The sequence below is a fragment of the Lethenteron reissneri genome, chromosome 30 (genome assembly GCF_015708825.2).
Source record: "Lethenteron reissneri isolate LAM-NWPU_2019-01 chromosome 30, ASM1570882v1, whole genome shotgun sequence".
Taxonomy (NCBI): domain Eukaryota; kingdom Metazoa; phylum Chordata; class Hyperoartia; order Petromyzontiformes; family Petromyzontidae; genus Lethenteron; species Lethenteron reissneri.
Window position 1 is genome coordinate 10,333,665 of NC_083808.1, and position 52,373 is coordinate 10,386,037.

Genomic DNA, 52,373 nt, shown 5'->3' on the forward strand with positions numbered 1-52,373 from the left:
TAGAGAGGGGGCGGGGGCGGAGAGAGGGAGGGGGCAGAGAAAAAATGAGCATGTCAATGAGTGGACAACGACGTGGTACGGTACGCAAGCTTGAAAATTAGGAGAAAGACACACTAAAATTAAATAACCTAGTAAAATATCGAAATGTAATGTAATGCAACACATCCTTATACGTGACTTTACCGAAAGAACCAAAGAATAATTCCTGCAGTCACGAAAGCTCCAAAATTAAGATAAGACAACACAACTTTAAAAGGCAAGAACAGATTATGTTCTCCATGTCATGCATGTAGTTAACCCACCAATTGCGTCAAACATAAAGGATGTGTTGATCTGCATTGAATAACCTGATGCGAGCCCCAAAAAACCCACAACCAAAAGATACGCCACCGACCCTATCCCTTGCCCTCATGGGGAGAAGAGTCAAGGATCAGTAATTGGTGATTGTGTCCTAGATGGCCGGGACCCGTCTGAACCCCAGGACACGATACAGGGGGAAACATAAAAAGCCCCACATGAGGCAGTAATCATCGCAGGCTGCACAGGAGGTGGCTCAGCACCCCCCTCCCTCCATCCCCCAGGAGGTCACATCACTCGAGCTGGACCTCACACTCCGCCACAGGAGGTGGCTGTCGGTGTGTGAAGACAGGCAGGCTGAGTAGAATAACCCTCAAGACCGTCCAATAAAGTCGCCTCTCTCGAGCTTCAGCTGAAGGAGGGTGGCATTAATTGTGTGAACACAAATATATACCCATCATCGCATTGCATAAGGCAAGAGGCCTCCGGTTCGAACAATTTTTTACGTATTTCTCTCAAAAAATAATGGTGTTGAAGAGGGCGCGCCTGCACATTCGGTAGACTGAAGGCAAGGTAGTGGTCAAGCGACCGCAGGAGTTGCAAGGGTTGAGAAGGCATAAGAGAGGAACAGAAGGCAACACAAATATATTGGGAGTATAGGATGACATGAGAAAATAAAAAATAAATCACAAATCAGAGATGAGTTGCAAAAAAGAAAGCAGAGTTTAAAGAAGGAGCAGCCGTACAGGGTGAATGGAGGAGTTTAGGAATGTACACTCGTAACCTTTGGATTGTTGGTTGAGCGTTCTAATCAAATTACCATGTGGACATATGAAATACGTCTGCATTTATTGTACACGGTGTCCATAAAGCTATCCATTTTGAAAGACACAAAGAACAGTCTGAGCTGGGTTGATAGAGTCACACACGGTGTTGTGCAGAGTATCATCCCTCAATACCTCCACGTGCTGGATATGGCGTTGGTGACACGTTTCGCTTTGAGGAGAGACCGTGTCCCAGGACTTCGCCAGGTTCTCTGCTGTGATTGTTTCAAACGCTTCTATTTGTCAGTTTATTTTCTGGGTACGGCCCATTGAGCCAATAAGCCATTTTTCCAATGGCGACCTGATCAAACTCCTGAGCATTTGCGCTGGTAAAGATGAATTCAGCTTTTCGTTTGTTGGCAATAACTTCACATCTCATAATGTTGTGGGTTTACTCTCCAACACACCGGTGTGCTGTACTAGTACCAAATTGGCATGTTTTGTTTACGTGAAAAACCTTACTAATTAGCTGTGTCGGGTGGTGGCAGGTTTAATGACACATATTTACACGATCTAACCCAACACACCGCTATTACGGATAATATTGGTCGCGAAAGCCTACGTGTCAAACTAATTTCACATTTGACGTAACTCTCGCATTCAAGTTTCACAGCTCAAACGGATAATACCTCTGTGTAAACCTTGCGTAGTTATGAATTGCTTGTTCAAAGGCCTCAGTGTCCAGTGCTGCACAGGTGCTGCACAATTAAAATGTGGTTCATATCTGGGCACTCCTCCAAGTGGTTGTTCAAAAGCGGCACGATGTCCTTGGCCGATGGATGCTCTGCTGAGTTTCCGCAGTCTTACCAGTTCCCAACGCCACGCTTCACAGCTTGAATGCAAATGTACCCATCTGTGTAGCCTGCCTGCATTTAACTCGGATCATTAATGAAAAGAGGCACTTATGCACAAGACTGCCCTCACTATTGGGTTGTTAAATTGTTTGATGGCTGCTATCTGAAGCAATGCTACTTACACTTTGGCAATGCCATTTGTAGGATGTCAAGCACATTCCATAACCTTTTTAAATGTCACCATATTTGTTCATGGTTTGTCGAGATGATTGGTTTAGCTCGGCAGCGATGTTTGCTGCCGATATATCGATAAAAGGTCAATGAAATCCAAACAGCTGCCCAGTAAAATCCAGTCCTAATGGAATCATATGCTTGTGTTCATACATTCGCTGCACATTCAGATGAACCAATGAGCCATCTGTGCATGTTTCTTCACACAGTAATTACCATTTGACTTGTTAAGCATCTCAGAGACAGTGATTAACATTGTATTTGTTAAGAAGCTCAGAAACATGAGCAAGAAAAAAATATTTCCCCTCTGACTATGCTCTTGGCTGTATATGGTGGAACTATGAATCAGGGTTGGTGGATCAGGCAGTGATGACATCATGTGATACCCGTTGGACAACGAGGTGATACTTTTTACGAGTCGGTACAGCAATCGGGTTATTGATATAACTGTGGATGTTTTGGTGTTATTCCCTTGCATTTGTTGGTTCTCTCCAGCCACCCGGGTTTCATATATTATTTGCTGAAATGCCCATCAAGGAACTTTCTATCTTTCCAAGCAGGACTTTCTGAAAATTAACATCTTGATTCCTTGAGGGTATTATTAACAAAAACAAAGAACCTGTATGATGAGATGTGTATATGTAAATATGTTTCATGATTTTGAGCCATCTGGCTTATATATTTAATCCAGCCAGATGGCACTACAACATTGGCAAAGTATATGACTCACATTTGGAAGGTTGCCAGTTCAAAACCGGGAAAGATTTTGCCTCAATCGATATTTATTTGCGATATTAAATGTGACGTTGAACTAAAATACTGAGTAATGTGAAGTGTGCTTTTAAAGTAAAGATTAGTGTTAGGAATGAGCAAAGGCAAGTATAGATTCAGCAATACATATGACATGTGCGTGAAAAATTGGCATATAATTGTAGTGTGGTAGGTTTCTTCTTCCTTTTCCTCGAGGCTTGTGTGTGTGTGCGGGTGGCGTGCGTCGCACACACACTCAGTCGGAGACGCCACCAACTCCGGCCCCCTCTCTCACGACCACGCTGCCGTACGACCCGGCCCAGACACGACCCCGTCCGCGTTGCACCGACGGCGTCGACCGAGACAGCCAACAACTGTCCGGCCGTGCAATGATCGGGCGAAGGCGGCGACGACGACGAGTCCACGCCCAGAATCGGCAGTCCAGAGCTCTCGCTCTCCGCTGATTCTATTCTTCTCGGCGCGGCTTGGCTCCGCCCTAGCTGTGCCTCCCTTCTCGAACCAACCAGAGGGTTCCAGGGGCCTCCCAACGAGGTCTGCCGTGACCCTTGCCCCAGTTCCTCTGCCCTGCCGGCACACCCGTGTATATGCTCAATAGCGTGTGCGCTAAGTGTCCACCTGCAGTTGCAGCTGCTGTACAGCAGTCAGCGCTTTGTCACTACATAATTATGCTTTATTTATTGCTACACAGCAATTAACTATTAATTGATTGTTTGGAAATTACCCACATACAAAACCAACAAACATAGATATTACTTTACCAAAATTGCATATTGATCACGTTTCACGTATTTTTGTGGCATTTCTAAACCGGAAGCTTGTTAACGATTGGGCCCTTGGGTTTGCGAGTCACTCTTTACACTTCAGAGTTCGCTGGGGTGGCTCAAAATGAATAATGCCTCACTCCATGACCACTTGGGACTGAGCTCTGCTACGCCCTGGAATGACCTAGTTCTGGCCCCGCTAAGATCACCAGGATCCAGGTTCAGTTTCTCATGCTCCATGAACGATTGGATGTCCTTGGTTCCCCTCTATCCTCATTCCAGCGATACCCTCTGCCACTAGGAGTCGAAGTCAGGACTTTATCTTCATCAACGTTTTGGTGAGGTGAAATTATTGTAAAATACAATGGTTGCCTTTGTGATGCATCACCTTGCGTCTTAAACACAAACATAGCCAAATATTGATCGAAGCAAGTGAGGTCATGGAGTAGGTGCCCCGATTCTGCGTTGACGTTTGTTCTGTGTTCGCACGGCAGTTTCTGAAGCCATGCTGAGCCGCTTAAGGGAACGTTCCTGGAACAGCTCAGCTTGGCCCTGTCCTAATACCAGCTCCCAAGGCCCAACCTATCGTCTCTCTCATCCTCCTATGCCTACCCCTTCCTTCCCACCACAGCCAAAGGGAAGCCATCCAGAGGTGGAAGGCTTGATGGTCATTGTATGCAGAATGCTGAAGAGATTTGATGTTGGTTATTTGTAAAATAGATGTGATCAACGTGAGAGCACGCATAGAGCACATGGATGGCTGAAGCGTCCAAATGTATGTTTGGGCTATCTTGTGTTCTCCCAAGGTCATATCTAATATTGTGTTACTTGTGCAACAGGAACACGGCCCTGAAGTTAACCTTTGCAAGAGACAACATTCAGGACACATGCCTCTTGCTCGCAGACACCGCGATGTCACGACTGTTCCTGAGGGGATAGCCTCCCAGAGCTCAACAAGACACGCAGCCCAGAACACAGGGAGACGCGTGTCCTGTGTTTAATATTCTCATTACATTTTTTTCATAGAATTCTGCTTGACTGGATTGGCACAGGGATTATCGGCATCAGGCACTACCACGAGAATACAATGCTCGCCTATCCACATGAATATTTTCGTTATTGTACCCTAGAGTGCTATCACTCAATGGACATGTTCGTAGGAATATAGCGTGCAATGTGGACAAAAGAAGGCGAGATAGATGTGACGTGCTGAAATAATTTCGGGCAGAGCGTTTTGGACTTTTTCGGATAAAGTTAAGCACTGCACGTGGCCCAGCCCCAGTAAGTGGGCAATCAAGCGCGGTGGGAACATAGCAAGTGCCATGGGACAAGCGCTGTGAGCGTGTGCAGAGGTTGCTAAGTGTGAGCCTGACAGTCATGGTGCTGAGCTCTCTTGTGATTTGGTTTGACTCGTGCCATGGGAACAAGGACTCCTGAGACCCAGATCGGTGTCAATAACTGAGCCCCAGCATGGTTCCTACTGGCAATGGAAACATGGGTCAGTATAATGCTGTGTTAGATCGTGTGGAGCTGGCACAGCTGAGGCCCAGACGTTAACATATGTAACGATGTATTCATCCTCTAAAACTGATGACTTATGCTGACGATACATTGAATTATACATTTGAAATGGGCTCAATCAGGCGCAAACCACTCTTGGGAGGCAACACTATTTATTAAGTAACTCAACTCTTAATACACATAAGGTGGTGATCACCGACCTATTCTAACTAATACACACCAGCACTCTCTAGCCACTGACTCTCAGGTACATTAGCGGAACTCAGCTAGGAGGGCTACTAGGCTGGTTCGCTGGCTGGAGGCTTGACTCTTCTCTGGAGATGTCTTCACGATGCCTCTTCCATTGTTGACACGAACAGCCCCGAACATAGAAATGAGGCTGCTTATATGGGCCTCGGCGTACCCGGGCTGCACCCTGGTCACGCCTCCCTTCGAGAACCCTCTCGAAGCCCCTTGGCTGCCCACGTGCCCCCCGGGGCCCCGGCCTCCACCGGGTTTCGGTCCGGGTTTCAGTCACGTGTGTGGCCGGGTTCACACAGAGTGCCACGGCCTCACACCACCCCCTGTGACCTCACCCCCGGCCTCCAGAGACCTCAACCAGCCCTGACGTCGTTCCTGCCTCCAGACAGAATGACGTCATGCGTGTGTGTGTAGACCCGCGGGGTAGTGACGCTCCCTCGCATAGTGACGTCACACGTGTCCGTGTGTGTATACATTCAGTAGTGACGCTGCCAATCACTACACATTTATATAAAAACAGTTTTTATGCATATATTCTCATCACATTTATGATGAAGGCGAGAACAAAACTGCCAAAACAGCAATTATATAAATATTATCGGGAGGTACCTGGCGTTGCCTGGGCGAAAAATGTATTCAAAAACTTATCTTTAAAACCTTACTAATACATTCAAAGATACTAAGCTATTGTGAAAGCCCGGTGGGCCGTTTGTCCATTTCTCCACCAACAAAATTATAAGAGGCTTGCAGAAGTCCAAAAAGTTATAGAAAGTGGGGGGTAATTAGATGATATAAAAGGTTTCTGAAAATTGTCGACCCCCCCCCCTCAAAAAATATTTTTACCCCCGCGTAGGTATATATACCTACACGACATACATACAACAGAGTAAGTAGTATCTCTTGACTCTATAGTTGTAGCTACTGACTGTATAGTAGTGTAGTGACTGGGAATGTGGTGCCGGGCCTGCGAGGCCACGGCGGGATGTATACTGTTGTGTGTACACCCCGGACACGGGGTGTAGTACCAGCCCTAGTGGGGGCTTGGGTGAGCACTGGTTAAGTGCGGTGGCACCACACACAGCGACAGCGTGCGGTGCGGGCTCCCGTTGAGAGAGCGAGAGAGTGTCAGCCAACTAGGGTTACGTTGGGCGCATGATACTCTGGCTGACCTGGGGACATGTAACCAGATTATACTGGCGGGGCGTCATTGGTGGAGGGGGGGGGGGGGGTCAATGGGTGGTCACATGGTCTGAGAAGAACTTTCAAGAGCCTAAGGGCAAGGGCGAGAGAGATCGAGAAGGTGGGCAGGGCGAGAGGCGGGGTTCTTACTGTTGGAGAGGCAGGAGATCCACGTCAAGCTTGAAGAAGCCTCCAGCCACGCGGTCTGTGACCCAGCTTGTGGTCCGGACCGGGATAGTGGAACCGTGTCTAGTTCCGCCGTAGTGTGGTTAGTTGGGTGGTCACCACCCGAGGGTATGTTGTGTTAATAGCCTTGGAGTATGTTGTGCAAATAGTTAATAAACGTGTTACTCCTAAGACAACATCTCTGACTCAGTTGGACTCACTACAGTAGTATTTACTGACTGTAGTAACTACTGACCATAGTGATATCTACTGGCACTACAGTAGTATCTTCCGACTGTAGTAGTAACTACTGACCATAGTGGTATCTACTGGCCCTACAGTAGTATCTTCCGACTGTAGTAGTAACTACTGACCATAGTGGTATCTACCGGCCCTACAGTAGTATCTTCCGACTGTAGTAGTAACTACTGACTGTAGTAGTATCTACGTGCCCTACAGTAGTATCTACCGACTGTATAGTAGTAACTACTAACGTTATAGTAGTATCTGCTGACTCTATAGTCGTATCCACTGACTACAGTAGTAACTGCTAATGCTATAGCAGCATCTACTTACTCTGTTGTAGTATCTACTGACTCTATAGCAGTAGCATCTGACCGTAGTGGTATCCACTGACTGTAGCAGTATTTACTGACTGTAGTGGTATATAATGACTGTTTTAGTACTTACTAACTCTATAGTCATATCTACTAACTCTATAGTAGTGTCTACAAACTAGATAGTGGTATCTGCTATCACTACAGCAGTGCGTACCGACTGTGGTGGTACCTGTTTTCACTACAGCAGTGCATACCGACTGTGGTGGTTCTTGATATCACTACGGCCGTGCATACTGACTGTGGTGGTACCTACTATGACTGCAGCAGTGCATACCGACTTTGGTGGTACCTGCTTTAACTACTGTGGTGGTTCCTGCTTTCACTACAGCATTGCATACTGACTGTGGTCGTACCTGCCATGATTACAGCAGTGCATAGTGACTGTGGTGGTACCTGCTATCACTACAGCAATCCATGCTGACTCTATAGCAGTATATATCAACTCTATAGCACAAACTACTAACTTGACAGAGTGCCGTCGTGAGGCCTAGTCCCGTGCAGAGCCCACGGCTCAGGCGGCCGAGGTGGCACTTTGGAAGGCTGGGGCTGCTACCCTCGCCCTCCCCCACCACCCCCCGCCCGCTCTACAAAAATACTATCTAAACGCTATAATATTAGTATCTACCGACAATATAGTAGTAAGTGCACACATTGGGGTTGTGTGTATTTTTTTGCATTTTTACGCGAAAAAGAATTTCCCCCCCCCTCCCAACAAACGAGTGTGCATTGCTAGGGGCAACCCCCGTCATCTTTGTCACGCATGCGCAAATGAGTGCTCTGGCACGCGCTCAGCGGCATGAGGAAATAAATAATAAAAATAATACTAAATGGTTAATTTAACTATTTTAAAGTTGACGGATGCAAAATCGGAATAGCACTGGCTCACCACGGGGCTTATTGCGTGGTACCTGGTTACTTTTTTTTAAACAGAAAACCCCACGGTTCGCGAGCCAAATCCTTCACAAGTTTCGTCCACACACAGACACACAGATAGACAAAAAATGACGTTTATAGTTAAGAAGAGAGAATCAATTCTACAGTTGAATCGAGTCTGTAGTGGCAAGTGTGGCAGTGTGGCGAATTATTACACCACTACAACAAAGCCTCCCATAATTAAGCCATATTTTCAAGTCTAGTGAGTTGGTGTGTTCAACCTAATAATAAACGACTCCAGCAAAGCATGTTAATTGTTTGTTTCAGCATATTCCAGCTCTGAGGAAATATCGGATTGCCATGTAGCAGGCACTATTTTGCAAAACTATGGCAAAGCTGTGCCAGCTCGTGTGGGACATGAGTCCGATGAAAAGGGATTCAGCAGTAGTGTTGTGAGGCTATCTTTCAGGGCCACTCTCTTACACCAGGTAATGCACTGCTCACACGGGACATGTTTTGTCTCATGAGATAATGGCAATAGCAAATGTTAAGTATTCGTTGCCAGAAAAAAAACCCAACATAATAACAATAATTTAACAATAAATGCTTTATATCATAGTTTTATGTGCGTGTAGATAGTTGCCAGAAGCATAAGTGCCACGTTTGCGTGGCAGAAGTGGCTTTTCATGCCACTGCATCTGTAGACTATATATCGTATAATTGGCACTGGAGAATAGACCGTGAACACGAGACAATTCTAATTCTTTGTTAGAAGCATAAATGGAGATATTTGTGTACGCCCAAGGGTGGTATAAAAACAAACTAGGAGCTCAACTTAGAATAGAAGTACAAACTCCAATAAGAATAAGTACCACGCCGACTATAACGTTGCACCCTCTTGAACGGTGAATTTTATAAAGATTTTCGAATCCCTCCATAGACAAGGTGTTTTTTTCAGCCCACTCGGGGTTTGCCTTTGATGTGCGAACCACGGAATTGTGTGCCAATTCCTGGAGAGTGGAAAGATTTTGTGATTTTATTTAAGGTGACGTCTTTCCACTCTTGCGGTGCCGTCCTCGTGTATTGTCACGGTTGACTTGAGCAGTCAATGTTGCAATTCTGCTTCATGTTGAACTGTGATCGTCTCCTGTGTGGAATAAAGTCAATTTGCACCCCACCTCAAATATCCGAACAAATTGTGCATCTGACATTTTGCCCGCAGAGCGTTCAGACGTGTATTTATCAGAGGTGGGACAAAGTCATTGTTATGCAAGTCCAAGTCGAGTCTGAAGTCATCAAATTCATGACTCGAGTCTGACTCGAGTCCAAGTCACATGACTCGAGTCCACACCTCTGGTATTTATTGTATTTATTGTGTGTTGGAGGAGTTGGATTCTTCGCCTGTATGACCTGCCATTATATTTGCGGTTTTAAAGGTGCATCCCAGATCTCACTGCCGATAATATATCGCCTCTCGCATCCCATCTCCCCTCTCTCTCACCCTTCTAACTCCCACCCTGCTTCCCCGGCTCTTGGTCTTCACCCAAATACGTTAGCTACCTTTCGCCTCCACCATGTTCTCTCTCCCGTATAAATCTTCACGCCCCGACTCGTGGTTCCAACTTGGCTGGGACAGCGAGTCCAACTCCCTCCCCCCCCACACAGAGTTATGTTTTCCCCTCCAATGTCAATCGGCGTATTGTGCTGTGCTCGCGTTTTGTCGGAATAAAAAAAAAATGGCTCCTAACAAACCTAGCACTTCATCATCAGGTCAAGATGTTCCCCATTGATGTCGCGTGTCAGTGTTCTGGGGACCCAAAGTGCACACACCGTGTTCGTTTCCAAAGAATCGAGCCAGATCGTTCCACTGATCCCACACTAATGCCACAATGTCAGGTAACTGTGCAACCAAGACATTGCAGTCTTCTAAGCCCATACCATCGCTATTTTGTGCATCCATGTCGTATTCTACATTCACCGCAGTCGCAGGCCACCCTGACCTAAGCTCAGCTTCAAGTCTCCCTGCCATGATGACATTCTGGCAGTCCACCACACACAAGCTTCAAAGTAATCCAGGATATCGTGCCCTGAGTGTGAACTATGGAATCTAAGTAGCCATCATTGTCTCTGGTATTTCTTCCACATTAGACTCATAACACTGGTCAACAAAAACAAAACATTTTTTTCTGGCCTGGACTTTTGCAGCTGTTTAAGACTAATTTCAGGGTGCTGATTCCAAATCTGATCTCAGATTTGCTCTATCACATCTCATTTTTATGATATCGGCATACTCCATTTTCATTGATTTTACCCGAAATTAACTCTGTCACTTATGATTGCAAGTTGTTGCGAGTCAGTGACTGCTTTAGTGTTAAAATATTGTGCTGTATTTTTAGGATAGTGTGTTTATAATATAATTTTATGTAGATATCCACATTTATTTAATATTTTTCTTCTGCAGTTTTTATTGAAAATGCAATATTTGATATCTCAAAAACCTGATGTGATAGACAAAAACTGATGCCAGATTTGGAATCAGCACCCCAAAATTACATTCAAACCGTTGGAATACCTTATGCCAGAAAAAGTGTGTTGACCAGTGTAATGTGTTTTGTATCACCCTTGTATACATTGACGATGAGGGCTTAATCTTCTCACTGAATATTTTCCGGGTCACCGGAAGGCTGGAGTAGGCATATAACGAGTAACCACAGCCATAGCGATCGGTATACTGGATGCGGTGTGCCAGGTGAGGATTTCTATTTGGTGACCGACAGATCTTACTTAAATTAAGTCCTGTTTGGGGACTGAAGAAAAACTGTTAATGTTGCAATGTATCCTCCATGCACAAACATAATTATAGATGGCAGTACAGAAACTCGGTTGCTGACTGGATTTATTAAGCTTTATTATTCATATCAATAGGTGTTTGTGTTTGTCTCCCAAAAATCCTGATAACGTACAAATTGCTCATTAAGTAATTGACAGCATCCCAATACAAGACAATACTGAATACTTTGAGACTTAGTAATTCTTTACGGGGTATATGCGAAGAACACTGATAAATGTTTCAAATGTTAAGCTATTTTATAATTGTATTTAAGCATGGGATAATGTGTCGAGTAAATTTATTCTCCCAATTTACACATGGCCATTTGGCAGTGCGAATCTCTAATACTGAGTGAATGGTGTGATTCCACAATCCTGGGGCAATCAGAGGGCTGCCAGGCATGTCAATGCAAGATGGCCGAGCCTTCTACACGGCGAGTGCGCCAAGGTAGCTATTTTAATGTGAGAGATTCGCATGTTAATGGCAGATCGTGAAGTAGCAGCCTCGAGGATGGCGCGCGAGGTAGCTGTGTTCGTGAGAAATGTAATCTGTTAATGTAAAAAATCAGAGAGCCGAAAATAACAACTAACATCGGACGGTGGTAGGCTGGGAACATCACAGCCAGTTATGACTTAAACTGGTAAATAACGTCCTTCCAATGATTGCTCAGTTTGTACCCATCTTCTCGGTTGAAATTGTGTCCGTGTTTATATATCTGGATGGCTTCATGAACGAATCTTTGTTGATAGCCAGTGGGTTTGCAGAGTACCTTCGTCTTGGCAAAATCAATTTCGTGTGTGCCCACAGCGTTAAAACAATGATCAGCCACGACTGAGGTATTGTTTTTTTCTGTCTGCGTGGCTTTACCGAAAGACCCAAAGAATATTAATTCCTGCAGTTACGAAAGCGTTAAGTCAAGATGTTCTCACGTCTGTTGTTTGTTCATGATTTTGTTTGATGCGGTTGCACCCGAGTTAAGAGCCGCATGGCTCACAGGGCTATACCTAATAAAGGAACTGAAATTAACTGAACTGAAGGGACCACATCCTTAAATACAAAGTCAACAATTAAAATCCAATCCCAGTCAGGCGTAAACTCACCTCTTCATCACCCCATGCTTGTCACATGCAGTGACTGACTTATCCATGCAATAGAAATGTGGAGTTTTAAATACTCGTTCAAGGAATACAAAACTGACCCACACTCGTTCATCATAGGATTGCAAGTCCTCAGAGCAGAGCATATTGAGGTAGTGACAAAGTTGCTGGCAGAGGTCTCGGAGACGAATGCTTTGAATTGCTTGGCCAAACAGGATGAACAAAGCAAAAGTCCAGAAGCGAACATGGAATGCAATGGTTGCAAATATGATTAGCAAAAAAGGATTGCACTGGATCAGACATGAGTGCAAGATGGATTAGGGCCGATTGTTGGGGCAGACATTGGAATGCTCTGTGGACCAAGGGGAAGACCTAAGAGCAGATGGTGGGATACTGTTAGGGCAGATCTTGGAGGTGGCATGTCTACTGTTCAGGAGCTGCCGGATGTGACATAAGGTAAAAAGCATTGGCACCCACGATTACACGGTTGGCTACGTACGGTGCGAAAGAAGTTCAAAATATATTCATGAATGGCCTTGTCCATGATGATCACATCTGGATCTTGGTCATTCTCCTTTGAGCAGCACAATGCGTGGAATATGGCTTGTTGGCCCAAAACATCACTTGTGAGAAGTTCTCCAATTAAATACTGTTGTAATGCAATAAACATAATAAAATAAAATCCACATGCCAGGTGCTGTCATAGTCTATAATTTAATGTGCCGCTCTAACAACCAGTCAGTTATTCAGCCCTGCTGGCTACACCTGGCACTGGGAAGTTTAATGATGGGCTAATCGATCGCTCTGCTTGCTGAAAGTGCAAATGGAGGGAGCTATGACTGAAATATGAATGTGCAAATTTTAGGGGTTTGCTTTTCTAAGCACGCAGAGTTAAGAAAATGCATGACCATGAAGCTTTATACTGAATACTGTCAATTAAATTATATTTAACATTTCGTATCCTTTTTGAGAGTCTGTTTATTCACACATTTTTTATGCAAAATTAGCAAATGCATTGTGCAGTATTCCCTCGTTGTTCACCAACTTGCTATCCGTGATTTTGGCTATCCGTGAATAACATCTGGAACTCTACGCGACTGTATCGAGAGAAATAAAGTGATGAGACAAAGTGATGAGAGATTAAGTGATGATGATGTTGCTACTGCGCAGCATCATCACAATTTAAGGAAAGTTAATGTATAAATGATAATTGAATACTTCAAAATTCGTTTCATTTACTTTATGTTTATTACAAACATTTTTTACGTGTTTGCGTTACGTAAATTTTCACGTATTTGATAGGTTAAAAACTTTTTATTTAAGGTAATCCATTAAAAGCGACATTTTTGTAGGCCAATACCACTATCCACGAAATGTTATATTCACGAGCATCTCCGAAACGTATCCCTCGTGAATAATGAGGGAACACTGTACATGTGTGCAGAGTAGCCAAACGCGTTGTGGGAATTACTTAAAATTGTTCAAGAGCGCATTATTCTTCATAACCGAATGAAAAATGCCCTCTTGTTTTAAAGAAGCACTCGAGTGGCACTTATCTACAATCGTAACTCAGAGCGCGTAACGGAAGTTCCTCGACAACGCGCCGTAAAATTTATGTTTTATATAACAAAAAATGTAATATAAACAGTAAACATGTTTTCATGCAAGCAATAAACTATGGTGACAGATTTCCCACTGTTTACAGACATCACAAGCTCACATCGAATATACTGTGTAACAAAACACATTTTGTTCCTGGGTAGTAAGTGTTATTTCCTAATTGCTTATGCCTCAAAAGTATAGAAAATTGCTATTATTCCCCAAAAACTTTGCTTTTTGGACCAGGACAGTGATATTTTGAAATGTACCTATTTTCAATGAGAAAAGGGTGAATTTGTGTCTTTTCGTTCCCATAAAGTCAGAAAAAAACAACATATGAATCAAAATTAACATGTATTTATACTAAAGTAAAACAAACATGACTACAAAAGATTTAGACACCAAAGCACACTACCACAGGCGGGACTTGCCACAGTGAACCGAGTTCTCTGTGGGGAGGAACAACGTCAAGTGGGAGCCACTGGTGGACCCTCGGAAGGTGCTGATGCCACATCAAATTGGGCCTTATGAAACCATTTGTCAGAGCTGTAGATAAGGAGTTGGCAGCCTTCAAGTACCTTCAAGACTTCTTCCCTAAGCTGTCTGAGGCAAAGGTCAAAGCCAGTGTCTTCATCGGACCATAGATAAAGAAGATCCTGGAGTGCAATGAATTCCCCAAGAAGCTTACTAGTGTAGTGGCGGTGCGCGCCGACAAGGTGGGGGCGTGGGTGTGCGCGCGCCGGGCGTGGCTACATCGAGTGTGGGGGGGTGTTGACGCACACTGACAGTGATGGATCACGGGGCGGCGCTGGGTGCGTGCTTGTGCACGCAGACACGATATGGGAAAGAGGATCGTAGAGAGAACGCTGGGTGATTGGTCAACTTGGGTGGGTGCTCTCAGCGACGTCCGCATGGAGGACTATAAAGGGGGACGCGCGAGAGCACTCGGGGAGATTATTACCAGCTGAAGATCGAAGACGGAGTTGAAGAGATAGGGCCCTGAGACCCCTAGCCCTGCTGTCCTTGTAAGGGCCGGGACCCTGTGCGGCTCAGAGGCGAGGCTGTGGGACCCAGAGCCGAGACTAATAACCCAGCCGGGTGTGTTCCAAGAAGCTACGGGGCGTGAGAGCCCGTGTGGGTATAGCTCAGGGGAACCTCGTGGGTTATGTGGCAGTTGCCACCCGTGTAACAGTTTGGTGTTAATAAAAAGGTGTGCTACCCGTCAAAGTCGTCTCCCGCCAAGTGACTACTTTACACGAGTAAGGAGAAAGCGGCTTGGAACAGCTTTGTCGCAGTGGTTCGTGGCTTCCTGGGCAATCACAAGGTCGAAAACTATGTGGAGCTGGTGGAGACTGGTGAAGAACTACGGCACAATGGGCTGTAGGATGTCCCTCAAAGTCCATATCCTTGATGCTCATCTTGATAAATTCAAGGAGAACATTGGAAGCGTACTCGGAGGAGCAAGGCGAGCACTTCCACCAGGATATACTGGACTTTAAACGCCGCTATCAAGGACAGTATAACGAGAACATGATGGGAGACTACATTTGGGGGCTGATTCGTGAAAGTGATTTACAGTATAATCGTAAATCTCGAAAAACTACTCACTTCTAAATCTTTTGTAGTAATTTTTGTATAATTTTAGTATAAATACATGTTAATTTTGATTAATATGTTGTTTTTTTCTGACTTTATGTGAATGGAAAAACACAAATTCGCCCGTTTTCTCATTGAAAATAGGTAAATTTCTAAATATCACTATCAATTACGAAATAACACTTACTCCCCAGGAACAAAAATTGTGTTACACAGTGATATCACAGTAAACACGTTAATGCAATAAGATACATGTTCTTTCTGCAGTGTTCAAACACCCAGTGCAATTCCATTCGTAAGTAATGTCCCGTGTCGTATAAAATCTGCAAAGGCACATCATTCTCTCAACATACTGTAATTCGTTTTCATCTTGTGTGCTCCTTTTTCGTTGTTTTGTGTTTGCCGTTGGGAGTAATTTCGGAAAAGAGGGCAAACATACCCAGAGTGCAGTTTTCAATGTTTCTCATGAAAAAAATTTAGTTTAGGAAATAAAAATGCAACTGTGCCTGTGAAGATTTGTAATGTTATAGAAATAGGGAAACGTTTCAGCACAGTATTTCGATTGCAGCAATACAAATCTAGTGCTCTGAGCGAGCACCTAAGAAGTCAGGCATTGTGCAAGAAGGGTGTGGTTTGGCCAGCACCAGGCCTGGACAGTTTTATCTTCCCAGAGTTGATGTTGTTACACAATACAGATACGCGTTTAAGGCTAGGGCTGACCTAGAACTGGGTGAGATACTACTCAAATATTACTCGGCACTGACGTGAGCCATGGCTGAGATACAACTCATGTACAGGCAAATATTATCATTAGACCTTTTCAAAATATAATAATAGGGTTTTCCCCCTTTTTCTGGCAATACAACTGAAACCTTTTTACAAGGATTCATGTCTGCATTAACCACAATACAGTACTTGCAGTCCAAATGCAAACAAAAACATACTGGTGTGGACCAATCAGTTTCAAAGACAATGCATATATTATCATAGTATGTTTTTTTTTGCATTTTGACAGCAAGTATTGTGGTTAATGCAGACATGAATCCTTGTAAAAAGGTTTCAGTTTTGTTGCCAAAAAAAGGAAAAAAACTATTATTAGGAAAATATTATTTTACTCACATAGACCCACAGTACCTGTCACAATATGTATTAATATAACAGATTGCATGCAGACATCTTAAATATGAATCGCAATATATACACAATTGGGCACATGCATTATAAACATATACTCTGTACATATATACAAATATTCCCTATATACATAAGAGCTATACTGAGATGAGTGTTGCTAGTGAGCACCTATTTAAGCACGCATAGCACATTGGGGGTGATTTCACAACGATCACGTACAGGCTAGTGTCCTTTAACGATCGTTCTTTCTACGAAATGTTTCTCTAATGAGCAATTTGAATTTAGACCCATTTGTTCCCAAAACGAGAAAAATGTTCGCTGAGCGAGCGGAGACCGATCAATGGATATGCGTTCTGTGGCGGCAGGGGGCACGCGCTGGCCCACAGCTGTTTATCTGCTCTCCTGTGCTGCGTGCCCACGTGATTCGCCGTGTTGGGAGGGGGGGGGCCTCGTGGTGGCACTGTAATGGGTGGGTGGGTGAGGGGTGGGTAGCGGCGCTAATTAATTGCAGACGCTTAGGACAGGAAATCGCGCGTCATCTGGCATCCCCACATTGTGACGATGAGGCCAGCCTCTCTGATTCGATGTCCAGCAACGGGTAACATCAGTGGCCAGTGATATTTGAACAGGCGTGCCGGATTGCCCCTGCTGCTCCCTCAACCCACTCAATTTAGCAATAGGATGCGGCTCATGTCCAATGGTGGCCCTGAGCCTGTGATGGAAACTCCACATTACCATGACAATTGTCATCCCCCCAATATAGTTTGACCGCTGTTGTCTTTCCACAAAATGGTTCTCTATTTATTGACCCTGGAGATTTAAAACTCTCGGTTTACCCTTTCTTTCCTTTCACTGGTCGACTTTGTAATTCCACTCCCATATTCTACTTTACTTAACTGGGTTTACACGTCGCAATCATTGCTCCCCTTGCAAAAGCTAGGCAGGAGAGCCATGAGAGTAAGTGAGACGTCTGTATGTATGTTGAACTTCTTTTGCAATGTAGGTAGCCAACCTTTACTGGGTAAACACGTGCAATCTTAACACCAATCCCCTGACCGAGAGTTGAATCGAAAGTTTTCGGAACGTCGGTCAAGTGATTTTACCAGAACAGGGGTCGGCAACGAAAATAACAAGAAGAGCCTTTTTTCGAATTCGCTAAACTCAATATTTCAAGAGCCGCAATGCAATGTAAATACGAGACGGCCCCTTAATAAATTACATCACGAAGCAGTCCCGCATGCGGCTACAGAACCCGCAGGTTGCCGAGCCCCTGGACCAGAAGAACACTCCCGGGGGATATTGGTCCCTTAATTTAAAATCTGCTGGGATCCTTACTAATCGTGCGCGAACTAATGAATTCGTTGGTTTGCTCCGCGTCATCCTCGTGCTGGGAGCGGAGAGCTCCCGCCAGGTGAACGCTGCTGGTCGCCATCGAGTCCTCGTGCGCCGTGGCTCCCGGCACGCTCCGCACCCAACCGCCAGTGCCACCGCCACCACCACCAATGCCACCATCGCTGCCAACGCCACCGCCACCAATGCCACCGGCGCCGCCTCTCCGCGCACGGCACAGCACGCAGGACAAGAGGGCGCGTGGAGTGCTCCCGCTGAACGCCATGTAGATCCACGGGTTGGTGCAGCTGTTGAGACTTGCCAGCAGCAGGGTGATGGTGAACAAGGCACCTGTGGGACAAAGAAAGAGATTTCCCCCGTGTGGCTTAGAACGGACTTTTTGGAGCAAGTGATGTTAGTGAGCACCTGTCAAGGCTGGAACGGCACACGTGGGTGTGGATGTCCATCATCACGGCCACCCGGCCGCCTTTATCGCCCCAGTGGCGATGTTTACCTACCACGTGATGCACGCACACTGCCTCCTGTGTGCTCATTTATTTATTCACTTGCTCATGTATTTATTCACGTGACATTCACAACTGCCTTTCAAAAGTTTGGCTCAAGTCATAGCCTATACAGCTCTACACGCACACAAAGAAGAAGACGACAAGATGTAACTTCGACAGGGCACTTCGTTTATGTCAACAAAGACAACGACCGTGCGCTCGCTGGGATCAGAATCAAAAGCGTACCTCGAGTTGCCGACACGCGGCCTCTTTTATAAGTTCCCAAGTCTGTTTCAAGCTGTTAGTCGATGGTCTCGGGCTCTCATCCCATGATCGCGGCATCCCCCTCGTTATACGCGAGGGATGCGTTCCGGAGGTGTTCGTGAATCGGACATTTCACGGATGATGATATTGGCCTATGGTTTATGCAAACATGACTCCTTGTAAAAAAGTTGTCAGTTTTGTTGCCAGATATTTTTTACCGGCAAATGAGGTTCCAATGGTGATAATGATGATGTTTATGATCGTTGTGATGTCGTTACTGCTCCTTAATAGGCGTAGAGTTCCAGATGCGATTCGCGGATAGCTAAAATCGTGGGTAGCGCGTCCGTTAATAACAAGGGAATGAATTCTAGATTTGAAGCTTGCGCACAATCGCTTCCACGCCGTCGCCCACCCTTTTGGCCCCGCCCCCCTCCCTCCCGATACGTTCCATTCATTGGCTACCACATTCTGATGAGCTCCCCCCCCCCCTCTCCTCCCCCCTCAACTCGCTTTTAAGGGATTACATCTTGAATCATTGCCTCACTTGATGCAGCTAATCTGGCTGTGACGGTCCCACCTGATGACGGAGACTTGTGTTGCCTCCGAAACGTCGTGATCTTTATTTTATTTTATTTTTATTAATTTTGATGTTTTACCTACGTGACTTTACTGAAAAAACCTAAGAATAACAAGGGAATGCTGTACACACAAAGACAACGATCCCCCCGTGTGGTCTACACTGGCTGTTATGGCAATCAACATTGACGGCTGGATCCGCGCACGATAGAGTGGTGTGGACAGGACCACACCCAGCTTCATATTTTATTGTTATTACACCAGAAAAGCCTCACTGGGTCTAAGTAATCGTTTTCAGGAGAGTCCTGTCAATATTTAAAGTCGACTCACAGTAGCAGAGGCCCAGGATCGATTCAGATATTTACCACTTGATAGGCGTGGGTAGGAATTGAATTTGGGCCATCAGGCTTGTAGCGCTGTGTACTAACCACTACATTACCCCTCCCCACATGGCGATTAACGTCCACTCGTCCACGCATGCGTATTCTGCTGATGTCGCACAGATATTTCATCGAGATTAGCTCATGAATTATATTTCCTGATATAGGGACCAATATGTTTGAAGAGCTAATTACAATGTGAGCTTTACCTCCAAAATGAAATGCATTATTAAAGTAAACTGCCAAGCACAACCCTTCAACTGCAGCGATGATGAATGGCACCACAAGAGCCAACTAGATGCCACGCTATTCATGTAGATGACCTTTAAACTCCTGAATGCTTTAGCCTCACTTAATTACATGGCGCTTATTTATAATTACTGAAAACCGGCTCCTCCGTATAGGGTAGTTAGCTGGGTGGCCACCACCCTAGGCTGTATCTGGTGAAGGGGCAAGTTACCCCTTGTGTTACGTGTTGATGTTACTAATTAATGTGTTGCCTCTAAATAACAACATCTGCGACCAAGTTGGACTCACTACATATATAATAGGCCACGTTTTGGACAATAGCCTTAACAGCACATAGAGAGGCCAAATATAGCGTTAATACGCGTTCACTGTAAAAACCGAGACTGGGGTTAATTAATGTTTAGTAAATATATAAGAGTAGCCTATACATAAAAATAATGACTATGTGTAGTTTGGAATCACATTGAGCTGAATTCAACACATTTCTATTAGTTATTAATTGTATTTTACTCAGTTTTGTTCGAATAAAATCAGCCATCAATAACTAAGTAGAATTTAATTATATTTTATCAGGAAAGTCAAAAATGCAAAAAATGTATTCATTTTTCTAATCGGGAGGTTTTTGAATTTAATAACGTTACACTTCCGCCCCAACTCGAGGCATTTTTTCGCGCCACGTGCATGTCAACCATCTTCTTCCACAGACACGTTTCAGGGACCGCCGTTCTCCCAAAGGTAAGACATGTTTTATTATTTTAGCGAACAATTTTTTAACAAAGGTGTGGTAGCAGTTGAACATTGTTTTATGTTACTGCATGTTACCAGCATGCCAATTTAACTGGCTGTAACGTATATCAGAATTAACTAGCACAACGTTAGGCCTTTGGAAGTCAGTCTGATTCGACTAAAAGCACGAGACTATAATTTTTGTTCCGCACACGAAAAAGTAACGTGCGTGATTAAAACTAGACTATATTCATTCGGATCACAGCGTGTACCGAACCAAAAGTCCTGTACCTGCCGTTACACCTCCAGTATATTATATCTTGGTGTTGATGTACGTACCGTATGCTAACGTTAGCTAGCTTGCCACCAGTCAGTTAGCGTCACCTTTACGTTGTGGCTAGCTTGTTGTGTAGTTGCTAGCTAGCTAGATGATGTGAGTGACAAGAAGTTGATGTGCTAAATTTGAGCATGAAAATTTGAATATTAAAAATAATAAAGAATTATCTTGTAAATGTGATTCTATTGTCCTCATGTGATTAGAGACCTGGTGGCCTTGCATCTGATACATGGACCTTTTTCTGCCTCAGGTTTTTGCTTATGGAATGGAAGTGTAAGATCTGCAAGTCTTTGTCTGCCACAAAGGAAAATCTACTAAAGCATTACAGACAACACGCAACATTTGGTCGTGGGCAATCCCAGCCATGCCTATATGACAGTTGCCCTTGCACATTTAAAACGCAGAGTGTCCTTCGCACACATTTGTCCAGATACCATTCAGATGAAGAAAGTCTACGGTCAGGAAACATCTCTGCTTTTAAGTGTTTAGTTTGCAATGCTTTCAGCATATTGGAAATCATCTGAAGAGCCACGAAACTGTCTTTTGTGTATTTGAAGGATGCAGCTTTCAGACAAATATATACAATACATTTCTAAAACACAAAAGCAGAAGACACAAATCCTATTCTTTGAGTGATTTTAAGAAAGATGTGTATGAGAGTCGCCATAATCAGACTGTTGACCATTCTGATTTACCAGAGGCCAGTGATGGTGAGGGCACTAGTTTAGATTGTGATCAGGAAAGTGCATCATACTTAGTTCTTCAAAGAATTGGCTTACTTCTGCTGAAGCTAGAAACCATCTATAATGCCTCAGTGAAGTGCATTGATGCCTTGGTTGAAGACATTCCGTTCATTTCATCTTCAGTATCAGTTGCAGTTGTTAGAAACATACTAGATTCAACATTGAAGGTGAATAAATGCATTGTTGACCAGGCCATCGTAACTGAATTGTCAGAGCAGTTGTGCAACTTCCATCCCATTAGTACAGCACTTGGAGCAGGTGGTCCACTTGGTTCGGCTTTTAAGAGAAGAAAGTATTTTAAGGTGCCTTTCCAGTGTGTTGATAGCATTGAATATTATTATGTTTTATTTTATTATTTTATTACTTCCCTTCTACGTGACTTTACCGAAAGAACCGAGAAGAGGAGCATTGAATATATTATTGATACAGAAAAGAACAAGACCTTTCAATATGTGCCTATTCTCCAGACTTTGCAGGAAGTCTTGAAGAATGAAGACATTGCAGAAATAATTTTATCCAGAAAATCAAATAGTACTGGATATATTAAGTCAATTTTTGATGGAAAATCCTTCAAGCAAAATGTATTTTATGCTGGGAAAGAAACAAGACTGTCTATAATCCTTTACGTTGACGACTTTGAGGTGTGTAACCCACTAGGAACTTCGAGAAAAAAAACACAAAATAACAGCTGTTTATTGGGTTTTGGCAAATGTTCCAACAAAGTTGCAATCTGCATTAACGTCAATACACCTAGCTTTACTTTGCAAAGCTGTTGATGTCAAACAGTTTGAATACAGAGCAGTTTTGGAACCACTCTTGAAGGATCTTGTCATTCTAGAACAGGAAGGGATTTTCATTTCCAGTGTTGGAAAAAACATTAAAGGGACAGTACATTGTGTTGTAGCTGACAATCTCGATGCACATTCTATCAGTGGACTAGTTGAATGTTTCACGGGGTCGTACATCTGTAAATTTTGTCTTGGACATTCTTCAGAGTACCAGACACACGAAGTGCGGACCGGAGTGTTTCCACCTCGGACAAAGAAGGAACATAGTTTGCATGTGCAAACTGAGAGAAAATCCAAATGTTACTCATTGCTTTGGCGTAAAGCGGTCGTGTCCATTGACTGATAAATTAAATCACTTTCATTTTGAGTCTGGGTACCCACCAGATGTACTACATGACCTTTTGGAAGGCATAGTCCCAAGGGAACTAGCATTGTGTTTTCAGATTTTCACCAAGAAGAAGTACTTCAGTTTGACTGAGCTTAACGAGTTAATAACTGAGTCTGACTGTCAAAGTTCTGCGTTATAGGCCTATACATCTGATAGGCTATCAGAGAATGCACTGATTTGTTATTGAAAGCTATCTTTATTTTTGTTTAATGTTTCTTGGGTGTTCTAACATTGTGCTTTCTTCTGATGTGACGCTGACCTAGGCCATTGCAAGTGTTTGTTCGAAAGGAATAGATGTAAGATGCATAGAACATCTGTAGGCTGTGCTAGTTTACTTGTTAGGAAGCCATGCTTGTACTGTAATTATGCATGTTAAAAAAGATAGGTCCACCCGGATTGTGGATTATGGCTACTAGTATAAGTACAGGGAATGCAAGTCAATTCACGTGATGTTTTAATCTCTTTTAGCTGTTTGAAAAACATATTGGCCCTTAGGATTTCAATTTGCGCATATAAAAAAGAAATAATATGAAAGTTTTTTTACAGATTTTTTTTAAAACATTGTCGTAATTTAAATGTGCTAAAAAGACTAAACCTTGAATCACATCCAAAAAAGTAATCTGTGCCTGTAGTGTCCACAAATTATAAATACCTCCAGTATTGTATCCCTATTGTACACATACATGATTTCTGTCTTTGTTTTGTACTTGTAATATGTTGGATAAACATGTTCAGACAAAATTGCACGAATAAATGTTAACCTGCTGTTCCTTTTCATGGTTCTTATCTTTTTCATGGTGATCGGTTGACTTAATGTAAGTGAATTGTGGCACCACGAAGGCATGATATTGGGTGGATTAGAAATAGAAAAGTTATGGCAACAGACATTCAATATAAGTATTTTATTTAGTAAATCCAAATCATTTTGATCCAGATATTTAGTAAGCTTATATCAATTTCACCCAGACAATTAGTAAATGTAAATCAATTTCACCCAGATCATTAATAAATATTAATCAGATTCCACCAGATATTTAGTAAATCTAAATTACCATTGCTCAGATATTAAGTAAATATAAATCACTTTTCCTTGTAAAATCTATTTGGATTAACACAATTTTTTTTAGGCTATATAACTCATCATTTGGAATCCTATTACTAAATACAACACATTTTAACTGTTGCTTTTATTACCATGTACTTATTTTTTATTATTATTTTTAGTTAATTTATTCAACACTTTTTATTCAAAGTTGTAGTGCTTAAAATCTACTCAATTATATTACGTGTCACTTTGTTGCCATAATTTTTTTAAGTAACAATGTGTCACATTTTTTACAGTGTTGGAGACATCATGGGGCCTTGTTAGAATTGAAAAAAGAAAATTCTGATGACCAGCTTTTCAATAGGCATGTGAATAGTTACCCAATCGTAGCTGTCTGCATAACATCCTTCCATAATAAATCGGTATTACGAAAAAAACTAAATTGTAAAATCGTAAAATGTTGCTGGCACAATGCTTTGTGCTTGGAACACTTCGATTAGACGTGCTTGTGCACCACTACCAACGAAGCATCACCGAAATAATGAATATAATATTTATGTGCGGTGAAGCAGGGCCATTGCTGGAAATGTTGCCGATTATATATTTTTTCAGTGCTATTGATAAACGTTTTGAGTGGTTTTTTTTGCTCTTTATGAATGCAAACAGAAATTTGCTGATTTATTTTTTCACCTCCCTAAAGTTTGCGGCAGTATATCTGTACAGTATTGGGAATAACACCAACCTCGATTATCCACATCAAGAAAAGGCACACAGACTTATCAGGAAGCCGCAATGTATTATCTCCCAATGTTTATCCTAGAAATTACTCTGTGTTCCTTGGGCATGGTGCCTGGTTACTTACTCTGGCAAATATGTTCTGTGAACAAGTGTGTTTTCCTATTTTAAAGCACCATCACCCGCTTTCATATTTTCTATCTGTTGTACAAAGAGGCACTCACGTTTACACACACATACTCTCCTTTTGGTTTATCCTACTGAAGGAAATTCATTATGGCGATACTGGTCTTTGTGGTGTTGAACGTCTGAACCGTAAGTTGCATATCGTCAAATGCATAATCATAATGCCGGTGGGGTCGAATTCACTCTGGCTGGGAAAACTAAAAAAAAAAAATTTGATTGGGAGTCAGGTCTCATCACTGGGAGCTTTATGACTCCAAAAATAACGTTACAAATAGGATATTATCCCGATTCCCAGGCACAGTATGCGTGATGTAAGGAAATACTGTATGATTTTAGCCATGTCCGGAAGCATCCCACTTAGCGAGAGACCCTGCCGTTGTCTGTCCATCTCCCAATATGTGCATTACATAAGAAAAGACATTCCGTTTTAAAATAACAGACTGCCGGGTCAAGTGCTGTTAGCGAGCACCTATGAAGGCCGGCACAGCACTCGATGGGGCAGGTAGCCAGCTCCACGCCCGGCCGCCTTTGTCTCCCCAGTGGCGATGTTTACACACCGCACAAGGTACTCATTTGAGGCTAAGTCGACCTTGGGGATGCCCAGGACCGGTTCAGATAATTGTCACTGGTGTTGGCCGCGAGCGGGAATCGAAATCGGGTCGCAGGGTTTGTAGCGCAGCGTAGCGCTAACCGCTACACCACCGCTCCATATAAAACCACACAATAAAAAACTTAACCCGTAAAAACTAAGTTTTTCACTATAAATCCTTTATATGCGTGGCATCGGGGCGGCTAGAGTCCTCTCGTCCTCTGGCTTGAGATGGCTGCCACCTATGGATCAGATGATTGCCTGCCACCATTAAGCAATTGGTAATTAAATATAAAAAAAATTCCTAAAAAGTGTAAAATTTTGGAAAAAAAATTTCACGAAAATTAATTGTCACGCACAACGAGTCTGTGTGGAAAATGTCAGCTCGATTGGATCACGGGAAGTGGGTTAAAAAACGACTGAAAGATTTGCACGGTCGTAAGCGCGCAAGCAAGTGAACTTAATATAAAGGATTTAATAAGGATAAAGACATGCGCGCACATATGCACATATGTACTTCCACAAACATAAAATAAATATATGAATGCATTTATATTCATATAAAAACACCTCCATAAACACTTGCTAAATCTCTGCCATACAGTACAATCACACACACACTACACGTAACTACATACATACACATGTGGGTTCAACTGAGTCGCAGACATACTCTTTGGAGGCAAATACACTTATTGATACCAACACAAAGGGATAACTGCCCCTTAACAAGATAACAACCTATAGTGGTGGACCACCAGGCTAACTACACTAGTTACAACATAACTAGCTACGTAACCACCAGGCTAGCTACACTAGTTACAACATAACTAGCTACGTAACCACCAGGCTAGCTACACTAGTTACAACATAACTAGCTACGTAACCACCAGGCTAGCTACACTAGTTACAACATAACTATCTACGTAACCACCAGACTAGCTGCACTAGTTACAACATAACTAGCTGCGTAACCACCAGGCTAACTGCACTAGTTACAACATAACTAGCTACGTAACCACCAGGCTAACTACACTAGTTACAACATAACTAGCTACGTAACCACCAGGCTAGCTACACTAGTTACAACATAACTAGCTACGTAACCACCAGGCTAGCTACACTAGTTACAACATAACTAGCTACGTAACCACCAGGCTAGCTACACTAGTTACAACATAACTAGCTACGTAACCACCAGGCTAACTACACTAGTTACAACATAACTAGCTACGTAACCACCAGGCTAGCTACACTAGTTACAACATAACTAGCTACGTGACCACCAGGCTAGCTACACTAGTTACAACATAACTAGCTACGTAACCACCAGGCTAACTACACTAGTTACAACATAACTAGCTACGTGACCACCAGGCTAGCTACACTAGTTACAACATAACTAGCTACGTAACCACCAGGCTAGCTACACTAGTTACAACATAACTAGCTACGTAACCACCAGGCTAACTACACTAGTTACAACATAACTAGCTACGTAACCACCAGGCTAACTACACTAGTTACAACATAACTAGCTACGTAACCACCAGGCTAACTACACTAGTTACAACATAACTAGCTATGTAACCACCAGGCTAACTACACTAGTTACAACATAACTAGCTACGTAACCACCAGGCTAACTACACTAGTTACAACATAACAAGCTATGTAACCACCAGGCTAGCTACACTAGTTACAACATAACTAGCTACGTAACCACCAGGCTAGCTACACTAGTTACAACATAACTAGCTACGTAACCACCAGGCTAGCTACACTAGTTACAACATAACTAGCTACGTAACCACCAGGATAACTACACTAGTTACAACATAACTAGCTACATAACCACCAGGCTAGCTACACTAGTTACAACATAACTAGCTGCGTAACCACCAGGCTAACTGCACTAGTTACAACATAACTAGCTACGTAACCACCAGGCTAACTACACTAGTTACAACATAACTAGCTACGTAACCACCAGGCTAGCTACACTAGTTACAACATAACTAGCTACGTAACCACCAGGCTAGCTACACTAGTTACAACATAACTAGCTACGTAACCACCAGGCTAGCTACACTAGTTACAACATAACTAGCTACGTAACCACCAGGCTAACTACACTAGTTACAACATAACTAGCTACGTAACCACCAGGCTAGCTACACTAGTTACAACATAACTAGCTACGTGACCACCAGGCTAGCTACACTAGTTACAACATAACTAGCTACGTAACCACCAGGCTAACTACACTAGTTACAACATAACTAGCTACGTGACCACCAGGCTAGCTACACTAGTTACAACATAACTAGCTACGTAACCACCAGGCTAGCTACACTAGTTACAACATAACTAGCTACGTAACCACCAGGCTAACTACACTAGTTACAACATAACTAGCTACGTAACCACCAGGCTAACTACACTAGTTACAACATAACTAGCTACGTAACCACCAGGCTAACTACACTAGTTACAACATAACTAGCTATGTAACCACCAGGCTAACTACACTAGTTACAACATAACTAGCTACGTAACCACCAGGCTAACTACACTAGTTACAACATAACAAGCTATGTAACCACCAGGCTAGCTACACTAGTTACAACATAACTAGCTACGTAACCACCAGGCTAGCTACACTAGTTACAACATAACTAGCTACGTAACCACCAGGCTAGCTACACTAGTTACAACATAACTAGCTACGTAACCACCAGGCTAACTACACTAGTTACAACATAACTAGCTACATAACCACCAGGCTAGCTACACTAGTTACAACATAACTAGCTACGTAACCACCAGGCTAGCTACACTAGTTACAACATAACTAGCTACGTAACCACCAGGCTAACTACACTAGTTACAACATAACTAGTTACGTAACCACCAGGCTAGCTACACTAGTTACAACATAACTAGCTACGTGACCACCAGGCTAGCTACACTAGTTACAACATAACTAGCTACGTAACCACCAGGCTAACTACACTAGTTACAACATAACTAGCTACGTGACCACCAGGCTAGCTACACTAGTTACAACATAACTAGCTACGTAACCACCAGGCTAGCTACACTAGTTACAACATAACTAGCTACGTAACCACCAGGCTAACTACACTAGTTACAACATAACTAGCTACGTAACCACCAGGCTAACTACACTAGTTACAACATAACTAGCTACGTAACCACCAGGCTAACTACACTAGTTACAACATAACTAGCTATGTAACCACCAGGCTAACTACACTAGTTACAACATAACTAGCTACGTAACCACCAGGCTAACTACACTAGTTACAACATAACTAGCTATGTAACCACCAGGCTAGCTACACTAGCTACAACATAACTAGCTACGTAACCACCAGGCTAGCTACACTAGTTACAACATAACTAGCTACGTAACCACCAGGCTAGCTACACTAGTTACAACATAACTAGCTACGTAACCACCAGGCTAACTACACTAGTTACAACATAACTAGCTACGTAACCACCAGGCTAACTACACTAGTTACAACATAACTAGCTACGTAACCACCAGGCTAGCTACACTAGTTACAACATAACTAGCTACGTAACCACCAGGCTAGCTACACTAGTTACAACATAACTAGCTACGTAACCACCAGGCTAACTGCACTAGTTACAACATAACTAGCTACGTGACCACCAGGCTAACTGCACTAGTTACACCATAACTAGCTACGTAACCACCAGGCTAACTGCACTAGTTACAACATAACTAGCTACGTGACCACCAGGCTAGCTACACCGCAGCTTGGGTCCAGGTCCACGTGTTGGTGACTCTTGTATAAGGTTGACTAAGGTTTCTTCAGGATGAACAACAGCAGGAGGTCCCTCTGGGGGACCCGGCTAATCTCCTCTGCGGCGTGGCTGGCTCCGCCCTTGGCCACGACCACCTTCGAGAACCCTCGAGCAGGATCTCGGGCCCTGACACGTGACCACCCCTAGCCCCCACCTGGGAGCCCTGTGTTGACATAACCGGTCACGTGTTCTCTGGGGTCAACCAGAGTACCACGGCTCTTAGTAACCCATTCCCGTGGCTGGCACTCTCACACCCTATCCTGTAGGGGTCGGCACTGCACACCAAGCGTGGTGCCATCCATCGCTAACGATCAGCGCTCACCGAGCTTCTCTAGGGCCGGTACTGCACCCACATTCTCGTGGTGCCCGTGATTTCGCTACATCGCACGCCATGCCAGTGACATCCGCGATGTCACTACACATATATAATGCCGGTACATCCGGTCATTCGGGTAATCAGGGGAGCGAGGCTGCTGCGGAGTATCAGAAGGAGGGCGTAGTCAGAGGGCGGGGGGAAGGCTCCGCTATGGGGATAAAAGGGCAGCGTGCTACAGTAAAGAGGTCGTCTTTGTGGGTAACACTCGGTGGGTCGGGTCACGTCGTCAGGTTGGGATCTTCAATAGTCTCGTGTGTTAGGGAGTTACATAGTGTTACACAGAGTTACAAAGGGGTAGTTACATTACACCAATTATAGAACCCGTCCCGTAAGGGAAGAGTTAAATAAAGACTCGCCTCAACTCACGTAGTGGTGTATGTCTTTATTAAAGCCCTTCACATGTATAAGGGCAACGACATCATAATTCCCATTGACATTCACCTCATACAGTGACGGGGCAAATGCCATTCGTAAGTACTTATTAATGTACACATATTGCACTAAAATATAAACCTGTTGTTTCAGTGCTGCTACCAGACTCCTTATTTGCAAAATAAACAATACCATCTCACCACCATAATCTACTGCAATCGCCCCACAGATGAGAGAGTAAATTTAAATTAATACCCTTGCCATCTCCACTCTCATCTCACTCTAAACCCTTCCACGAATTCTCCACTCCAGCAGCCAATGCTTTGCATAGCAGCTTCCAGTCAACCTATTGCTCAGCGTGAGGTCAAGCATTCTCATCTGCTGGCCCCCTGGTGTGGAATTCTCTTCTAGGCATCCATGCTGTCGACTCCTTAGCTCTTGTCATGCCCAGGTTCAAAACCGTCCTTTTGTCCGTTGCCTTTGACTGGCTGCCTTTCTATGAAATATACCCAATGTTCCTGCACAGCCTTTTGGCATACTATAGCCTCGCACTGTTTGGACAAAGATATACAAGAGGCTGTCTCTGGTGTAGGCCAATCAGTTTCAAAGACAATGCATACATTATAATGTATACATTGTCAAACCATATCTGCACCTCCGATTAGCATGGTTGGCTACCTATGGTGCGAAAAAAGTTAAATGTACATACATATGTGTTTTCATGCTTTACTACAAGTATGTGTGTTTACTGCAGACTCGATACCTTGCAATAGGTTTCTATTTGGTGTTTAAACATCTTAGTGGCGCCTGTATTATTTCTAGAAATGATAAAGCCTTTTATTTTTTCATCGTCTTGAGATGCAGTTACCTTTAAATGTTAACGTATATAAACCCAAAATCTGTTAAAGTGTATGATACGTCGAATATCAAGTCAAATATAAATAACAGGTGTGTTTTTATCTCACTGAGAGTAAGGAAAAATCACAACCTTTTGGCCGACGTAGATAGGTTCGAAGTAAATAACAAAAAACTACGACGCATGCAATAGGCATGATGCACTAGAGGTAGTCTAGGCCAGCAGTGGATAGAGCAAGCTATAGCCAGTAGTCTAGGCCAACAGTGGATAGAGCAAGCTATAGAAATAGTAGTCTAGGCCCGCAGTTGATAGAGCGGGGCTCCACACCTCAGCTCTCTCCCCAGCAGGCGGAATTAGTGGAGAAGGTTGTGTGAGGAGTTAAAAATACTGGTGAGCATTGGAGAATGTTAAAAATGGAAACATTGCAACAGGTAGCTGTGTTCGTGAGAAATGTAATCTGTTAATGTAAAAAAATCAGAGAGCCGAAAATAACAACTAACATCGGACGGTGGTAGGCTGGGAACATCACAGCCAGTTTTGACTTAAACTGGTTGATAACGTCCTTCCAGTGATTGCTGAGTTTGTACCCGTCATCTCGGTTGAAAATGTGTCTATGTTTGTATATATGGATGGCTTCATGAATAAATCATTGTTGATGGCCAGTGGGCTTGCAAAGTACCTTCGTCTGAGAGAAATCAATTCCGTGTGAGCCAACCACATTAAAACAATGATCAACCACGGCCGAAGTGTTCGTCATGCCATGTTTCAGATCTGCCTTATGTTCACGAACACGGTCCGAGACATGTCATTTCGTTTCCCCGATGTAACTACTGCCGCAGACACAGCTTAGTTTGTAGATGCCGGGGTATTGTATGTCAGGGATTACATCCTTCACAGATAGGATCAAATCACGAATTTTACGTACTGTGTTAAATCAAACCTGGATCTTGTGTTTGCTCATGATTTTGAAAACATTTTTGGTGACCCCTGCTATGTATGGCAAGGTGATGGTTTTTATTGGGTCCTCAGATGGTTCTTTCCCAACGGTTGGGCAACTTTATGCAGCCCTGATCCACAAGGATCTTTAGCGGTATTTTTTCTAGAAAATCCGTCCCTAGCAGGCATGGCACGGCTAGGGATTTGGAAACAAGAACCGGGCCCGTCAATCGAATGTCACCAATGCATACCGTAGCCGATAACTGGCCAATAATTTATGGGCCCGGTTCTTGGCGGCAAAGCAGGGGATGGAAACAGGTGAGATGGCACGCAATTTTGGCAGCAAACAATAAAAAAATATTCCGAAATGATTGTCACCAACGCACCTGTATCAACAAGTATCCGCACCTTTACCCCCTCAATTGTCCCACTAATAGCGGACGATCCCGCCGCCTCAGCGATAATACGGTGTGCTAGAGCCGTCAATTGTGCGGGACTTCACGGACAACCCTTGCCCGCAAAGACACAATCGGCACATTACGGACCCCGACAAAAATCTGCGACACGTGACTGTGCAACCGATGCATGAGGTGGAACAGAGGGCTGTGTGTGAGGTGCGCCGCGACTTGCCTGAGGACCCAGCGGAGAAAAGAAGTGATGATCTGCAGATGGCGTTGACGTGGAGGGTCCTCCCTGTTGAGCACGGCACCCCATGGATATGTGTCCTGGCAGCCCGCACTTGTAGCAAACGATCGGGCCGTCCCTCTGGCGTAGGAAAGCCCCCCTCGGCTGGCCTCGCCCACCCTGGTGGTCTTCCTCGGACCTCCCCTACTTTGCAGTGGGACGGGAAACACCGGCTTGTAAATGCTGCTCTCCTGCAGGTGCTCCCTCCTCCACGGATGGTCTGGTGCTCGCCACCATGCTGGCACGCTGACGGATGTTAAAATGGGCCTCGAGGCACCGCGCAACTTTGAGAGAAGTCAGGTTGTCGTCCTCCGTGGCTGGTAAGATGACCTGAAGCTCTTGGGCAAACAGCAGCATCTTTTCTAGGATCAACGAATCCCGCCCCACCTGGTCCATCCCGGGAAATGCTGATTTCGCCAATGCCAGAAGTGTGATGCGATAGGCGAGGGGCGTCTCGGCTTCCCCTCGCCTACTCGTGGCAAACTAGTGGCACTTAGTTGACGGTGGAGGGAAAATGGGCCCCATCTGCGCGAGTGCTTGTGTCAGCATCTCCTTTTTGTCATTGGGAATGGCGTCGAACGCTGCCAGCGCATCGTCATTGAGTGTCGTGGGGAACGCCCGCAGCGCCTCCTCCTCCGTCCACCCCGCCAGCTTGCAGATGGTGGAGAAGTGACGGTGAAAAGCCTCCCAATCGCTGGCCGCAATCGTGAACTCCCGGACGAAGGGGAGTTTTTTTCAATCCACGGTCAGCTTGTAGTGCTTTTGGCGGAAGGTCGGTCTTGGCGGGAGTCGCGTCCCGCACATTCTGAAAATTGGCAGGTTACTGCACGCCTCAGCAGTTTTCCGCATGCGGGAAGCAGCGACAGACGTCCACGGACGCGGCATCGGCGTTTTGTCGTCGTCCTCCACCTGTAGAACAGCAGCCAGATATGCGATGGCGGCCAGGAGGTCGCCAAGGCACTCCTTCTTGGAGCGGCATTCCTTCTCTGGCAGCAGCGGCGAAATGGGCTCCGGGTCCCGCTGCTCCGCTGGCATCAGGACTTCCCCACACTCCATCACCGGGGCTCCAGCACCCGGGGCCGTCTGTAGGATCACCCCGTCATCGTCTTTGTCCGAAGACGACTTGGTGAGGACTTTACATCTAGTTAACATCGCTATCCTCGTTAACACCTAACTAATAGACTACTTCTGACACCAGTGTAGTGTGATGCACAGAGGTGCACACACTATAGTGGAGGCAACACGTTTATTAATAATTTTTCTAACCACTTTGGGTTCTCTAGCTAGGTGTGGCTATACTGTTCGCTATGTGCATGCGAGTCAGGTATCGCATACGGGCCAGTCAGCACACACGCTGCCTGACCCACGATGCTGAGCTAAGACTTCAACCGACGACCGAAGAGCAAAGAGCGAAGAAACGAGGACCCCAGGACGATCCCCACAAATGAGCCCCGATCCCTCTCGGGGCTCCCCCTTTATTCCCTTGGCCTCGGCCACGCCCCCTTCTCGGCCACGCCCCCTTCTCGGCCACGCCCCCTTCTCGGCCACGCCCCCTTCTCGGCCACGCCCCCTTCTTTATAAAGTCAGGAGCTCCCGGCTCCCTGTCACGTGTCCCTCAAGCCTCCTACGGAGGTTCCCGGCGCTCAGCCACACTCCTGGAACAGTGGCTGGCGCTAACACCATAGTGACAGTGTTTACGTCACTACATATGTATGCAGCATGACCTCTATTGCCATGATAATTAAAACATTGTTTTGATTGACTGTCCAGCCATATAATTATTGAATATGTTTGCGAACAATGCTTGGAATGTGATAATTGTGTTCTGGCTGATGCTGTGTTTATTAATAGATGTTAGCACCGCAATAACGCTGTACAGGTTATATCGTGAAGCATGTATATGCTAGGCAAAGCCCTCACAGCATATTAAATAACCAAACGAACTTTAAAAGAACTGTCTACAGCATTTAAACATTGAATATGAATTCCAATTACCTGCAGCTGTTTTTAATTTAATTTATCAAAGTGATGTCCTGCTCAAATGGGCATTGAGGCGGTGCTCATCTCCCGTTTACAGCCCTGAACCAGTGGTGGGAATTCCACATTCCTATGGCGGGGTTGAGTCTATCGATAGGAAAACCACTGTTTAATTCCCCACAAAGTGGTACTCCTTTTATCGACACTGGAGGATGGTAGGCTGAGTGAACCCTCAACTTTGATTTTATGAAATCGTAGTCTTCAGAATGTGAACCACCACTTGGACATTTTTATAGGAAAGTAAATACAATGGCATAGTCTTCTTAGCTCATATATTTTTGTTTGCTCAAATGTTCTTCTATTTACAATGTTAAACATAGTGTGTATATGTACATCAGTCACCTAACCACCAGGCAGGATAATTTCATTATTAGCAGCACAATAAATGTTTCCAAGTCTGGCACAATGTAAGACATACCATCTTCTATTGCAGAGGTGAAAGGCACTCAATACATATTAAATTAGATTAGAATTAGTATAACATTGTCATGTTAATGAGGGCCAGTCAAGAGAGTTTACCATCAAGTAATTGGGATATTCGTGTTCTGGCTCCCCACAGATGTTTCTGCTGACTCAGGGTTCGTGTTGAGGCTCCTCAGAGATGTTTCTGCTGACTCAGGGTTCGTGTTGACGCTCCCCAGAGATGTTCTGCTGACTCAGGGTTCGTGTTGAGGCTTCCAGAGATGTTTCTGCTGACTCAGGGTTCGGGTTGAGGCTCCTCAGAGATGTTTCTGCTGACTCAGGGTTCGTGTCGAGGCCTCCAGAAATGTTTCTGCTGACTCAGGGTTTGTGTTGACGCTCCCCAGAGATGTTTCTGCTGACTCAGGGTTCGTGTTGAGGCTTCCAGAGATGTTTCTGCTGACTCAGGGTTCGGGTTGAGGCTACTCAGAGATGTTTCTGCTGACTCAGGGTTCGTGTCGAGGCCTCCAGAAATGTTTCTGCTGACTCAGGGTTCGTGTTGTGGCCTCCAGAGATGTTTCTGCTGACTCAGGGTTCGTGTCGAGGCCTCCAGATATGTTTCTGCTGACTCAGGGTTCGTGTTGAGGCTCCCCAGAAATGTTTCTGCTGACTCAGGGTCCGTGTTGTGGCTTCACAGACATGTTTCTGCTGACTCAGGGTTCGCGTCGAGGCTCCTAAGAGATGTTTCTGCTGACTCAGGGTTCGTGTTGAGGCCTCCATAGATGTTTCTGCTGACTCAGGGTTCGTGTCGAGGCTCCCTAGAGATGTTTCTGCTGACTCAGGGTTCGTGTCGAGGCCTCCAGAGATGTTTCTGCTGACTCAGGGTCCGTGTTGAGGCTCCTCAGAGATGTTTCTGCTGACTCAGGGTCCGTGTTGTGGCTCCCCAGAGATGTTTCTGCTGACTCAGGGTTCGTGTTGAGGCTCCCCAGAGATGTTTCTGCTGACTCAGGGTTCGTGTCGAGGCATCCCAGAGATGTTTCTGCTGACTCAGGGTTCGTGTTGAGGCTCCCCAGAGATGTTTCTGCTGACTCAGGGTTCGTGGTGAGGCCTCCAGAGATGTTTCTGCTGACTCAGGGTTCGTGTTGAGGCTCCCCAGAGATGTTTCTGCTGACTCAGGGTTCGTGTCGAGGCATCCCAGAGATGTTTCTGCTGACTCAGGGTTCGTGTTGAGGCTCCTCAGAGATGTTTCTGCTGACTCAGGGTTCGTGTTGAGGCCTCCAGAGATGTTTCTGCTGACTCAGGGTTCGTGTTGAGGCTCCTCAGAGATGTTTCTGCTGACTCAGGGTTCGTGTTGTGGCTTCCAAAGAGATGTTTCTGCTGACTCAGGGTTCGTGTTGAGGCTCCCCAGAGATGTTTCTGCTGACTCAGTGTTCGTGTTATGGCTTCCAAGGAGATGTTTCTGCTGACTCAGGGTTCGTGTTGAGGCTCCCCAGAGATGTTTCTGCTGACTCAGGGTTCGTGTTATGGCTTCGAGAGATGTTTCTGCTGACTCAGGGTTCGTGTTGAGGCTCCTAAGAGATGTTTCTGCTGACTCAGGGTCCGTGTTGAGGCCCCCAGAGATGTTTCTGCTGACTCAGGGTTCGTGTTGATTCTCCCCAGAGATGTTTCTGCTGACTCAGGGTCCGTGTTGTGGCTCCCTAGAGATGTTTCTGCTGACTCAGGGTTCGTGTTGAGGCTCCTCAGAGATGTTTCTGCTCACTCAGGGTCCGTGTTGTGGCCTCCAAAGATGTTTCTGCTGACTCAGGGTTCGTGTTGAGGCTTCCCAGGAGATGTTTCTGCTGACTCAGGGTTCGTGTCGAGGCCTCCAGAGTTGTTTCTGCTGACTCAGGGTTCGTGTCGAGGCCCCCAGAGATGTTTCTGCTGACTCAGGGTTCGTGTTGAGGCTCCTCAGAGATGTTTCTGCTGACTCAGGGTTCGTGTTGATTCTCTCCAGAGATGTTTCTGCTGGCTCAGGGTTCATGTTGTGGTTTGCCAGAGATGTTTCTGCTGACTCAGGGTTCGTGTCGAGGCCTCCAGAGTTGTTTCTGCTGACTCAGGGTTCGTGTCGAGGCCCCCAGAGATGTTTCTGCTGACTCAGGGTTCGTGTTGAGGCTCCTCAGAGATGTTTCTGCTGACTCAGGGTTCGTGTTGATTCTCTCCAGAGATGTTTCTGCTGGCTCAGGGTTCATGTTGTGGTTTGCCAGAGATGTTTCTGCTGACTCAGGGTTCGTGTCGAGGCCTCCAGAGATGTTTCTGTTGGCTCAGGGTTCGTGTTGACGCTCCCCAGAGATGTTTCTGCTGACTCAGGGTTCGTGTTGATTCTCCCCAGAGATGTTTCTGCTGACTCAGGGTTCGGCAACCTGAGGCTCTTTTGCTACCCCCTTGCGGGCAGCCGTTTTTTTTTACTTAAATCTTTAAAAACACAAATTAGCATAAAGATAATGGCAGGGAATGGGTCGCTATGGAATGTCTTGGTGACAACAAAAATGCACAACAGTATTGTTAAAGCTATTGTAAAAGTATTGTTAAAGTTGTATTGTTAAAGAATGGCTAAGGTGGGGTGGAGGGACGAAATAGACGTAGTTTATTCCATCACCTATTTTGTTCATTTACGTCAGGTGTTTGTCATCCGCTGGATACCTGCTTCTGTGTCTGTGTGTACGAGTAGCTTTGCGTGTGATGCGGCTCTAGAACTATTTTGGTCAAAGACGAAAAAAATAGCTCTGCTTCTTTGAAAGATTGTCGACCTCTGTGCTAGCTTGTGTTGCCTTGCTGTGTGTGTATAATAAGTATAACCAGTAAAAACTAAGTTTTTCACTCTAAATCCTTTATATGCGTGGCGGCTAGAGTCCTCTCGTCCTCTGGCTTGAGATGGCTGCCACCTATGGGTCAGATGATTGTCTGCCAGCATTAAGCAATTGGTAATTAAATATTTAATTTGTTTTCCCTAAACAGTGTAAAATTTTTGGGAAAAAATTTCACGAACATTAATTGTCTCGCACAACGAGTCTGTGTGCAAAATGTCAGCTCGATTGGATCACGGGAAGTGGGTTAAAAAACGACCGAAAGATTTGCACGGTCGTAAGCAAGCAAGCAAGCACGCAAGCAAGCAAGCGAACTTAATATAAAGGATTTAAAAATACGCGGTAGCGCAGTGGCTATTGACCTGCACATCGAACATAGTGATCCGAGTTCAATTCCTGGCCACGACAAATCAACTCAACCTTGTGCACATCTGGTGTGAAGTTTGAACATCAGCACTGGGAGAGCAAGGCAGCCATCGGGCGTGATGCTGTCCGCACCACCATAACTCGTTTGCTGTGCCAGCCTTCATAGCAGCTCGCTAACAGCCCTTGCTTCAACAGCGAGTATTTGCTATATGAGGCTTTGCGTGTTATTTTGTTGCATGCAGATGTTACTGTGTAAGGTGTTCAGATTATAAAATCAGGGATATTGTTTTTACTTATTAACATAATAATCGTATGTAGTCTAAGGGATATGTTCTGAAACAGATGTATTGACATTCTTTTTTTCGGAGCAGATGGTGTTATATTCTTTGCAACCCTCACTTTAAATTGCCAATGATATGCTCTTACCCAGACCCATAAAATAACTACTGTTATCATAAACTAGAGAACCATATTATCACTGGAGAGACATTACATTTATTTTTAAATACCCAAACAGTTAACGAATGTATGATTGTGCTATGAATTGCCTTACCTCTGTATTACTCATCCGGAATATCCACCACTAGTTCACGGCTGCATCATGCTCAGACGATGACTTGAATGAACAAATATGCTGTTCGTGCAACGCTCTGTTACTTAAATGGTTGAATTATATTAGCCTGCCAAGTGTTTTTAGAGTCACCCGTTTGAGTATAATGGACTTAAATCGTTGGTGATTGCGATGGAACACATTCTCGATGCGTGTTATCTACCCACAGCAGCGCTTGACGAAAGCCAGGCATATAAGCACGAGACGTACAACTTAAGCATCAAAAACAAACGAGGCTGGACAGCAGCCAGTCTGCCCCTGGTGGGTTGAAGTTTACCTTCGAACGGTGGATTGGGATCCCACACGCTCCATAGCTGCGCTACGAAGAACGGCGACCAGCAGAGGACGTATACGATCACGATAACCAGGGTCATCTTCACCGTCTTCACCATCGCCCTCGAGACACCGGTCACGCTGCTCACCCGCGTCATGGTCACAGCGTGCGTCTGACCCCTGTGCAGGGCCGCCACCTCCTCCTCGTCCTCTTGCCGCTTCTGCTGCCGCCGCCGCTGCTTCCGCCGCCGCCGCAGCAGCAGCGTGTCCTTGTGCACGTGCGGCGTCTTGAAGTAGATGTTCAGCCGGATGACGCGGCAGATCTTGGTCTGGCACCACACGAGCACGGCGGTGGGCACCACAAATATGGCCATGGCCATCCAGGTGATGTACGCCTTGACGCCCCACATCGGCTGGAATGTCCCCCAGCAGTCGTAGACGCCCGGGTAGACCTCCCCCTTGGCGAAGATGACCGCCTGGGGCACGCTGAGCAGCAGCGAGACCACCCACACGGCGCACACGGGCGCGTTCCAGTAAGCCATACGCTTCTTGAAGGTGACCATGGGGAAGCAGACCGCCTGGTATCGGTCCACCGTCATGCCCACGATCATGTAGGTGGAGGCAAACATGCCCACGATCTGCATGTACTTGATGAAGCGGCAGGCGAAGTCGGACGCGAGGAACACGTCGGTGATGTCCCACGCGAGCTGCGGCAGCACCTGGAAGAAAGCCACCACCAGGTCGGCGAGGCACAGGTGCACCATGAACACGTGCATGCGTGACGCGTGCTTGCGCCGTCGGAAGAGCGCCGTCAGCAGCACCGAGTTACCAAGTGTGGTGCATGCGAACATGGCGAACAGCACCGCCACCTCGGCTCTCGCCAGCGCCTCGTTGCGCTCGCCGCGCGACGAGGAGCCGTTGGCTCTGGCCGCGGTGCCGCTGACGTTCATGGCCAAACCGCGCGCGCGCGCCACCACGGAGGTCGTCTCACTGCTGTGGCGATGAGTGGCTCAATCGCGTCGGGTCTTCTCTCCCTCTCTCCACGCGCTCCCTCCCACTCACCCTCGCTCACTCTTACTTGCGCTCTTTCTGTGCGCGTGTGTGTGTGTACGTGGCGAGTGATGCAGGTTAAAGGGAGAATGTGGACTCTGAATTGCCAGTTCACGTGCAGAGACCTGTCCATTCATTCATCAGGCCATTCATCCGTAAATCCGCCCATTCTTTCTCTCATTCATTCATGGGTATGAGGTTCATGCTGTGCATGTGTCGTAGCCTGATTGTGGTGATGACAAATATTTAACGAGATTGAAATGTATTCTTGGTTCTTTCGGTAAAGTCACGTAAAAGGGAAATAATAAAATAGAAAAACAATAAAACAATAAACGTGGTGCTAACGTTAAGAAAAAACGCCACTTTTTTCAAATTTTCTTGCTGTGGTTTTCACACTTGATAATTGTTTGTGTTGCAATCGAAACGTCGTGAGAATTGTATTGTTTTATTTGTATTATTTTATTATTTCCCTTCTACGTCACTTTACAGAAAGAACCAATAATATGAATCCCTTCAGTCACGAAAGCTTTAAATCGAAATTTTGATTGAAATGTTTAACTTTGAAGACGTTTGCTTTTATACATTATTGCATAATTATTGTTGGGCATTTCACATTATTTTTATGGCTTTATATGACTTCATATACATACACATTGTGTATACCAACTGGATATATATAGTAATCATACTCGTACAATATACTAAAGGTGCTTTTCTCTTTTGAATGTAAGTGTAGTAATATATCATCTATTCACTATATGGCACGGAAACCTTATGACATTAATGTTGAGGTTTAAATTATATAAAAACACCTGAACCCAATTTATTTTGCTTTCTTATTTCATTAATATAATTTTAAATGGCATGACATTCATGGTACATCCTGCTTGGTTGAGATGGTGAGATCGGAGAATCTGGATCATTCACGGCTCCCTGTGTGAATTTAAAGCCTTAACGCATTGAGCATTCAGAGTCTGAAATCCATTACGTGCCAGCTCCAGCTGAAACAATTCGTTATTCAGGGCCACATGGAAGGGCTGTGAAATATGGTACCGCTTTCGCAATGAGGACCTGGATGTAATGAACACGAGTGTGATGTGACATAAAATTAGGCAAAAAGCCCAATGACAACCTGGGACCAACTTCAGTGAAAAATAGAACGGGACCGTTTTGCCAGCATCAAAGTATGAAAAATAAGAACAGGTTTTACCCTTTTTGGAAAATAAACAGGTGTTCAGATGTTACTTTGATACTGGCAAAAGGTCCCATGATATGCCTGCTCGCCCCGAGCTATAAATGCTCTGATACGTGCATTGGCTTTGTACTGTTCGCCTTTTGGCGTTCTCTGGTCCAACACTGGTGAGAATAAACCATGCAGAAGGTTGTCTCTGGCGTAGGCCAACGAGTTTCAAAGGCAATGCATATATTATCAGAGCATGTTTGTTTGCATGTTCACCACGAGTAGCGTGTGTGGTTAATGCAGACTTGATTCCCTGCAGAGTTCCAATTTGCCAGAAGAGACTCTTGAAGATGACCCCAGGGTCAAGGGCAGCCTGGGACTGCAGTGAATGAGGAACACATCAAGGCTCTACAATAAACCAATTGATGTTTGAACATCTTAACAGCTTCTTCTTGGTTCTTTTGGTAAAGTCACGTAGAGGGGAAATAATCAAATAATAAGAGAGAGCCCTGTTCTTCACCTGAGGACGGCTGCTTGCATTGTGGCCGGAACGTCGTGAGAATTGTATTTTATTATGTTTAATTTATTTTTATTTTATTATTTCCCTTCTACGTAACTTTACCGAAAGAACCAAGAAGATGAATCCCTGCAGTCACGAAAGCTTTAAATCGAAATCTTAACAGCTGTTTTATTGCCAGAAAGGGTAAAACCTATTTTTATTTTTCATGCAAAATAGAACGTTTGCTGCTTACGCTGTGCGCATCAAACCTTTCCATACAAAGTTGTCATGGAAGGTTTCGTGACATCATCAATCGCATCACACACGAGGCTCGTGGTTGTGCTGGTGTCATAGCTCAAATTCAGTTGGTGATAGAAAATAAAATACAAATCTGCACAATAGATCGTCAGCATTAACTGTACCTATGGGTAGGGCACTTGGCTAGGAACCAGGTCACTTGAGTCCGATTCCTATCGATGCTTACCACCTTCACTCATCTACGCTATCCATCATGGTAAAGTATGGTCAAACAGCATCAATGACCGACACAGCATTGGATTGTATGGTATGGATGTTGAACTTCTTCCGCACCGTACGTAGCCAACCATGCTAATGGGAGATGCCGTAACAGATTGTTGGGGTCAAGGGCTGTAAGCGAGCACCTTTGAAGGCCGACACGGCACACGAGGGGGTGGGTGGCCAGCATCACGCCCGGCCGCCTTTGTCTCCCCAGTGGCGATGTTTACACACCACACTATGAACTCATTTGAGGCTGAGTCGACCTAGTGGGCGCCCAGGGCCGATTCAGATAATCGTCACTCTTGGTGGCAGTCAGTGGGAATCGAACTCGGGTCTCCGGGTTCGTTAACCACTTTACTACCTATAAATGATTAAACATATTTGTATTATTGTGTAACATTGATTACCCATCCCTGATTTTCAAATGTGACAAAATATTGCAATGGGCTGTCATCTGGTGAAAATTAATTATCGGCTGTCAGAAGTAATGTATGGTTCAATCAATCATCCAGCTCTGTGGCAATGGTGTTAGTATTGTTATCTTGCAGTCATAACATCATGTAGATTAACGTTATAACCGGGGGAGAGCCATTTGAGACAAAAGCCTCTTTTGCCAGGGCGATGTGGAGTGCAATCGTAGGAAATATATTATCTCAGCATGCAGAGAAAAAAATACAACCATGCAAACATCAAAATGTGACGAAATATAAATGTAACAGCAAAGTGAATACTTCAAATAATTACAACCTAAATATGCATAGGCGCTATCACATAACCCCCCTTTAGCGATATATTTCAAACATGCCGCTTTCTCTCCACCTGATGACGACCGCTTGTGTATTTTTTTAACTTTTATTATTTTAATTTTATTATTTTCTATCTACGTGACTTTACCGAAAGAACCAAACAATATACCGCAAACAGTCAATAGTCATGCCATCTGGTGATTTTATGATTTGTCATGATTCACGGTTGCAATTTGGTTCTTCTTCATAGCCATGCCTCCTTTGCACGGTTTTGTTTACTCCATTACTCAAAAATGTAACCGGAGCATATCACTTGCATATACAATTGCACGAATTGCAGATCATCACTTCTTACACGCGTGATTCAAAGCAGTTTAACACGTAGGCTTCATGAGATAATCGATTTTCACCATTGAATCGATGCATCGTTTACATGCCTGCCAGCCACGCAAGCCACTTGTTACTCTTTCAATCCCTGCTCCCAATCCATCTCCCTTTCTTCCTGGAAAGTCAACAGTTCGTGAAGAAAATGGCGCCTTCTATGGAAATGTAAACATTCACAGCAGCCGATTCATCCACATGCATGGAAAGACAAGTTTTACTTTGAAACTGTGCTTTTAAAATTATACGGCTACCCCTTTCCCCCCCCCCCCCCCCCAAGTGAATCGATCAGCAGGTCGCGTATGGTGGGTTAAAGTCTCCAAGACATTTGGCCAGTGTGAAAGAGTAGGCCAAATACCATCGAGAGGGGCTCTCTAGAGCTCCCTGTAGTGGGCACACTTCCACCACCAGTGGCATGAGCAGGCAATTGCAGGGCCGCGCTTGTACCTTTTACCTTCCCCCAGCTGCATTCTCCAGCCCTGGTTTTAACTCTACTGTCATTTTATGATGAACAAGACTCTTGTTCGTGCTCTAGATGCAATAGCGCACCAGAACGTGTGTGTGTGTGCGCTCCGTGGTGATCATGGCGACTGCTACGCCACCCGGTCACCCGGCACTACGTCGTTTATGCCCTATGCGAGTCAATAAATTACGCGAGCACGATCGCAGCATGGGGCGCTGAGATTTTCCCTCCAGTGGGGAGGCGATGACGGAACTGGCCTTTTTCATTTTGCTGGTAATGACGCATGGGATAGATATGATCATTCGTGACCCTCTATCTCTCGTTACCAGCCAATGCATTGTGCTATATATGTGTTATGTATTCTAACATTTCGCTGCAAGTAATGCACACTATATATACATGCTTGACCTTTAGTCAAGACAAAGTGACTATCTGCTCAAATGTAAATATTTTGGGGCTGTATTAATCTTTATTGATGGCCCTGAAATTAACCATTCTCCATTCCCATGGTCAGGCCAGTTAGTCCATTGAACAACTACTTTTGAAATCCCATAAAATAATACTTTATTGACTTCATGTGATTAATGGGTCAATTCAACCCCTGATCGGGATTTGAACTTGCAACCTTCAACCATGAGTTTGGACTCCATTTGTCGACGGTCAAGACGAAAGGTGTGTAACCTTTCGGTGGGTGCAACAGCCACCAGCACACTCCAGCACAAAGAGCAGCAGATATTGGAGAGGGCCCACAAATTGATCTAACTCGTCGGTATGCTCTGCTCCTCTGATCGATGCGACGCGGAGATCAGGCAAAGAATCGGCATGGCCTGCTTCGCCACTGTCAACGACATCTGTCTGCAGGGGAGACTCAGCCTCGTAAAAAAGCCACACATCTAAAATTATTGCACCCTATCAGTTGCACCCTATTGCTCAGAGACCTAGACACTGTTCGCGTCCAACACCAAGCGGCTGGAGGCTTTCCAGATGCACATTCTTGGGATTAGGTGGTCTGACTTCATCACAAATGTCACCATGTCATCCTGCGCTTATCTACCCACATAGAGGAGCTCATTCGATACCATCATCTGGGCCTTGTCGTCCATGTAGCTCATCTTCAACCAGACACCTGGAGGAATATTGAAAACGGTCCATTGATCGCTTAGCGACTCCTACGCAGACTCACCATCCTATTGGTGGGTGAAGAGGGGTAAAAACTGTCAACCGTAAACTGCTCCTGGGTAGCCCAGGAGTGGCTCGGTAGTCACTCACCACTGATGTTAGCCATGGCTGGGAATCAAACCAAGGTGACCCACCAGGTTCATAGAGCAGTGCTCTAACCACTGCATGACTGCTCCAACAATATGTGGCAGAGTACGGTGTTGGGATGAGAAGGTGGCTGAGTGTGGTGTTGGTCACTCCACCTCTTTGAAGCGTTAGTTCGGTATTCACTTACGTTATGGGACCTTTCGTGCCAGTATCAAAATATAAGAATAGGTTTTACCCTTTCTGGCAATAAAACTGGTGTTAAGATGTCAAAACACCAGAAACCTTTCGCAAGGAATTGTTAATGAAAACAGGATTCCTTGCAAAAGGTTTCTGTTTGGTGTTTTACCATTTTAACACCTGTTTCATAACCAGAAAGGATAAAACATATTCTTATATTCTTATAAACAAGATGTTAGACTAAATGAGGCATCCTTGTGTGGGTGCGTTGCTTATACGTGTGTGTGCATATTATTATAGTAGAAAGGTTGGCTTGTTAAATAAGGTGTCAATTATATTGGATTTAAAACATTAACATTAATTTATATTAAAATATTAAACATTGTGCATCTCCAGTAGCTGTTAAGTGTACATTCGGTAATAAGGAACACGGTGATTTTACTAATTGGAGATTTTTATGAGTATGCATAAATGTGACATTTTCACTTTCTTAATTTATGACTTTCCCACTGTTGGGCGTTTATTGTTACAACTCTTTCTGTGAAACAGCGATAACACCAAAGTGATATCGCTCCTGCACACAACGCATACATTGGGCTATCGTGTGTTAAACAAGCTCATATGTTAAATGTTGTGAGTTCCCTATATCGTTTATTCAAAGTCAAACAATCAAAATGTCGCTCTGATTAAGAGAGAGCTGGGGCAGCAAACATCTCCCTTGGTGCTGTGAGCCAGTTCTATCATTTGTACCATTGCACCACATCGGGCAGGCTCTATTGGACGACCATATCGACCATATTTGACTTTCCACCGATTACTCAACAATTGCATTCACCCCAGAGGGATAATGCGAAGAGTCGACCATTTACCAAGGTCTGAACTTGCAACCTTCAAATAATGAGGCAGCTCGATCTGAACACATTAAGTTGCCTTTCGTGGTTTGGTAAAGCATCACATATCATCTTTTGAAGCAGTGTTCTGTTTACTTATTTTGGTTTTGACTTTGTTTTACACATGGCGATATCAGCTTTTGGCAGCACTGCACATTGCTCGATTGCAGAGTCAGGAGGATATACTTGTTGCTGTTTACAGGTAATTTTATGCTACATTTGAGGCAATAAATGTGTCAGCAGTAGCAGTAGGTGAGTGGCAGTGTGTGAAATGAACTATCTATGTTCGTCACATTTTTTAAACCACAGTTAAACCACAGTTATACCATCTTATTCTTGGTTCTTTCGGTAAAGTCACGTAGAAGGGAAATAATAAAATAAAAACGGACGAGTGAACAACCGCCAGTTGCTGTCCGTGGTGCTAACGTTAAGAAAAAAAACGCCACTTTTTTCAAATTTTCTTGCTGTGGGTTTGACACCTGATGATGATTGCCTGTGTTGCAATCCAAACGTCGTGAGAATTTTATAGTTTTATTTTTATAATTGTATTATTTCCCTTCTACGTGAGTTTACCGAAAGAACCAAGAATATGAATCCCTGCAGTCACGAAAGCTTTAAATCGAAATTTATACCATCTTGTTTAGGAGTGCTCCCTTTTCCAAGAACATGTCACCACCACTCTTGAGAATTTGATGACGGACCTATTTGTATTCGATGCATTGCCAGCCAGATCTCGCTGCCACACAGTCTTTAAACACCATATCTTAGGTATCTCTTAGTGTCCCAATGTAGTGCGGCTACCCCAGGTACACGGCTTGTCAAGCTCATCAGACAGATCATCCAGAAGGAGGGCTTCCAAAACCTCTAGCAAAGCCCTGGCACCTCCCATCTGTGTATTGTCCTTCCCCACACCTCCGATGAGTACGGTTGGCTACGTACAGTGCGAAAGAAGTTCAATATATTCGATTTAAAGCTTTCGTGACTGCAGGGATTCATCTTCTTGGTTCTTTCAGTAAAGTCACGTAGAAGGGAAGTAATAAAATAATAAAAATAAAACATAATAAAATAAAATAATTCTCACGACGTTTCGGCTACAACGCAAGCAGCCGTCTTCAGGTTCTTCACGACGTTTCGGCTACAACGCAAGCAGTCGTCTTCAGGTTCTTCACCTGAAGACGGCTGCTTGCGTTGTAGCCGAAACGTCGTGAGAATTATTTTATTTTATTATGTTTTATTTTTATTATTTTATTACTTCCCTTCTACGTGACTTTACCGAAAGAACCAAGAAGAAAGTTCAATATACTGTACATACACTAGAGGAGATGAAGATGGTAATAAAGGCCACCAGATAAGATTGACACTTCCAAGTTCCTCAAGAATCTAGGGGAGCAAAGGAACGTCAGTGGCTAGCAGAACTATTGACTACCATCTTTGACGGGTAAGAACTCAAAAATGTAATCGCCCTTTTCAAGTGCGGAAAACCATCCAAGGAAGCCGCCAGCTACCATTCTATATCTTTCCACCATGGCGCGACTTGCCACCTGTCCGGTTTGACCCGGAGAGTCTGAGAATTGAAGTATTTTGTGTCGTGGAGCAGGAAATGACTTGAGATCTGGTACCGGTATTGTGTTGATTCTTTTGTTTTATTTGACAGTATACTGCACAATGTTTATAAACCTAGGCTGTTTGAGAAATATGTCTGGGTTTGGTCTGGTCTGTGGAAGAGGTGGCAAACTTAATACAGGGCAACCTGCCAAACGACAGGCTGGCTTCAGACCGAGCCGTATTTGCTGCGATTGAGTCCTTGCACTCCCGAGTCAAATTGAGGCAGACTTCCCATGGAAGAAATAGAAGAGCACTTGGTTGACCTCTCATCTGCCTACGATACGGTATGGAGGAATGGTCTGCTTCTCAAGCTGTCAAGGTTCATCAATTGTTGCTCCATCACGTGACTCCTGGATTCCACGTACGTGTGTATGTTAAGCTTCTTTCGCACCATACGTAGACAACCGTGCTAATCGGAGGTGCACATACGAAGCGGCTGCATATACCGGCATCCACCTAAATGGTGACGCGAGCAGAGCACAGACCCTCAACCAGTTCCGACCACAATGGTCTGTGCGGGCCCCCATGGCGCATGTGCAGTTCTACCCTCAATGTGCTGGCCCTAATACTCGCTTGGATAATAGTGGTTTCTACAAGTCTATTCATAGATTTATTGTGCTTGCCGAATGTGCTGCTAACTGAAACCACACTTGCAGTACATAGTAGTATATTCTTCGCACATTTGAAAATAAGAAAACAAATCAAGGCATGCAAAATGTCCCTGGTTTATCGAAATACTGTTTACCATGAAGCTCTGCATTTTCAATAGATAACATAGTGGGAACTGACCTAAAATAGCATAACTATTTAACCATTCTCTCCTAGTGTTATGGTATTAACATCTAGGGAGAAAGAATAGTAGCTCAGGATTTTTTAAGATCATTATTCTACTGGGAATCAATGAAACAGGCACATTATTGAATTAAAATTGCATAACGTTTGACGAAAGGGTTTGGCTGGAATTCATCCAAATAGTGTTGATAAAAGCCCTTTGGCCAAAACGTAAAACCTTTTTAATTTCGTGAGTACATATTGCCAATTCAACGCTTTGTGATTCAGTGAATGTAATACATGTGTAATGTAGCACTCAGAGACACTGTCTTCTTAAGTTATCAGATGGACACAGGCAGCAGGGTCGGATTAAGGCACGGGGCTTTAGGGGCTGCAGTCCAGAGGCCCTCCGCCAGCTGGAGGACCTCCAGAGAATCTGCACCCATATTTCTATGTTTTTACAGCACTTAGCACTACACGCCACCATTATCCATTTTTACACGCTTTTATTTAACTCATTCTGCCCGTTATTGTTTGTTGTCATATCCTCAAATCTTGTAACTCAATTTTAACCCACTTCACAATGTGGTATAAACTGCAAACTTGGTATGCTTATGTCACACGAATGACAATACTATATTCTATAAAGAAAAAATGCAACAAATATTTTTAAACATTCTTTTTTATTTGTTATGTTTCGGCTTGGGTCTAATTGTCCATGCTCAACTGGCGTTGGCTGTTAAACACCACGGCGCCTTACGTTATGGCAAGCTTTGGAGTTGTGGAGTTGTGCCATTACTCGTACGGTACATTTCATTAAAGCGTGTTTTTTGAAAAATATTTTTAATATTACTTATACATCACTACGTATGTATACCATCAAAGAGAATGCAAGCAAAGTAAATATACATTTCCTGTTGAGGGAGAATATATTAGCCATTCTCTTTTAATTATATCTCCAGCTATATGTTTTCTGAATATCAATGAACGATAAAATTGTATTTTCTGATCAGAGTATTGTCTATCGGATGAAGAAAAGTTGTGCCATTACTCGTACGGTACATTTCATTAAAGCGTGCCATTACTCATGTTGCTGGCATTCCACGGGGCCTTGTTTACACCAAAAGTCACGTGCCTCCTTTTGTTATATTTGAGTTTGTCCACGAACCAATGTCATCTTGATACTCAGATCCCAGGTAATCTTTCTTCTGGTGGACAACGCTCAGCATCAACCTCCTGTGGCATTGGCATCATCACAGACATTTGAACTTTTAGTGCCTCAGTCATTTTGCCATCATTGGATGCATTTGTTGTTGCTCTGTTTGCCGTTCTGCTGCCGCCTTGCATTTGAACCCAAGATCAAATTTGTTGGAGATTTACTGAGCAGTTAAATTTCGATTTAAAGCTTTCGTGACTGCAGGGATTCATCTTCTTGATTCTTTCGGTAAAGTCACGTAGAAGGGAAGTAATAAAATAATAAAATAAAACATTATTTATTTTATTATGTTTATTTTCATTATTTTATTACTTCCCTTCTACGTGCCTTTACCGAAAGAACCAGAATACTGAGCAGTTCTTCATGCTTCTGCATCTTCTCTTCTTGTCTTTTTCCCTTGCTTGCTCCACTCTCAAACCTCTTCTCCTCCTACATGATTTATCGGAAAGGGTGAAACAATTTGTAAACATTGTTATTTTAATAAAAAAAAGCCATGGAATTATATTAGTAGTAGTATTTTTGGGGCTTTCAAGTTGTTTTTTCCAATGTCAATGTTAAAAGTAGATGTCTGTCCTTAGGCCTAGGCCAAAATTGAGCCTACCTTCGCCATATAGGTCGCATGTATATTTTGGGAACAGTTTTTAGAGAAAAGACGGTACTTATACTTTAAACCACCACGTAAGAAACTAAAATATAAACTACATCAGTATCATCAATATACTAAATATACTCTCCAAAAGCTGAGCTACTAACAGTAAGTCATACATTACAATTCTATGTCGCAAAAAATATAATATGCCTCCAGCTAGTATACTATTTAGTATACTGATGATACTGATGTAGTTTGTAGTTTGTAGTTTAGTTTTTTACGTGGTGGTTTAGTTGCTGCAGTTCCATACTATTACATTCTTTCCCTTTATTAATGCTAACCCTACTCCCTCCCTTTGATGCTGCTAATCCTACATAATGCACGGGCATAATATGACTTTGAAACCCCCGCCCACCTCTTACGCATTACACAAGTAGTGACTAATCCCATATCTGCATTTCCCATAAATATGCTAAATTCTTCTTGATATGCAAATTCCTTTGTCAAGGCGCTCTTGCCCCTCCAACCCAGCTTAAATATACGCTTCCAAGCCTGGTGGTGTTCATTCAGACACTGTCTTCCGACAGACCTGTTCTTCACCTGAGGACGGCTGCTTGCGTTGTGGCCGAAACGTCGTGAGAATTATTTAATTATGTTAAATTTTTATTATTTTTTTATTTCCATTCTACGTGACTTTACCGAAAGAACCAAGAAGATGAATCCCTGCAGTCACGAAAGCTTTAAATCGAAATTCAGCTGACTGTAGTTATTCGCTCTGTTTGAATATAAGATAATAAGATTGATGAACGTTTTCTCACTTTCATTCCCATTGCAAGTCTCACTGGAGAAGCTCTGGCCAACATTGTCTTGAAAGTATTTGAACAAATTGGAATTGATGTGGCTAATCTAAGAGGACAGTCTTATGACAACGCATCAAACATGTCAAGATGTTACAAATGGCTTCAAGCACATTATGAATAGCAATCATCTTGAACATTACATTCCATGTGCTGCACACTTTCTTAATTTGATAGGTTTATGTGCTGTGGAAAGCTGCATTTGGGCAGTTTCATTCTTTGGTCTTATACAAAAACTTTAAAATATATTTTCTGCTTCAACTCAACGTTGGTCAGTAATGCTTCAGTGCTTTAAAGCTGAAAGTGGAAGAGAAACTACAAATTTTGTTCACTCGTACCAGGAACGTATCCCCATTTTTCCAAGAAATTAGGCAAAGCGAATTTTGAATTGTATTTGTTGTTAGCCTTGTAAAAATTAATTTTCTTTTTCTTTAACTTTGTTTTTCTTTTGAAAATATACTGGGGGCCTCACAGTACATGTAGCCCAGGGGCCTACACAATCTTAATCCGGCCCTAGACGCAGGTTGACTAACTAACAACTTGGTCACTTCTATGGAACTGCTACTCAACGCTCACTACATAGCTGACTATGTAGGAGCCGTTGGCGCAGTATCTACGGCGTAAATATATAACTCCCTTCACTGGTCTTCCAAGACGATGAGGACGATCCACAGCGATGATAGCGACGACGGTCCGGAATTCGACTCCCCCACGGCAGCCTCGAGACTCTCTCCACCTGCCTTTTAATCTCACCTCGGCTCCACCACGCCCCTTTTCCCGAACTCTCTCCTGTCGGAGATTTCCTTCGCTCTCACTAACACTCCTGGGTTCCACCCCTCCCCGCCACGGTGACTCCTCACCCAGTTACTTCACTTTCGAGAGTGGCGATGATGATTTTGTCCTTTTTGAGAACACAGCTTCATCATTTCTGTTGGGTAGTATAAAATAAAATCCAATTTACCAAGCATTTTCTCATGACCATTGTTCCCTGCTTTGATGATTTTATCCTTTTTGAGAACACAGCTTCATCATTTCTGTTGGGTAGTATAAAATAAAATCCCATTTACCAAGCATTTTCTCATGAGCATTGTTCCCTGCTTTCAGAAGGTTATTGGCCAGTACCTCTGTCGAGTACCGTTTGTGGGTGCATTGGAAGAAACTGGAGTGTGTCGGGCACA

The 52,373-nt window shown here is 44.1% G+C and overlaps 1 protein-coding gene across 2 annotated transcripts; it reads right to left on the reverse strand.

Annotated features, from left to right (window-relative positions):
* Nucleotides 1-13,559: 13,559 nt before the first annotated feature.
* Nucleotides 13,560-39,965, reverse strand: LOC133349519 (vasopressin V2 receptor-like). 2 transcript variants are annotated; one of them, XM_061563045.1, is made up of 3 exons: nt 38,991-39,965; nt 32,405-32,605; nt 13,560-18,212 (listed from the first exon to the last, which is right to left on the reverse strand). In XM_061563045.1, the coding sequence occupies exons 1-3, from the start codon at nt 39,934-39,936 to the stop codon at nt 17,845-17,847; spliced, it is 1,515 nt and encodes a 504-aa protein (XP_061419029.1). In that variant the 5' UTR covers nt 39,937-39,965; the 3' UTR covers nt 13,560-17,844. The 2 variants fall into 2 exon arrangements, with proteins under 2 accessions (XP_061419029.1, XP_061419031.1); XM_061563047.1 differs by lacking the exon at nt 32,405-32,605.
* Nucleotides 39,966-52,373: the final 12,408 nt, after the last annotated feature.

Coding starts and splice junctions, on each gene's coding strand:
- LOC133349519 (XM_061563045.1), bottom strand. CDS start 39,936: ATGAACGTCAGCGGCACCGCGGCCAGAGCCAACGGCTCCTCGTCGCGC. Junction 32,606..38,990: donor TCCCAATCCACCGTTCGAAG/GTAAACTTCAAC, acceptor CCCACTGCAAAG/TAGGGGAGGTCCGAGGAAGA. Junction 18,213..32,404: donor TTTCTCCGCTGGGTCCTCAG/GCAAGTCGCGGC, acceptor TTTGTCCCACAG/GTGCCTTGTTCACCATCACC.